General features: G+C 39.0%; 1 protein-coding gene across 3 annotated transcripts; it reads left to right on the top strand.

The window, feature by feature from the left end:
• Positions 1-20,680: 20,680 nt before the first annotated feature.
• Positions 20,681-56,763, top strand: BTBD3 (BTB domain containing 3). Of its 3 annotated transcripts, XM_036417985.2 has the most exons (5): positions 20,681-20,832; positions 47,662-47,950; positions 48,443-48,533; positions 49,100-49,218; positions 52,770-56,763. In XM_036417985.2, exons 2-5 carry the CDS (start codon positions 47,808-47,810, stop codon positions 53,800-53,802), a joined length of 1,386 nt encoding a protein of 461 aa, XP_036273878.1. In that variant the 5' UTR covers positions 20,681-20,832; positions 47,662-47,807; the 3' UTR covers positions 53,803-56,763. The 3 variants fall into 3 exon arrangements, with proteins under 3 accessions (XP_036273878.1, XP_036273877.1, XP_045430862.1); XM_036417984.2 differs by lacking the exon at positions 20,681-20,832 and having other exon boundaries at positions 47,087-47,950; XM_045574906.1 differs by lacking the exons at positions 20,681-20,832; positions 48,443-48,533 and having other exon boundaries at positions 47,818-47,950.
• The last annotated feature ends 15,326 nt before the right edge of the window (positions 56,764-72,089 follow it).

Consider the following 72,089-nt stretch of genomic DNA (forward strand, 5'->3'; position numbering starts at 1 on the left):
GCAAGGGGTAGAGCAGACAGCTGGGGAAGATGGCCTTGATAGCAGGCCAGGATTAGGGACCATAACCACACATTATTTTTGTGCACTAAGCCTTCAGTTAGAATAATTAAGTGCTTTGGACATAGAGAAATCTGGTGTACATCCTAATTCTGCCTCATTTTTTTTTTTTTTTTTTTTTTGAGAGTGAAGGAAGGAAGAATAAGGAGGGGGAAGAGAGAGAGAGAGAATATTGATGTGAGACAGACACATGGATTGGTTGCCTCCAGCATGTGCCTTGACTGGGGATGGATTGAGCCTGCAAAAGACTTATATGCCCTTGACCTGGAATTGAACCTGTGTTAGGGTCCTTGGGCCAATGCTCTAACCAATGAGCCAAACCAGTCAGGGCAGCTTTCATTTTTAAAAAAGATTGAAAATTCCTACCAGACAACCCTAGCTGATTGGCTCAGTGGATAGAGTGTTGGCCTGTGGAACAAAAGGTCCCAGGTTCAATTCTGGTCAAGGGCATGTATCTTGGTTTCAGGCTCCTTCCCAGCCTTGGCCCTGGTCAGGGCTTGTGCAGGAGGCAACCCATTGATGTGTTTCTCTCACATTGATGTTTCTCTCTGTCTTTCCCTCTCTCTTCCACTCTCCTTAAAAATCAATGGAAAAATATCTTTGGGTGAGGATTTTAAAAAAAAAGAGAGAGAGAGAGAGAGAAGGAAGGAAGGAAGGAAGGAAGGAAGGAAGGAAGGAAGGAAGGAAGGAAGGAAGGAAGGCAGTTAGTTCCTACCAGACAAATTTTGAAAGTTCCATTGGGACCACAGTTTGGCTTAAACAAATTATTTCTACTTTTCCAGATTTTCCACAATGGACATAAATTTCTAGAATAAACTTGAGAAGCAATATCTAGTATAGCATTTAGGAGTATGATCCACTTCAGAGCACCTCGGATCAATTTTGTTCCACTACTTACTAGTTGTGCCACACTAGGTAGCTATGTAATCTATATAGGTCTTAATTTGTCATTCTGTAAAATAGGAATAAAAGAAATATTAAAAGGATTAAATTAAATGAAAAATCATGGCAAATGCTTGAACAGTATTAATTATCATCATTACCATTTTTGTTACTTTGCTGATTACAAATCAGGATGCTATACATTTAGTCCTCTTTGTCCTTGGCATATATATTATTATAATGTAGATCCCAAATCTTATTTACTATGTTGTCTGCCTCCTGGACAGTCACATTAATATTCTTTCCACAGTACAGCTTTTGGTTTGATGAATGACCTAGATTTCTGGAATCAGCTCCCAAATAAATACATACCTTTGAATCATTGTCTCAGGGTCTGCTTCTGGGAGATCACAGATTGAGTCATATATTTAAACCTGAGAATGCTAAATTGAAGGAAACACAGAAAAATCTAAAATTCATAGTCAACTACCAAAAAAAAAATAGCAGAGAGTTCATTGGGATGAAACTGATCTTACTTAATTTGAAAAACAGAACCTGAAGGCAAGAATGGTCCTGTTCAGTAAGTTCCTGTGTGCAGGGAAGGGTGGGAGTGGTGTCAATTTTGATCTAACTAGTAGTTCTGAGATGGAAACTAGCCACCAGAGAACAGAGTGAGTGGAAATATCATTAGGACTTTTCACAGAATACACTTGGTACTGCTGCCCAGTTAGAAAAAAAAAAAAAAAAAAAAAGAGCAGGGACTGTGAATAGGAAATTCATAAAAGCAGAATGAGATGAGTTCAGTAGAAGTAATGGGAGAATATACATTTATCATAAATTTAAATGCCTTTTAAAAACAAATGCTTAATTCTTTTTCTGGCAGTATTGAAATTTATAAAACCAGACTGACCTTAACAAAAATAATTTAAAATGCTAGCTAAAATATAAATAACATATTTGTATGTGTGAAAATGAGTGGGTGAGAAAGTGTGGCATTCTCAGAGACTAAACACTAATTGAGAGCAGGAATCCAGACAGGCTCAGGTTAAGGGTGTTTTCAAGTCCAAGGGAACTTGAGAGTTGGTGGTGGCTTTCACAGCTCACTTTAGGGACAGGGTTGCCTGGCTTTAGGAGACAATGCCAGAGCTCACCCATATAAAGGAAGGTCTGCAAAGGACCACATACAAGATAAAGATACATGGGGAAAAAAGTTCTTACTGTCTAACCTTTCTAAATCCTCCAATGTTTCACATGACATGAATCAGTAAGAAAAGTGACCATCTCAGACCTTGGTATTGGGAGAAAAAGAAAAAAAAAATCTCCTAAGAGGCTATAGTCACAAGATGTTCCTGCTATAGTTTCACAATCCAATTCATATTGAACAGTCTCAAGCTAAGAATTTAGCTTAAAGTTGTATTTTTAGGGTAATATTAGCTGCTTTTATAAGTAAACCTTGAAATATCAGTTGCTTAACACAACCACATTTATGTCTTTTAAAAACATTTACATTTTATTGATTTTTACAGAGAGAGATAGAGAGTCAGAAACATAGATGAGAGAAAAACATCGATCAGCTGCCTCCTGCACACCCCCTACTGGCGATGTGCCCAAGTCCAAGGTACATACCCTTGACCAGAATCAAACCTGGGACCTTTCAGTCTGCAGGCCTACGTTCTATCCACTGAGTCAAACCGATAAGGGCTCACATTTATTGCTTGCTTTCACTTCCTCCAATTGCCAGAGGGCAGAGCCTAAAGGTGAAGAGCTCTCTAATAGGAACTTCATTACATGGCTCAGAAGGCCTCCTGGAACATCTGAACCTACCTATCAGTGGAATAGAAAGAGGATTTTGTGTGAGTATGTTCAGGGCTGATGTGATAGAATATTAAAAATGGCCCCCATTGAATTATGTGTCTCTATGTCCATGCCCCTTTGCACTGACTTTGAAGTTCCTTCTATGAAAAGGTGAAATCTACTTCCAGACTGTTGTGTAACCAAACCAAGGTTTGACTTCCTGACATCATGAAAGCCAAACTCATGAGACAGGTGCTAATGAAAAGGAAGAGGTTTATTCAAGTGCCAGTCACTTGAGAAGATAGGGACTCTTGTCCTCCCATCATTTTTTTCATCTCAGTGCCAGAAGAGATTTTTATAAGAAGGGAGATAGAAAACAAAACAAAGAAACCTAGGGGAGAGGGTTGAAAAGCTCTACGTGCAGGTCAGTGCAAGCCATTCTGACAAAGATCTTAAAACTGGTCAAGTAATGGTCTGGAGAGAATAACGGCTTCCAGCTCACAGTGAGTAACAAGGCTCCTGATGCCTGAGAGACACCATCTTGGGCTTTCCAGCTCAGTCCAGCTTACAAGCTGAATGTACTCAGTCATGTAACAGAGCACTGGCAAGACTGGCAAAATACATGCCGGGACCGGTTTAGCTCAATGGATAGAGCATCGGCTTGGGGACTGAAGGAACCCGGGTTCGATTCCGGTCAAGGGCATGTACCTTGGTTGCGGGCATATCCCCAGTAGGGGGTGTGCAAGAGGCAACTGATCGATGACTCTCTCTCATCGATGTTTCTGACTCTCTCTCATCGATGTTTCTAACTCTCTATCTCTCTCTCTTTCTCTCTGTACAAAATCAATATATTTAAAAAAAAATACTGCCCAGTCAACTAAGAGTTTCATGAAGAATAATAAAATAGTTGATGTTTTAAGGCACTAGATCTCAGGGATTGTTTGTAACACAACAATTGGGTGTTCATTCAGTGGCAAGGTTTTTATGGGCCAGGGTACCTGATTCGACTCATATTCCATGGGCAAGAACTGAGGCTCAAGGCCACACCCAACTCTAAGGACAGCTGGGCAATAGAATCTACCCAAGTACCCAGGATGATGAATATTATGCTTTGGTAACAATTAGCCAGTTCCTACCACAGAACTGGTCCCTATTTCATAGTTTCCAGCACTTAGAATAGGCAGAAAGAGATAGTGTCTGAAGAAATTTACCTTTACTCCAGTCTTCAAATAATGACGGGGGGAAAAAAGTTCTAAATAAGCTTAAAGATGAAGAAAGAGAATAACTCTGCCTATTACAGTTATTTAAAAAGAATGTAAGAGGATTTTTCTGCACAAAAGGAAAATAAGGCAATAAATTCCTCAAAATATGAGGCATCAACCAACACTGACCCTGCAATCATAAAGATAAGGAATCTGCGCTTAAAAGCTTCTCCGCAAAGAAAATTCCAGATCCTGACAAATATGTGGGCAAGTTCTAACAAACATTTGGAAAAATGGTAATTTAAACATTACTCATACTCTTCTACAAAAACAGCAAAAGAAAGAATATTTTTGAGAGTTTATGAGGTGAGCATAACTCATGTCACAAAATCAGACAAGATGCTCAGGGAATGAAAATTGATAGGATATTCTCACTCATGAACATATGTATAAAAATCTGAAATGAAACTTCAGCAAACTGAATTGAGCAGAGTGTAGAAAAGATAACATATAATGACCAAGTTGGATTTATTCTAGAAATGTGAGGTTCATATATATATATATATATATATATATATATATATATATATAAAATTTTATATATATTATATAATTTAACTACATTGACTTATATTCATACTATTCATTATATTGACAGATTAAAGAATCTGGTTTGTAAGGAGCTTGGAAAACATTAATCTGTTTTACCAATAAGTAAAAATTGAATAAACTGAAAATCAATAATTGTTTATAATTCAGCAAAGAATTGAGGTCATAGGACAAACTGCTGCCTTAACTATTGGAAAGACAGACAGGTAGAGAGAGAGACAACTTACAGGAGCAGAAACTTTTGCGGGAACCAGTACAGTGGTAGGAAACCTCAATTGAAATTGATGAATTGTTGGAGGCTAAGTGTAGAGAAGACTAAGAATTAAAAATTCCAGAGAGGCATAGTCTTGGTGGGGGTGAGGGTGAGGAGGACACCATACTTCTGTGAGTTTTACCTCCTGAACTCTACTCATTCTCACAGTAAAGATGAGAGATAAATTTCCTTTTACTTCCAATAGAGGAAAAACCAGTAGCCATTTTTAAATAGACCAGAGCATTCTGTGTTTAATAAGCGTACCCTAAGGAGAAGTTATCTAACCCACTAGGATTTCATCTGCGCTTAACTGAACTGGAGAAAAGCAATGCCCAACTCCTCGCCTCTCTAGTCATCCTGTCCCATCTAAATGAGGGAACAAGCGAGAAGCTGAGAAGCACTTGGGGAAGATCACAGCCCAGGAGAACAGGCTCATTAAAAGACTGAGACCTATCATAGATCCATAGGACATTTTCCCTCCTCACTTCCACATTACAAAGGACTATTACTGCTGTTGAACAAAAATGACAAGGCATGTTAAAGGACAAAAAAAAACAACAATACAAAAAGCCCCCCAAGTCTGAAGAGACAGAGCAATCATCAGAACCAGAGTCAGATATGCCAGGAGTATTGGAATTACCAGAATAGCAATTTTAAAATAACTCTAATATATTAAGGCCTCTGATGCAAAAAGTGGTCAGTGTGAGAAGAAAGATGGGTAATACTGTAGAGAAATGAACATTCTAAGAAAGAATAAGAAAGCGATGATAGAAATCAAAATGCTCTAACAGAAATGAAGAATGAATGCCTTTGATGTAATCATTAGTAGACTGAACATGGCTGAGGAAAGAATCTCTGATCAAAACCATGGCTCGAAATACATTTGAGGAGCAAATGTATGAAGATACACAGTCGTCTCCCTTTATCCCCATCTTCCAGGTTTCTGTTACCAGCAGTCAACCACAGTCTGAAAACATTACTTGGGAAATCCCAGAACTAAATGATTCTTAAGTTTTAAACTATCATTCTGAGTTCTGTGATGAAATCTCATGCTTTCCCACTTTAAAACTATGCATGACATGCCCCTTAGTTACTTAGAAGTCAACTCAGTTATCAGATAGACCGTCTCAGTATTGTAGTGCTTGTGTTCAAGTGACCTTATTTTACTTAAAAATACATTTTATTACATAATATTGTTACAACTCTTCCATTTTATTATTAGTTGTTGTTACTTTCCTACTGTACTTAATTTATAAATTATACTTCATCATAGGTATGTATGTATAGAAAAAAAATCCAGTATGTGTAGACTCAGTATTACTCTCTGTTTAAGATATCCATTGTGGGTCTTAGAATGTGTCCCCTGCAGATAATTGATGCTACTATACAATTCTACACCCATCTACACTCATTCTCTATCTCCCTCTTCCGATTCATTGCCAGCAGTGTCCCTCTTCCCAACTAAGACCAAGACTTCAACCATTGCTTAAATTCCTATCCCCCACCAGTTTTTCATTTACCTTTTAAAAAAAAAAAAAATCATTACTCATTTTATTCTTTTTCTCTTTCTTATTCATATTACAAGCCATATTCTCCCAAATAGCTTTGAACAGTTCTCATCTGTTCCATTCAAACATAACTCTCCCAAAACCGATATTTCCTTTCCTGCTTCCATCTTTCCCCCTCTTTTCTGCTTCAAAGAATTCTTACAGAATTGCTTACATTTGCCTCGATATGCTCAGGAGAACCTTCATCAACCCGAGTGGTCCTAGCTAGCATCTCATTTTGAAGATCACAGTTTGGCTTTCTTCACCATGACTTTGCTCATATTGTTCTTGTGTCAGGAATAGCCTACTTGCCCTACCCAGTTTGGCTCAGTGGATAAAGCATCGGTCTATGGACTGAAGGGTCCCAGTTTCAAGTCCAGTCAAGGGCACATGCCTCGGTTGTGGGCTCAATCCCCAGTAGGGGTGTCCAGGAGGCAGCTGATCAATGATGCTGTCTTTCATTATTGATGTTCCTATCTCTCCTTCTCCCTTCTGCTCTGAAACCAATAAAAATATATTTTGAAAAAACACAAAAAAACCGAAATGGCATACTTGAGCACAAATCCAATAACTTTTTTTTTAACACTTCATCAAACATAATCCTCAACCTATTCCACAATCTCTTGACTATTTCCTCCTTCTTAAAATACTATCTGCCCTGCGGGGGAGGGTCCACGTATCCTGCTTTTCTGGGTTTCCACTTACCTCTTCAGATTCTCCTTTTTTGACTTTATTACAGGTTCATTCCTTTCTCCTCAGTCAGTGCATGTGACTGGTTATCCCAATGCTCAAGATAGTCCACTGTAGTCTTACTCAAGCCTTACAGTCACAGTTTCAGTAACTACCTACAATTAAGTGACTCAAAGAGAGTTTTAGTATCAGCTCAGGTCATCTCTCTGACTCCCAGACCTGAATATTCCAGCAACTTCCTCCTTCCTTGCATGCCCATCTGGATATCTCCAAATCTCCTCAAACTCTAAAATCTTTGAGAATACTGTCTCAGCTACTTCAATTCTAAATGAGATAATATATAATCTAAGTAGAATAGCCTAACCCTTCTCAGAGCATATTAAAATTTGCCTACAAAATATTGCATACTGCATATTGCAGATTACACACCAGAAATTAGGGAAAATTGAACTGATATAAGTGGGACTGATAAACTAGTGTTAACAGACTTCTTGGTAACAAAGAAGGTACCATTGACATCAAGTTTGGGAAGTACCTCCATCAGGAGCATGTAAAGGTCAGTAAAAACCATACTCCCCATGTTTCCTGTCACCAAGTTCTATAGTTTGTTCTATTTTCCTCATCTCCACAAATCTACAGTCCATAAGTCAATTCTTTCAGTGACAAAATCAAAGCACCCTGAACCACTCTTCACATTACTACCATATCAACAAATCTAGAAGCAAAGGGGTCCATGTATCCTGCTTTCCTTTCTGTTAATTATGATGGCATTTCTCCTACTTTTATTTATGGTAGACCCTCTACTTGTTCACTGGGAGCTCATAATTTTCACTCTCTCCTGTATCCTGTCTATCCCCTCCTTTTAATGAATCACTCTCTTCAGCATTTAAATATGAAATTTTTCCCACCTTAAAAACTTTCCTTGGTCCCATTTCTCTCTCCATATAGCACCTCAATTTTGTTCACCTTTGTAGCAAAAATATATATTAAAAAACTCTCTACTCTTCCTTTTTTATTGCCTCCAATTTCTCTTTTATCTCTTGAACCATCAGAATTAGACGCTCACTCAATGACCAACATATTGATATTACAAAAGTCACCTGTAATGTAAAATTTAGGAAACAGAACAATATCCTGCAAAGAAGAATGAAAAGGACAGGCCAGTAAAGTAGGAGAAAAAGCAGAACCACATGCTGTCCTAGAGAGCAAGAAAAGAAAGTAATTCAAAAGGAGGAATATGATGTCTTGATTCAAAAGCTGCTGAGAGGCAGGAATGACCTTTGGATGGTGCAGTTTGGAAGTCATGGAGGCCTCTGACAAGAGTGGCTTCCATGGAGTCAATGGAATAACAAACTTTATTATGGAGGTGGTTCAAATGAGAATGGAAAGTGAGGAGCATGATAAAGAGTCTGCAAGACCACCCACTGTCTCAACCATTTCCTGAGAACATTCATAGAATTCAGCACAGCTGTACTCTCATCTATGACTCATGGCAGTGAAAGGTTACAAAAAATCAACAAAGGGAAAAGTTGTGAAGTCTGGGTGAAATTAGGCACAAGCTTCCAAGAGTCCTCTCCAAGAAGAGTCACAGAGAACCATGTTTAGTACCCCCATCAAGGGAGTTGTGACAACATGTGTGAAACTGTGCCAACTAGAGAAGCACATTAGAGACTCACAACCACAGCTTTTATTAGACTCTGATCATGTAGCAGACTCCACCTAGCATGCACCAAAATTCTAGACTCCTGCAGGTATTTGGTTTAAAACATTGTTTATGCAGTGAGACACTCTTATAATTAATGGTGGTAGTAACCTTCCAAAAACCAAGCTCCCTTGTAAACAGGCCTTTTAAAGTTAGGTCTGCAACTTTAATATTCTTCTTCAGGAGGGGAGAGATTCAGCAAGAAGAGAAACTAAAATATCCTTAAGTTATCTGAAACAAATTGACTTATTCACATCAAAACCTGATTGAATTTATATGAGTAAAAATTAAGTTCTAAATTTTTTCTTGTTTATTTTCGTATTACATATACAATATACAGCTAACCCTTGAACAACATTTTTTTTTTTTTTTTTTTTTTACAGAGAGGAAGGGAGAGAGATAGAGAGCTAGAAACATCGATAAGAGAGAAACATCGACCAGCTGCCTCCTGCACACCCTCCACGGGGGATGTGCCTACAATCAATGTACATGCCCTTGACTGGAATCAAACCTGGAACCTTTCAGTCCGCAGACCAATGCTCTACCACTGAGCCAAACTGCCTTCGGCCAAGCTCCATATTTTGATGTATGCTATTCAAGCCTTTTTCTGTTTGCAGTTCTTGATCTGCACGGTGCTAATATGCAAAACTCAGTTACCATGGTTCAAATTTTGGTTTCTATGTTATTGTATATTAACTGTAAGTAACTGCCTAAAGTACCAAATTTGCTTCTAGATATTTGGCACACCAATCACTTTGCAAATAACAGCAGTGCATCATAATCAGTGACCAATGAAATTACCTCTTTCCAAGACTGTCAGTGATTGGACACTGCACATTTATTCTGTTCACACACAGAAAAGCATGTGGCTGTGTTTCCCAGTGATAAACCCTTGTGACAATTTAGCAAAATGAGTAATTGAAAGATGAAATTGGCTAACCAAATGAAAGTTCAGCATAAAAAGAAGTGATACTGTTAGAAATGAAATTCAAACAGAATGTAAGTGGGGTTATAGAAGAAAGAGCTGGTATTTACAGTGTTGACAGTGCTGCCAATGGAGAGGAACTTAGGGAAGGCAAACACACACATACATGAGGAATGCAGCTGTGATGAAAGGATGATGTCCCAGCAAAAACCTTTCTGTGAAAGAAACTCTCAGAGATATCTGATTTTTAATGACAGTGCAAAGAATAAAATGTTAGAAGATGACCCAAACTTAACAAGGAGGATGATAATTTGCCAAGGCATAGAAAAGATGCTTCCTTCATATCATATACTAGAGGCCTGGTGCATAAAATTATGCATGGGGAGGGGACTCCCCTCAGTCCAGCCTGTACCCTCTTCAATCTGGGACCCCCCCCCCAGGGGGATGTCAGACTGCCGATTAGGGCCTAAACCAGAAGTTGGACATCCCTCTCACAATCCTTGATTGCTGGCTCCTAATCGCTCACCTGCCTGCCTGCCTGGTCACCTCTAAGTGCCCCTCCCCCACCAGCCTGATCATTCCTCCTTACCTCTGCATGCTGGTCTGATTGCCCCTAACTTCCCCCTGCTGCTAGCCAGGTCACCCCCAACTGCTCCCTCCCTGCTGGCCTGGTTGCCCCCAACTGCCCCCCCTGCTGGCCTAGTCACTTTTCACTGCCCCATACCCGCTGCCAGCCTAATCTCCCCCAACTGCCCTCCCTGCTGGCCTGGTCACCCCTCAGTCCCTTGATGGCCTGGTCGCCCCATGCAGCCTGCTTCTTCAGTCATTTGGTTGTCCCTCACTAACCCCCTTGCCAGCCTGGTCATAAGCAGCTATCTTGTGAGGGTATGAGGGTCAATTTGCATGTTACCTCTTTATTATATAGGATTATATGACAAGAAGAAGGCAAGCATTATTCAAACTACTATTGATACTTTTTATTGAGAAACAAAACACCTTAATTTCCAATGCTTCTAATATTTTCATTAATTTTACCATGCTTTCTCATTTCTGTATCACCTATCACAATAGGAAGAAACAACTTGCACAGTCAGTTTTATAGTTCCACACCAGCATGGAAAGGAAGGGCTGAATGTATTTCTCTTCCATTCATTCTTTCTCTTATCATCACTTGCACTTGAATAAAAATGGTACCATAATAGAAGTGTTGTTTTGAGGCCTACTTTCACATATTATGTGTTATTCCCATGTCAACAACATAAACACACACCACTTTGCTTCTAATGGATGCAAAATATTCCACTGACTGATTGTGTCAACATTTATACAATGATTCATATTTAAAAAAACAAAACAAATTTAAGTTGTTGCTTTTTCTTTATGGTATGAACAATGCTACAATGCATTTCTTATAAGTAGAATTGCTAATTAAAAGAGTACCTGTGTGTATATTTTAATTGGATAACATATTACTGAACCGAGTTTCTGAAAGTTACATCAATTTACACTTCCTCGGCAAGTGAAAGAGAACCCAGTATTCAGATCCACATCAAAAGTGGGTATTTTTAATCTTTCTGAACTTTGCTAATCCAATAAATAAAATATTCATTTGTATGTTTGTGTTAAATAGTGTAACTGAATTGAATTGGTAATGGAAGAAAATAAGAGACCATGGCAAATTTCTATTTCACATTAAAAAGAATAAAATTTTAGGTCAGAAAGTTCAGATTCAAAAGAGATTTTTTTTGTAGTTTTCAAAAACCTGTAATATTGTTTCTTAGTAATCAATGTTACTTCCATCCTCACAAACTAGAAAATGTAGGTTACATAGAAACAGAATACAAGTTTGAGATTCTGTTTTTGTTCTTTTCACTGGCTTGTTCACCACAGATACTTGGATGTTCATCTAGTGGTTCATATGAACATTCCTGTGTACTAAGGATGCTTCTATTGATAATATTAACAGATACTAATTAATGGATGAGTTTTGTTTTTTGTGTGCCTTTTAATTTATTGATTTCAGAAACAGATACTAATTAATGGATGAGTTTTGCTTTTTTGTTTGCTTGCTTTTTTAATTTATTCATTTCAGAGAGAGAAAGAGGGAAATTCATAGAGGCGGCAAGGAGAGAGAGAGATTCATTGTCTGTAACCTTAGCATATCTGGATGACACCCCAACCAACTGAACTACCTACCAGAGTAAGGTCTCATGTTCTCTAGTGATAACACTTTACCTTTCATTTCTACATGGCAACCTTTCATTTCTACATGGGACTAGAAAGTAGCTGCTTCCTTATAAAGGGGCAAACTTCATAGTCTCTACCTCACCTTCTTTATCCACTTATATTGCCTGCCTGCCTTTTGGTCAAGAAAATAAATGAATCTTTCATTTCCTTTTTAATTTATATTACTAGGGAAAAGAAATGAAAAGTTATTATGGGCTCTGATTAGCATATCAATTATATTTGAAAGGGACAGCAAATAAGTTTATCACTCTCTTTAGACATTTTATTTTGGGAAATTATTTTTTTCTTTAATATCCTGTGAAGTTCTGACTACCTGCCCAAACAGATAAATGCTGTGAGTTAATGCACCATGTAAGGGTACATAGATTTCCATTGAATTTTCCGTGGTCCTAGTGTAATCACTTATCTGACTTGTAACATGTTCGGTAAAAAAAAAAAAAAAGTGGCCATCATTAAGGGGAATGAATATAATATTCAGGTCTGCTTGAGAAGGGACTTCTTGATGTTACTTTTTGCTCCTGTGTACCTGGTGCTGCCTGCCCCGTTCACATTCCCTTGTACTTACTGGTGCCAGATGCCTGATTCCCTATTGCCAGCAAGTGAGATTCTTTGACTTTCTTAATGGTCTCAGAACCACATTCAGCTCACGAGCAAGGACTAAAAGAAAGACTAGAGAAATTAGTTTCCTGGGAGCGGCCCTCAGTCTTCGATAGACTAGACAGGAATTGGTGGATAATGATCCCAGTGCTGTAGTCTCTTGATGAATGGGTATGAGTGGGTAATGATCCCAGCTCCCTGGACCCTCCATTGGGATATCCCTGAGCTGAGTGAGCTGTGCCTTCTGCACTGGCTCCCAGAGCTCCCCTGCAGGGCTGAATGCCCTCTAGTAACTTGGCTGCCTCCCCTTCATGGTTTAACTTCCCTGCTTCCCCACCAGTGTTTCCTCGGGTCATTTCCAACTAAACTACTCTCACTTGGATTCTGTTTGCATGTTTACTTCTGAAGAAAAGCAAGAGAGTCTGGTGGGATAAGGCTTGATGCTGCCACTTTAAATTCCAGAACATTGCAAACCCACAAAACTAATCTTGGGAGAATTAGAACCCACGAGCCTTTACTCAGAAAAAAAATACCTTCTCCAGCTTTCTGGAGAATTACACAGTAACAACCCTTTTAAAAAGGGCAAAAAGCGTAATATAAGCAGGTAGTGTTTCTCAGTCTATTTTTTGTCATTTACTCATGTAGGCACAAAGTGCTGCATGGTAATTCAAAGCTCTATGAACTGTAATTTACTCTTGTAAGGTTATAATCTAGTAACAAACAATTTACAATGCTTGTTTAAAGGGAAAAAGAGGGGGGGAGGGAAGGTTTCTATAGGACTCTGAACCTCAAGAGGCCAAATAAGTAACCTCAGAGAAGAAAATGTACTTGTTTTATTTCTGAACACATAGATTAGTTATATTCTCAATTGATAAAATACAATGCCTTTTACTTTAATGTCTGGGTTTAAGAATCTCTCCATATATAACATTTTGTATGTTTTCCTCAAAATTCAACTGGGAATGGTTTAACATGATGAAATGAGCCATCAATTGTGAACGAATGCAGTGAAAAACAGACTTGTGAACTACAAATGTTCAATGGACAATGGACAAGCAGGAAGTGTTTACCAACATTGCATACATATAAACACTTATTTATTTGATTTAAAAAAAATCAAATTTAGAATATTGACAGAATATATAGCATTTAAAGCCTGTTTGGAACTCAAGACAATGCATAGTCTTTTATTTTTATTATGTACCCATCTATTCAAGTTTAAAAAGAAGTTTAAAAACATAAAATGTCTAGACCACAAAGAAAAATTCTAAAAAACAGGATTCTAATAAAACTTAGAGATCCCATTTACAACAGGGAGGAATATTCAATCCTGTATAGTAAAACCCTAATATGCAAATCAACCAAACAGCAGAATGAATGGTCGCTATGACACACACTGACCACCAGGGGGCAGATTCTCAATCCAGGAGCTGCCCCCTGGTGGTCAGTGTGCTCCCAGAGGGGGAGTGCTGCTCAGCCAGAAGCCATGCCCATGGCTGGCGAGCCCAGTGGGAGCCTCTTCCACCTCTGAGCCAGCACTAAGGACTCCTCGGAGGATGTCTGACTGCCGGGTTAGGTCCACGGGGAGTACTGTAATAGCCAAGAGAGATTAAAAAAATGTGGCAGAGTAGGAACAACTGGAAAACAAACAGAATGGAACAAATAAAACACGGTGCATGGCAGATTAAATGCACTCATGCCTGTATCCATGCCCTTTGGTAATGCCTCCTGCACTGACTCCAGGCTTGCCCATGTGGCTTGCTTTGGCCAATGAAACTGTGTCAACTTCATACACTCAGAATCTTGAAAATGTGCTTTCATATTTTTATATAATCTCTGAAAGGCCACCACTGCTCTTGAGAGCAAACCTAGGCTAGCTTGCTAGAGGTTAGGAAATCACAAGGAACAGAGCTGAGTTGTTCCAGGTGAGACCATCAGTTGGGAGCAAGGGAACATTCCTGAAGGCAGTCACTCACACATGTTAGTGTCTTTCCACAATGCCAGGTTTATTAGGAGAGACCTCCCCAATAAACCAATAGAGTTCAATGCAAGTTACACACGGAGAGGGACAGCTTATGTGATAGAGCAAGTAGAGCGAGCAATGGGCACTAATTCCTGGGTGGAGAAGTGGGTGTCAGTCTCAAGCCAGGTGGCTATAGGGGTGGGACACGTCCTGTGGAACTGAAGTCCTGTTGGGCTCTGAGAGTGACCTGTGGTACAGCTAAGCTTGAGCATCCAATGGTTGGAGCTCTGATTTCTCATATCCTACAATGGGTGCTATGGATGAAGTCCTTATCTGAGTGTCCAGCCTTGTGGTTTTGGGCAGTCAGGGTTCATCCATTACCTATCTTGGGCATACCACACTTGACATAAGTGCCATGGCTGACAGTGACTCAATACTGGATTTTCAAAAGGTGTCCAAAAAGTCGGCTCTGCTCTTACTTTGTACACCAGCCTAGACCAACACACCTCCAGGCACCCCACCAGCTACATGTGGATGCTTGAGAGAGCTTGGCAAGATCAGCCAACTCTGGCCCAGAAGCAAAGCTGTACAGCAGACCCACAGGCTTGATGGAATAAAGGTTGTTATTTCAAAGCCACTAAGATCTTTGAGCTGATTGTTACTGTGCAATATTACATCTACCTAATATATTAGTTCCAGATAACCAATAATCGCAGAAGTAGCAAACACGATGGGAAATACCTGTCATCAGTGTAAGTTAGCATTTATACTTGCAATAGGGTACTGGACACCAAGAGTTAAAAATATCAAATAAATGTACACATCATAGAAAGGTTTATGGCCCTGTTGTTAAAGAGATTTCTCTATTAGGAGAGTTGTCAAACAAATAAAAAATAAAAAAATCCAGAACATACACAGAAGTAACACTACTCAATAGTGCTCACAATGCACTAAATTAAATCCTCACCTGGAATCATCCATGTTATATATAAACTCAGGACCAGACTAAACAAAACTTTGGAACTTTATTAGCAATTATTAATTATATTAAAAATATTAAGGATGTGCATATGCCATAGGCTAAATCAGTATGTCTCAGCAAGATTTTTAAATGCTATTGGTTTCAAATAAGAAATCACTGCCACTGGTTTCATAACATTAAAGTTTTAATAATGCTTTAGAAAATAAGTGAGACTAATGATTTTCAAACTTTGCTTATTTGAATCTCCTGAAGAGTTTTTTATAGTGTTTGTTTGTTTGTTTGGTGTGTTTTTAATTCCAGTACCCACGTGACACCAAGAATACACAAAGCAAATACACAAGAATCATGGGACCATGACTTCAGGCATCAACATTTTTTCAAGTTTCTCAGGCGACTCTATTGTGTAGCCCAGTTTGAGAACCAATGACCTAGTTCTAAATCTGTGCTGTCCACCCAATATGATAGCCATTTAACTAGTCAATATGGAGATGAGCTATAAATGAAAAATATACAGCATATTTCCAAGATGCAGTATTAAAACAATTGTTTAAAATGTCATTAATAATTTTATATTATTATATGTTAAAGTAATAATATAGTGGATATTTTTATTAAATAAAATATATTAATAAAGTTAATTTCACCTATTTTGTTTTACTTTTTAATATGACTACTAGAAAATTTAAAATTACATATGTTCCTTGTTTTGTTCCACCAAATTGAGATATGTAAATAATTATTTGATATTCATGTGAGTTTACAAAACCTTGCTTAATGAAGTATGTGTTTTCATTCTAGAAAACTGGATATAACGTTCTGTAAGAGGTTCATTTTTAAAGAAAAACCCTCTGTAGCACAATATTGGGTTTGTTGCACTACTTTTGCCATTGTGTATGTAGAATAATGTATATGTATTTAATTTTATGATTACATTCTATTTTCTATTTTAAATGTCATACTGATGTGTAGCTTATTTAGAATTCAAAATTAGAGGTACAAGTAAAATGTGCAAAAGTCAGCTTATTGAAAATTTATGTCAATCAATCACATTTTGTCAGTGGGATAAAAAATTAAAGGGGAGAAGGAGGTAAAAACCTGTAAAGAATAACCGATATTGTGCCTGCTAACCATATTATTAAATTTTCATTTTTATGATAAAATATTCTTATAATAAGAAACACTTACATTGCTATTCTCTTTACTGAGTGGGCAATATTCTATCTGATACTGTTCAGGTTGAATTCTCTTGGATAGTATTAATTTAAAAATCATGGAAAAAAGAATGCTGCATACAAATAGTGTATAGCTAATTGTGTTGTAAGTCTGATTTTAACCTATTCCATTCAAGTACATTGGTTAAATTTACAAGGCATTATTCCAGGATTTGTAATTAAAAAAAAAAATCTGGCTTAGGATGCATTTTAACTTATTTCACATCTTTTATTATCATCGTTATTATTCATCAGATGAGTATTAACATCCATGGCTGGAGGCCATTCTTTTTGATTTTATAAAATCTTTTCCTTTTCTGGTATTGGGTTTCCTTTAATCTCAGATTAATTTATTACCCAGTCACTGTGCCAAAACTCCTGAAATATCTTCACAAATTCTCATGATAAAATAATATCCTGATTATTTAAAGATTACTAAAATGCTATGTATTTTTCCCAAATCACTTGCTTTTGTCAGTCCTGGAGTTGGTTTACTCTCTTCCACAGTGGAATATTTCATTCTCAGCCAAAAGGAAAAAAGGTCACAATATGGCAACATGGGAACAGAACAAACACGATAGCCATTTTTGTCCATGTGGTTAATGGCTTCTAACTCCATCATTCCTGGTCCTTTTATGAACCCAAATCCCCATCTTTTGTTATTTTGATGTTACTTTTTATGTACTTTCCTCATAAATCTCAATTAGGTCAGGGAAACATCTCTCTCTCTCTCTCTCTCTCTCTCTCTCTCTCTCTCTCTCTCTCTCTCTCTCCCCTCGCCCCTCTCTCTCTTTTTTTTTTCTAATGCTAAAATTAAATTTTCCTTTAAACAAAACAAAACAAAACAACCCAGCCAGAATAATAAAGAGAAAACAAAGAACAAAGGGGCTTTTACATTTAAGTGGGTTGTAAATGCCTCTCCTATCCCTCTCTTACTGTATTTTATAAACAGGAAAGCAAGTGAGTCATAGAATGAAAGCGTTATTTTTGTTGATATTTACCAACTTTGCTCAAAATGTCTTTACCCATGCTACTCTGTTCTGCACTATACTAAACTGTGCAAAGCTGGGGGCAATAATAGAGGCAGGATTGGGAGAGTGAACCCCCATCACCAACTTCCTGAACAAGATACAATTGGCCCAATCATTTATGTTCCTCCTCCAGCACTTGCCACATTCTGCCTTAAGTTATAGATATGGTTATTCATTTTATTCTAGGCTCTTTGATAAATTCCCCGAGGGCAGGGATGCTGCCTGGGACATAGTAAATGGCAATATTTGTAGATTAAATGGAATATTTTCCCCATTTTTACAAGCTTCCAAAAGCCATAGGCATGCCCCAGAAGGAATTAAATAAACACACTGATTGAGTGCTATATCATGCACCTACTCTGGAATTATTTCAAAGGTAAGTTTGCTTAAGTTTCTCTTTCCTAGAAGCAAGTAAAGTGAATTGAATTGGCATATATATTGGAATAAAACATTCAAATGTGAATAAAAAGATGTGTTTTAAGAGTACAGCTAGAGTCTGTATTTACTTAATGGCTCATTTGGCATTTATTTTCAAATAATTAAAATATTCATGCTATTACCTTTTTTAGCACATCAGAGCAGAGACAAAAATTTTGTTATCTCTTAAAACTATTTTTTAAATGTAATGCTATTAACTAGTAAACTGAGAAAATGCTTTCACAGTGCTAATACCCACCCTCTTGTTTTTGCCGTTGGTATTGCCTCACATGTAATAGTAGTTGCCATTTATTAAGACCTTACCATGTGTTGGATGCTTTACCCAGTTTTATTTAGTTTTTCATAACTTTACAAAATAAAGACTATAATCTCAATTTTTCAGGTTTAGGTGATAATTAATTTATATAATCTTCATGATCTGGCAAGATATATTAGTCAGGGTTCTCCAGAGAAACAGAACTAACATCTATCTATCTATCTATCTATCATCCATCCATCTGAGAAAAGACACTTATTTCAAGGAATTGACTCACATCGAGGGTAAATATTATGGAGGCTGACAAGTCCAAAAATCTGAAGGGTGGGTTGGTAGGCTGGAGACCCATGGAAGAGTTGCAGTTCAAATCCAAAAGCAGTCCATTAGCACAAATCCTTTTTGTTGTTGTTTCTTATTTTTATTATTATTATTATTTTTAACCCTTACCCGAGGATATTTTTCCATTGATTTTTAGAAAGAGAGAAAGCAGGAAAAAGGGAAAGACAGAGAGAAATATCGATGTGAAAGAAACACATTGATTGATTACCTCCTGCATGCGCCCTGATCAGGGCCGAGCCAGGGGAGGAGCCTGCAACAGAGGTCTGTGCCCTTGATCAAAATCAACCTGGAAGCTCTTAAACTTCCAGGCTACTCAAATAAGTTTTTCTCTTCACCCCAGCCAAAATCAACCTGAGACCCTTAGGTTAGCAGGCCGATGCTCTATCCACTGAGTCAAATCAGCTAGAGCAGCACAATTCCTTTTTATTCATTTTTCTCCTATTAGGGCCTTCATTGACCCAAAGTCCACTGATTTAAATGTTAACCTAACCTTAAAAAAAAAAAATTACATTCAGAGTAACATCTAGAATATGTTTGACCAAATATCCGAGCACTATGGCCAGTTAAATTAACCACCAAGGTAAACATTATAATTATATGTGACAGATGAGCACAGTAAAGCCCAGAGATAGTAAGTAAATTGCATAATATCAAACAGTTTATTTTGGAGCATATGGACTTCATGAAAAGGGTTTCTGTCTTTCAAAGTCCATATGTCTTTCACTATGTATAATACTTCTCAAATTAAATTTATTGATAGAGTAAAAATAAATTCTTCCAGGGCCAAATTCATTTTAAAATAATTATTTAGTGACTGTTGTGGTATATTTTAGAGGTCTAATTTATCCACTAATAAATATTTACCAAGGATGATGACTGAGAATAGAGTGTCATAAAGCCAGGAAATCCTCCTGTTCTTCAAAATCACTAAAATGTTTCCATGCTTTCCATTCCTGTTGCCATCATTTAAATTTAGAAACCTACTACTCCTTACCTAGAGTATATACTACAGTATTCCCTGTCTGTAGTCTTTATATTCCTAAGTTCTGTTAGTATAACTCAATTATCCATTAAAGAAATGCTAAAATTTTGAAGTTAAACATTAAAAATGATGATGAACTTCAACTACTCTTCCAACTGTCATTTGCACTATTCACTATGAACAATACACTCAGGTTAAACTTGTTCATAACAGGGTTCATGAGCTCACATATTATTTGATATATATATATATATATATATATATATATATATATACATATATATACACACACACACACACACACACACACCTGTGTGTGTGTGTGTGTGTGTGTGTGTGTATATATATATATATTTTTTAAATTTTATTTGTTTGCCACTTATGTTTTTGTATCCCCTTCCTTGCCAGGTGAACTTATATTTTTGTCTCTAGCTCTTATACTTCCAGGCTACTCAAATAAGTTTTTCTCTTTACCGCAGCCAGTAGCAACACCCTGGCCCTCAATTGCTTAGGAGCATAAAGTTTGCAGTTTGGGGTATTGGATTATTCCTATCTATGCACTCTCCCTATCTGTGCAAAGGGAGAGCTGGAATCAGTTCCGGAAATGTAATCCCTAACCCAAATGTAATGTGTTCCCCAATATCAGAGGATGCCCTGTATCCTGCACAGAGACTTTGCCAGAGTAGATGCTCAATAAATGTTCAACACATTCATGAATGAACCAGCTTAGGAAACTTCCATTGGTGGGACAAGGGCAAACTTACCTCTCAGTGGGGAGGGACTCCTGGTCCTTTCTACCTTCCTTTTTTATTTTATTGGTCGAGGGTCAATGTCCATTTTGCAACCCCCTTCCCAACTCCCAAGGGACAGGCCAGTGCGCATGCCCGGTATCCACAGCCGCCTCTGGGAACACCGCCCGCTTGGCTCCGCCCCTTCCCAGCTCTCGAGCGCGCGCGCGCGCGCGCGGCCCCGCGGAGCGTGCCCTGCGTGCGGGTGCCCGCGGAGCCCGCCGGGCGCTAGATTCCCGAGTGCCCGGGCCAGGGCCTCAGGAGTGGGCACCGGGCCGGAGCGGCCCGCGGCGAGCAGTGCGGGCGGCGGCGCCGGAGGCGACGAAAAACGCGGACGGTGAGTCAGGGTGCCGCCGCCGGCGAGCGGGCGGGAACCTCCGCGCGTGCGCAGCGCCGGACCGCCCGGCTCGGGGCGCGCTCCCGGCCTCGGGTCGGAGGGGCCGAGCGTGGTGGGGTCGGGACGCGGCTGCGGCCGGCGATGGGCTCTGGGCTCCGGGCTCCGGGGGCGCCTGGAAGCCCTGCCCGGGCTTTAGAGGCTTCGGTCGCGCGCGCGCTTTCCTGAGGGCTTTCCGGCGGGACAGTGCGCGGCCCGCGCGGGGGTCCCGGCGTCCAGCTCGGGGCGCTGGGCCAGCTGCAGCCGGGGCGCCCCGGGGAGGGGTGCGGCGAACCCCCGGGCTCTGGGCGGCCGATGCTCCGCGGGGTGTGCGCTCCGGGCGGCAGCGGCGGTCGGGCGAGGGGGCGCGGCCGGGTGCTGCCTCGGCGCCGAGCAGGTGGCGGGGGCCGCAACCCTCGCCCGGGGAGGAAAAGTGAGCAAACTTCCCTCAAGTAACTTTGTGGAGGGAGTTCCCGGCGCCGACACCCAGGCCCGGTCCTGGTGGTCGCAGTGCCCTGGCTGGTGCTGGTGGGAGGCTGGGGGGTCGGTGTCTTGCTGGCCCACCCGGTTCTTAGCGGCATTCCTGGCCCATCCGCTGTTAAAATAGAAAAAAATGAGTTTGGTGCTTTGCTTAAGAGAAGGGTATGTGCTCTCTTGGGAAGAAAAGACTGAAACTGCCCGGTCTTTGTATCTCAAAGAAAGTATTGTTGAGGCGCGCTGGGGACTCCTCTATCTATGAAGCAGCCTATTGTCCTGTGTGCTTGGAAAAAGCCAGCGAATTCTATTATTAGCCCTAAAAAGACAACGGGAGGTAATTGTGCTTTCTTTTTCTTTTCTTGCTAAAAATAGCCCCGGCCACCTCGCCAAATCATGGAATACAGTAGTCCCCAAAACTGCCACACCAGAGAGAATCTCTTGGGAGTTTTAAAACTCTGTACTCAGATCACACCCCCAGTTCGTGAAACTCAAATGTATACGTTAAAGATTCCCCGGATAACTCCTGTATGCAACAGTTTGGGAACCACCGGTTTAATATGAGAAAAAATCAAGATTTTAGTTTTTACAAAGTGCTCCGTTTGTCGTTGGGGAGATGAAACTCGATGGCGTCATTTCTCAGAGACAGAAACTCACAAAGGGGTGGCTTGTTTCCCACTAGGGATGGAGGAGGGAAGCGATCTACTGTTTCAAACTTTAGCCGAACTGTATACCATGAACTGTATCCCAGCGTCCAGAACTTTGCTCTGAATTTCTGTGGGGTTACTGAGCCCACTCTCTCTGGCCCCTGCGAAAGCCAAAGGGTTTCATCCTCTTTTTTAACCCTTTCGCTACCTACCCCCTGCTCCTCACCCTTCTCCCACCCTCCTCTAACCATTCCCAGCCTCCGGGAGGATCCCCTCCCGGACTGTTCTGGCTTGAAAGGGTTATTTTGGGTTCTCCTAGCAACCGGTTCTCCAGGGGAAGTGGGCGGGTCTGTGCCTTTGGGTGCCTGAATCTTTTCTGAAGATTTTGAATCCCTATTTTCAGTTCTTGGTCTCAGCGCAGGTAAGGGCGAGTGATACAATTCCAGTGTGGTGTTGTTTGTTTGTTTGTTTGTTTGTGTTGTTTTTTTTTGTGTGTGTGTGTTTTCTTTTTCTGAAGTAATTACAGAATGATTTAATAATGCCCTCATAGGAGGTGACACTGCTGGCGGCTATGTTGTTCTCTGAATATTCATTCTCCCCCTCCCCAACTCTTTGCTCTGAAAACTTGTTTAACAAAGTTCCAAAATAAAGTGGAAACAATAAGACAGACAAAAACGACACACACAAAACCAGTCCTCCTGTGGGGCACACACATCTAAGAATTGTGTCATCATTTGTCTAAAGTTCTAAAAACCTTACAGTTCAGACATTTTAAAAAGTGAAATATAATCCTACAGCCTTGCAAAAAAAAAAAAAATCCTTTGATAATTTGTGGCCCAGAAAAAAAAAAAAGTCAAATGTCAATATTAGCCTTTAATTTGTTTTGTTCCTAGAAAGTACTTTGCCATGATTCTTTACAAATAAAGTTAAGCCACTTGTAACGTTACACTTTAAAGTAACAAAGGAAAGGCACAGTTTGTCTACAAAATCGCCCACTCCTTTTCTTCCCCCAAGGCACACCATCCAAACATAAATGCATTTTTAAAATATTAATTCTTTTATGCTCAAAACATATATTTGGTAGTCATCTAATTGCAGTTTGCCTTGCAAAGAACTGTTCTGAACAAAATAGTATAAAAATATGTCACTCGTTTCAGGCTTTTTGGTTTTTGTTGAAACCTTTTTAACTTGACTGTGTAAATAATCGGAATTCAATCAGTAAATTCCCAAATGTTTTTAGTAGTCCAGTGATTTGGAGCATGTATGGGATGTTGAGTTTTTTTCTTGCTTATATCTCTTGTTTTATGTGCTAGTTAAATTTCAATTAACTGGACTATCAAGCAGGTTATTTAAGGCTAGTTTTTCCAGTTTCACTCTGAGAAAAGAATGATGGAAAATACTCTTATTTGCTGGACCCTCTAGTTCAGTGTTTTTCAACCTTTTTTGAGCAAAGGTACACTTGTTTCATGAAAAAAATCACGAGGCACACCACCATTAGAAAATGTTAAAAAATTTAACTCTGTGCCTATATTGACTATATATAAAGTAATTCTCTTGAATAGGAATCAAATAAACACAAAGGAAGTATTTTATAATTACTTTATTATGAAATATTAAGTAAACAAAATAGTGAAAAATTATAAAATTCTTGTCTTGTCTGCACCTACCAGGCAACATCAGTGTGCCGCGGAACAGCGGTTGAAAAACGCTGCTCTAGTTAAATAGTATTGCAAAGTTGCTAAGATAGTAACCTTTCACCTAGTCTTCCCAGTTTTTATTGCTTGTTTAAAAATTGAGGCCTTCTAAGCAGGCACAGTTATGAATTTCTATTGTTTCTATGCTTTTAAACATTTTACAATAAAAAGTAATTATCCCTGTTGTAGATATTTTCCAGAAACATCCCCCCCTTTCTATCCTACAAAAAACAAAAAACAAAAAAAGATTAAGAAAATAAAAATCACAATCACATTACCAGAAATAAGGTACTGCTCATTGGATGAAATTCTTTCCTTATTCCCTTTTTATTTATCTGCACAGACATATTTTTAAATATTGCCCCTTCACCTAATATATTACAGATTTCCTATGCCTTTAACTCTTACTTGAAAAATATGATTTTTAATGATGGATATGCTCAAGTTTAACTTGTTTTCTATTGTTTGACATATATCCCACTTTTAGTAGTTGAAAATACAGTATTAAACATTGGTTTCAAACCCTAGCTTGGCTGCTTCCAATCTCAGTGACCTTAATTGTGTCATTACATTTCCTTACGTTTGCTTAGAATGAAGGTGATAAAGGTGGCCACAGTGTAGAGTTTGGAGAGGTGGAATGAAGAAAGGTCCTCAACAGTCTGACACAGGAGGTGGGCTCAGAAAGAATACACATGCAGGCAGAGCCCTTGTCTGAAATGCCCTTGTCTGAAAGTCTCAGTGTGTCTGACTTGTTTGGGTTAGATTTAAAAAGAATTCCTCAGGCAGAGGTGAAGTCTTTTATGGCTTGAGGCGTGTTGCCAAATTGCTTATGCCTAGATACACTGATTCCCTTAAGCATAGCATGATCTTCCCATGATGCCAGCACTTCAGTGTTAAATCTTTCCTAATTTTCTATAAAAACGTGGTCTTTTATATTTTTTGGTAACTAGTGAAGTTAGTTTTTTGTTTTACCTTTTGGGAGTTTATTCAGGTACTTTGCCCATTTTACTCTTAACTGATGACTTTTATAAATGATTTTACATACTTGTTTTATATAGAGTATTGTGTCTTTATCATATTTGCATTGATTCCTCTCCCCACTCAGGTCATAATTTGTCTTTTACTCTGTGGTGTTTTCCAAACAACGTAATATTTTCATTTTTATGCAGTCAGCTCTCTATATCTTGTCCTTTATGATTTTTCCTTGTGAACATTTGTGTTTGGAAAACCCAGAAGTGAAGTGAGTGATACTAAATTTTGGAAATATACTAGTTTTTACATTTAATTTTATACACACACACACACACACACACACACACACACACACACACGGATTTGTCTTATACCACCTTCTCCCCTCGCTTTGCAGCTCCCCCCTCCCTTTCCCCAACTAGCCAGTTCTATCAGCACCATTTGTTAAATATATACAGTCCATCCTTAAATATATACAGACACTGGTTAGTAGTCTTTCCTTAATTATATTTTAAGATCTTAACTAGTTTTGGAGTCTATTCTGTTTTATGCCTTATGCATCAATGCATTGATCTTTAATCTTAATGCCAGATCTTTGTTTGTTTGTTTGTTTTTTGTTTTAAATTTCAATTCTTTATTGTTTAAAGTAGCACATAAGTCTTTTCCCCCCATTGACCTCTCCCTGCCCCCCTCCCCCAGCAGATGCCCACCCCCAAGGGCAAGACCCCATCACCCCAATGTCTGTGTCCATTAGCTATGCTAATATGCATGCATACAAGTCCTTTGGTTGATCTCTAATCCCCCTCCCTCCCCTGCCTTCTCTCTGAGATTAGACTGTCTGTTTGATGCTTCTGTGTCTCTGGATCTGTTTTTGTTCATCAGTTTATGTTGATCATTATATCTCACATATGAGTGAGATCATGTGGTATTTATCTTTCTCCGACTGGCTTATTTTGTTAGCATAATGTTCTCCAGTTCCATGCTCTCCTGTTGAAAATGGTAAGAGTTCCTTCTTTTTTATAGCAGCGTAATATTCCATTGTGTAAATGTACCACTGTTTTTTAATCCACTCATCTGATGATGGGCACTTAGGCTGTTTCCAAATCTTAGCTATTGTAAATTGTGCTGCTATGAACATAGAGGTGCATATATCCTTTCTGATTGGTGTTTCTAGATTCTTGGGGTATATTCCTAGAAGTGGGATTACTGGGACAAATGAGAGTTCCACTTTTAATTTTTGAGGAAACGCCATGCCATACTGTTTCCCACAGTGGCTGCACCAGTCTGCATTCCCATCAGCAATGCAAGATTGTTCCTTTTTGCCAACACATGTCCTCTGATAGGTGTGAAATGGTACCTAGTTGTTTTGATTTGCATCTCCAGGATGATTAGTTACTTTGACAATGGAGTCAAGACAGTCTCTTCAATAAATGGTGTTGGGAAAGTTGGACAGATATATGGAAAAAAATAAACTCAAAATGGATAAAAGACTTAAGCATAAGAAGGGAAACCATAAAAATCTTAGAAGAAGCTAAAGGCAGCAAAATAGCAGACATTTGTTGTAGCGATATCTTTACTGATGCAGCTCCTAGGACAATGGAAACCATCAACAAAACAAGAAAGTTCACTACGTGGGAGAACATATCTGCCAATGTTATCTTCAATAAGGGTTTAATCTCCAAAATTTATAGGGAACTCATACAACTTAACAAAAGGAAGATAAGCAATCCAATAAAATTAAAAAAAAATGGGCCAAGGACCTAAATAGACACTTTTTGAAAGACATACAGAAGGCCAAGAGACATATAAAACATGCTCAATGCCAGATCTTTTAAATGTAGATTTAGAATATATCGAAATACCTAGTAGAACAAATCACACTATTCTTTTTAAAAAATCATAATGACATTCATCTGTTCTTAGATAAAGATTATTGTCTTGCTATCATTAATATATTCATAGAGTTTAAATCTAAGAATACTGAAAGAGCATCAGTCTAGAATGTTAGCAGTCTCTTTGTATAGTCACTTTGGGGAAAGTTCCCATGCTGTCACGGTTCAAAGATTTACCTGTTTTATCTACTCTCCCCAGAATCAGTGTTCAGTCTGACTGGGCCCTGGGACTGACAGCCAGAGCTCACCAGTGAGGACTTGGGAAAGACATCCAGGGATGTAGGTCTTCTCAGACAGCCTTTACTAACCTTTTATTCGCCTGACGCCCTTTCACCTCTAGCTTTTGAGCAATCTGGAGCGCTTCTCAGCTTTCCTCAGACAGTGTAGTGTTTCACTCTTTCAGTTCTGCCAAGTTGCCACTTGTTCTTTGCTTTTCACTTCCATGATTGTGTTTCTTTAAGTCCTTAAGTCTCTGTCTTCTAGAAAGATCTCTTTACTGCCATTTTAGTGGAGTTTAGAGAGAGGATGTATCAGTAAACCTACCATCTTCATCTGGAAGACTCTGCCGATAAATTCTTAGAACTAAGAAATGCCCAATTATGTTGTATTTTTTTTGCAGGTACTGTCGTCTACATGTAGTGTAGTCAGTGTTTCTATTAAGAGACGTAAAAGCTTATTCAACTTGTCTCTCTTAGCAGAGGTAGTATATACCTCTTTTTTTTCTTTTTTCTTTTTTTCTTCCATAGACGTTCTAGTATTTCCTCTTGGGGTTCTTATGTATTTATGACTTTGTTGTTGTTATAATGGGTTCTTCCTATTGGCTATTGCTAGTGTAAGATGGTTGTTGATTTTTGTATATTTATTTTATAGCTGGCTCTTATTCTAAGAGCTTTGTGGTTTCTTCTTTTGGATTTCTAGTTATATAATCAATTGCAGATAATGACACTGTCTCTACTTCCTAATAATTATACCTTTTATTTTGGTTTTTATAGCTGGCTGCACTAGTGTTAGCGTTTTGGAACATAATCAAATAATAATGGCAATAATGTACAAAATTGTGTTGTTCTTTATTTTAATAGGGAAAACAATGCTGTAATATTGGCTTTTGGTTTTATCATAACTCTTCATGAGGACCAAATAAATCTGTCCTTTTATTTCCAGTTTACATAGAGGTATTTTTATTTTTTAAGGGACAGGAATTGAATATTGGCAAATTACTGTTAGCATCTGAAGTTTATCACTGTATTTCCTAACAGACTGCTGATTTGGGTCCCAAATAGTAAACTGGAGTAAATCCTTCCTTTTGGATAATTCTTGAGAAAAACAAATTCAGTTCATGAGAAAATTGAAAGATAACACATTCAATGCATAATCGTGTTCTCTGAGGTAGGATGAAGGAAGGATGGGATACAGTCACAGGGCTTTTTTAAAAGAAAGTATTCCAAGTTGCTAAATTCATCAGTCAGTTCTCTATCTGTACCTGGTAGCAGCATTGGATATAATGGGTTATTCCCTCTTCTTTACCACATTCTTTCTTCATTCGGTTTTGAGGATACCACAACTCCCTTGTTTTTCCTCCTATACCACTGGCCACTGGTTTCTTTTCAGTTCTGAATTTCTTAAAATTTGTATTGGTTTTCTTTTCTCACCATCCTATTATTTGGAAATACTTCAAGGCTAAGTTCTTGCAGAACACTTGTCCCAGGTGTAAGACTTTCATAAAATGCTTATTGCTGCTTAAGATTCAGATGTGCATTTGCACCTGGGGTACCTCTCCAGGCACACATACCTAACTACTTTTTTGGCTTCTTTACTTGAGTATGTAAAAGATGCTTCAGTTTTAACAAGACTAAACTTGGAAAGTTGTGATCTTCCTCTGTAAACCTCTTCTCCCTGTGACCTGCTCTAACTTGGCTCCATTTTTCAGTTTATTCAGTCAGAAACCTTGAAATCCTCCTGATTTTCCTTTTTCTCTCCATTATTCATTTCCTCTCCTACTCTACATGCAGGCTGTCAGCAAATCCTGCTGTTTTATCTTCAAAATATTTTCAAATAAATTCAGGAGTTCAATCCTTTTCCCACTTCTGCTGTTAGCTAGTGCCTTTGTCCTAGTCTCCAGGACCTCTTGCCTGGATTACTGCCATGGCTCCTCTTTCTCTTCTCCTGGCTTCCCTTTAATTTGTTATCAGTGTAACAACCAAAGTGACTTTTTTTTTTTTTTTTTTTTTTTTTTAAAGGAAACTTAGATTACACTTAAAATCCTCACTGGCTTTCCATGTCACTAAGAATAAAAGTCAGATTTTTCATAAATGTTCAGAGAACAGATACAATCCAGTTACCAGTAATTCTGACCTCTTTCCCTTCCTCTCAGATGCTCTACATTTAGGCATCCTTACTTACCTCCTTGCTCACCTTGGAACAGATCAGGCATGTTCCCATTGTTTTATTTTTGTGCTTGGTTTTCCAATTTGCATAGTTCCAAAAACATCTGTCTTCTCCTTTGATATATTTTTGGCCAGTTCTCTCACCTCCTTTGAGTCTTTACTAAAATAGCACCATGTCAGTGAGGTCTGTCCTGATGAAAATTGCAAGCTTCACCTGTGTCCTTGAAATACTCCACTTTTTCCACGGCATCTATTACTTTCTAAATACTGCATTGTTTGTTTTTGGTGAGTTGTCTCTTTCCCCCTCTTCTAGGCTATTAGTTCCATGTCTGCTCATTAATGTATTCCAAATGTCTGGTACATAGAAGTTGCTCAGGAAATATTGTTGAATGAATAATTGTAGGCTGCTTTCTTTTCCACACCTCTGACCCACGAATTTCTCATAAAGCAGTCTAGTGCTTTGGCATCTGTGGATCCAATATAGATTATTTAGCCACCCACCAGCAAGGGAGAAGTTCCAGGACATGTAACATTTATAATGGATATATACATAGAATGGTTGTGAGGATTAAATAAGATGCTGTCTGTAAAGTGCTAAACTGTGCAAATGTGTAGAAGGTCATTTAACTGTCAGAAAAGCCTAGCCAATTGTCTTGATTCAAGTCTGAATGACATCGTATTCTATAACATGCTCTCTTTGAATTTCAGTTTTTAATTAAGGTTGGGCAGTGGCCTTATTTTGGGAATTTTTCAAATTCATGCCTGAGGCCCCTGATAAATATCAGTGATATACTGTTATAATATTTATTCTTTCCAGTGGTTGGGAAACTCATTTTCAATGGTCAACAGAGCCAAATTTTTTAAACTTAAACTTCTTCTAAAGCCACTTCTTCAAAATAGACTCGCCCAGGTCGTGGTATTTTGTGGAAGAGCCTCACTCAAGGGGCCAAAGAGCCGCATGTGGCTCCCGAGCAGCACTTTGCTGACCACAGTTTTAACCAATCTGTTGAGGTGGAATGTAGTAACCATTTGTTTTGTACTTTCTTGCTGTCCAGGACATCTCTTCATCTCTCATGTCCCCTTTAACCCTTTTTTCCCCCTGAGGTTCTAGCTGAAGTAAGTTCTTTTAAGATGATTTTGAAACATTTCAGAGCCACAGAGAATCATGTAACTGTACATGGAACTAAATCCACAAAATCTAAGACTCAGTTCTTGACCTTTAATTTCCCAGACAGGAGTATATTGTAGTTGTCCCCATAGCAATCATTTTAAAGTTTTGCTTAAAATATTTCTAGAGTCTCCTTTTGTGTCCAGGTCCCAGAATATCAAAAAAAAAACATCAGACTTCCTTTCCTTCTGTTTTAATAGAGGAAGAAATGTTTGCATGTTTGCAGTACTGTTACAGTCACTGTGCAAGTAAATGGTGTCAGTATGCAAGAAAAAGATGATTATTAGAGATCATATAAGCAGGGAATAGAGGGTAAACCAAATTTATACCTCAATAAATGCATAAACCCAATATGAGCTGCTATGTAAAAGCACAAAAATATGAAAATTTCCACTTTTTTTCCCTTCTCAAAGCATATCTAGTTTCTTTCTTTTTTTTTTAATCTACTTAATTTTTTTCAGTAATAGCACTGATGGGGAAAAAATAGGTTTATAGTTCATATGGAGAAATAATACAAGAATAAACGCTATTTAGCATATTCACAACTGTAAACCCACTTTCGACCCACCCTGTGTATTAGCAAGAGTGTTCCTACAGTCAGTTAGAAGGTATAAACATTTTAGTCATGGTTACCATACAGCACCACTCTTCTGAATGCATTACACTAGAGTTTGCCTTGCCTTTGAAACGATTAGCATTGTATCTGGGTTTTATTATTGTGAAGACTCATTCTTTTGCAAATATCACTGTTACAAGCCTATTTTATTTGAACAAGTTATAGTCAGTCCTATTGGCCAAAGCTGAATGGAAAGCACCGACCTGCATTTCTGCTGCTGAATCACAAAATATTCCTTGTTTGGGCTATTAATGGATAGCCCAGTTAGAATACACACCTTGTTTTTATATTTCTATACCTGGTTTGGGGACCTGTGTATGTGTTTATTTTGTATGTAGATTTTTTTTTTAATTGACATCTTTCTTATATTCATCCAATTTTTTTGAAGTGGTGATCTTGCCTACCCAGCATATAGGCCTACTTTATCGTGAGGGACTAATTTTGGCCTTCAACTATTATTATACTTCAGGTGTCTGGATAGACTAGGGCTTTATATATATATATATATATATATATATATATATATATAGAGAGAGAGAGAGAGAGAGAGAGAGAGAGAGAGAGAGAGAGAGAGAGAGAGAGAAAGTACCTATTTTCATACCTTTTGTTCCTGGAAAATGTAGTGAAAAGTTGGCTGTAATAGTTAAACTATTGTACATTTAGATGTGTTATGGGAAGGACTTATTCAGAAATGATCTACAGTCCTAATTCTTAACTAAGGTTACATACAGCAGGCATCTCTTCCTATTGTAAATAACATTATTGTCAACATTAAAAAGGTGCAAAGCTCTTCAATAGCACCTGTTAAATATTCAGGTTTAGGCTCCAAGCAGCTGTTGTTAGCTACACACCCTCCCTTTCTCTTGCACAGCCCTTCCACTCCCTTCACCCTCTCCTCTGGCCTCAGGAGACAGTGAGTGCTAGGAGCTGGCCCCCATCTACTGGAGGCTGGGCAGCAGCAGTGGAAGAGTTCATAAGTACAGTCATTTCTGATGCCTACATCTACCCCTTCTCCAGGTGGTTTCAGCACATTTTCATAAAATACTGTAGAAATTTTTTATGTGAATTAGATTTTATACCTATGTAATGTTATTCAACAAGTATTTCTGTGGGAACTATGGTATTAGCCCATGCTTACCTGAAAGTCTGGGTTACTTTATTATCTACTTTCTCTTGTCAGTGCCATGAATAATTCCTCAAAGTGCCAAAATTGATCCTGAAATTTTGGTTAGCATACATCTCCTGTCATGTACTCAAAATCATCACCAGGCAATGATATACTCTTACCAAGTGGGTGTTGGTTAGGCATCAATATACAGCAGTGTTTGGGTTGGGTTATAGGAAAATCAGATGCTCAAGATGGGGACAGCCTGTATTTTGATTTTATAGTCTTTCTAAAATAATATATAATTATTGAGTGTAAAGTAAATATGAGAATAATAATCCTACTGACATGCACATCCCCTAAAATCTTTTTAAGAATGAAGCTGAGGATGTGTTTCAACACTAGCTCTTTATTAAAATGAAAAGTTCCTGTTGATAGATTAAATATTTCTTTTGTATGACTTCTGCAAAATCCTAACCTAAACTTTATTTCCAACAAACTGATGTTATATAATATGAAACATTGTAGTATATAGGGATGTGTTAAAATGTTACGGAAAAAGGAAGGTTCTACCTAATGTGTCTCTCTTAAATGAAGGAGAAAGTGAACGACAAATTCTTTAAATGTTGGCAGCCTTGCTTGGGGAACAGCAGAGGTTGCTATGGAAATGTGATATAGGAGAAAGTAAATTATCAGAGAGAAATATTTGCTTCTTTTCCCCTGGTTTATGTGATGTTTTAGGGACATTTGTCTTATCAATGCCCATTTAAATTTTTCTCAAGGTCTTCAAAGAAGGTGTTGTCCATTTCTATATCTTAACACCTCTGTTCTGTGAATTTTCTGAGATTGGGGCAAAGCTAAGATATTAAACAATGTTGTAGAACAAATAGAATTTAATTTTTGTGGTAGAGATCGTCATGTTTCTCCATTCTGTCTGTAAAGAGTACACAAAACTCTTTTTGTAACGAATGGTTGAGAATTAGTTATTGTTTTCTAGAAGAGTAAAACCAAAAAGCAGATATGTAGAAACCTATACTTTTTATCGGTTTTGATCACTTACACTTTTTATATTTTTTAAAAATTTATTGGCTTACTACCAATCACACAATAAAATCCAAAATCTCCTATAATACCACTGCTTCTCATACTTTTTGTTCTCAGGACTCATACTCTTTTAAGTATTTTGAGAAGCCCAAAGAGCTTTTATTATATCTATTAATACTTACTGGTATAGAAGTGAAAACAAAAAAACTTCAAATATTTACTTATTTGTTTAAAAATAAACTAGCATTGTTTTGAAGAAAACTCAGCTTTACCCAAATTTGTAGCTGGAAAAGGAAGGGGTGTTTTGATAGCTTTTTCGGATAATTGTGGTTATTATTTGATACCTCATCAAAACTTGAATAACAGTTTCTTAAAGGTTACTTGCCATGTAGAATCTAAAACCATTGGTAAACTGCTCCTGTTTACTAGAATTCATTGGTTTGTCTTGCACTCTGAATGGACCTTTTATTCATATGTGCATGATTCTGTAATGTAATTGCATTCTTATTGGAACACATTGGTTCACTGAGTTGTGGAACTCTCAAATCTTGACATGTTTCATTATCCTTTCTAATAAAGAGGGAATATGCTAATTGACCCTCAAACCATCACAAAGATGGCGGTGCCCATAGCCAATAAGGAGGAAATATGCTAATTAAATGTCACACCCTCATAAATGGTGGCACCCACAGCTACAGGATGGAGGCGCCCAGTCCCTTCAGGGCCGCCGGGGCCTTGCTGTGCACCTGTCTCTATAGTCCCCCAGTCCCCTCAGCCCCTAGCCACCCAAGTCCAGCCTAAGGCGCGGGCAAACCTCAAATGCCAGTTGCCCAGCCACCAAGGCCAAACCGAGGCACAGGCAAGCCTGGGATGGCGCTGCCCAGCCTCCCAGGGTTGCCAAAGGCTCAAGTAACCAGGGCCTGCTGAGCTTAGTGCTGCTGGCAGTGGCAGCAGTAGAGGTGTGAAGGGGTGTCACCTTCCTCTGATCACCAGGTGGCTCCTACCCCTGAGGGCTCCCAGACTGTGAGAGGGGGCAATCCGGGCTGAGGGATCCCTCCTCCACTGCATCAATTTTCATGCACCAGGCCTCTAGTACAATATAAAATATTACATTTATTTAATATCACCAGTCTCATCAGAAACAGTCTTTAACCATTGGGAAGCTCATGGTGGCTTAATCAGTATTTTAAAAATTCTAATTTTTGCTTAAAGGCTCAATTGTTATCATTGGCAATAGTTTTACTTAAAGTGACAGGTTCACTTCATACACTTTTGAGAAAATTGCTGCTAAATAACTAAGTGTGAATAGCACAGTTTGCATATTTTCTCAAGTACAGTAGTGTTTCATGGGGAAAAGAAATAAAAAGGTTCAGCTCTAACACAAAGAGTTGCACAACTATTTTTTCTCAAGGCAATAATTGTATTTCAGTTTCACCAGAAATGCTTTAAATATACTTCCATTTCATCACACAGAACATTAAAAAGGTGTTTGCTGGAGGATCGAGATTTGATGAAATCAATAATTTGTACTGCTTACCTCCCATGAAACAGTACATTGATTATGACAGGAATGCACAATACCTAATCTGTACTCACATAAACTGTTTCACCACTGTTCCTAATCCCCCAGGTGTGAATGGGGAAGGAAAGGCTACCTGACTGGTCCTTCATTGACGGTTCCCTTTGGCTGCTCAGAATCCACTGGAGTGACCTGAAAAACCAGTGGCATCAATAGTAAAAAAGAGCCCTAACCGGTTTGGCTCAGTGGATAGAGTGTTGGCCTGTGGACTGAAGGGTCCCATTTCTGTTCTGGTCAAAGGTGTGTACCTTGGTTGCGGACACATACCCAGTGGGGAGTGTGCAGGAGGCGGCTGATCGATGTTTCTCTCTCATCAATGTTTCTAACTCTCTATCCTCTCCCTTCCTCTTTGTAAAAAAATCAATAAAATGTATTTTAAAAAATAGTAAAAAAATAAACATAGAGTCAGAGTATGGAGCTCTTAGAGAAAACCCTCTTTTCTGTTGGAGCAGAGAGACAACTCTTCCCATGAGGGCTTTTGGTTATGCTCCATCACTACCCGATGGCACTGCCACTCATACCAGCTTCAAATACCTTCTCACCTCTTGTGATCAAAACCTAATACATTAAAATCATTCATAGTTTAAACAACAGGTGCAAAACAGATGTATTTACCTCATTGCACCTTCCAAAACATACACTTTTATAAAAAACCAGTTGAGCTTACTTGGAAATTCAAGCTGTCTTTTATTTTTTGCCAACATACAATTCAAGCCATTACTTTACAATAGTCTGTTTACATTATCAACCTTACTAAAAATTTTAAAATCATTGTTGGTGGTAAAAGTTTCCTTTCATAAGCACACCAGCCAAGCACGAGACTTTCCAGCCATAGCTAGGACATTCAGCTATTCCTCTAGCGGTATCACCATCTCCATTTATTCTTACACTGTAATATTGTAAGAGAATCTATAATTTTAGGGGAACAACTTAACACTGGTTCTTAGTAAAGCAAGACCTGGAAACACACACGTGTGAGCACGCGTGCAGTAATTGGAAATGCGACATTGCCCATCCCTACCAGTGGGGCTTGTTTGCGGTGTAGGTGTGAGTTTCTAGACTGTTCAGATATTCAGCCCTGTACACAAAACCTGTTTTATTACTTTGTTTGAAGAGCGGGGTGTCTAATGTAGTGGGAATTCATCCATTCAATGTTAAGTACAGACAAAATATATTTCAAAGCCACATATTAAAGTCTCTTTAATTATCCATTTTTTAGATTATTCATATGACTGCTTCCCTCCTTTTACATGAATTGCTGAGCATTTATTATCCTTTCCAGTTCATTAAGTTACTAAAATTCTCTATCCGTGCTATAAATAAATATGCCAGGCCATGCATTGAGACTAGTTGATAAAGGCAGCTTTGTCCTAGTAATGGAGTCTTTTACTCCTGGTTGACCCACACTTCTCTTTGAATATGTGAATATATTACATTAAATTTTAGACTTCTAATGAAGCAAAGCATTCGTTTCAGTACATGTGGAGACTTGCTTTAAGTCCTGCTTTAGTACTTTCAGTTGGCCTACCTGCAAGTTGAATGCAATATTATAAAACCACATCTGTGTTTAGACATGTTCAGGAAAGCCTCAGGACACATTTCATAGATGTCTAGATTCGTTACTACTATACCTTGTATAGGCCTATATCTCAGACAGCTAAAAGCATCATAGATCTCAGTTACAGACCATTTTAATCCAGGACAAGTTGTATTCCACAAATGCAATGTAGGGTTCTAGATAGATTAGCAGTGTTGGACTGTATCCTTCCTGTTTCTTATTGATTGAAAGACAGATGTGGGTGTGGTGCCGTTAGCTCTTGTCGGGAGATGCAGCCTTCAGATAAATCAGTCTAATCAGACAACATTGGGCAAGATGAAATGTAATAAAGTGCTGCAAGAAGTCTAGAAGTGCAGGGAAACCTTCCTTGAGCTGTCTGGAATGCACTGTGAAGGATGCATAGGCTTCTGAAGGATGCATAGGGTTGGTTGTAGGGGAAAAGGGGCAATGAGGGTGGCAGGAACAGTGGGCTCATTCACAGTATTGGAATATAATTAACCTTTGAACAACATGGGGGCTGGCACCTGTTTCCTGTGCAGCTGAAAATCTGGGTATTACCTTTGAATTCCCAAAACCTTAACTACTATTGATTGGAAGACTTTCAAATAACAGTCAATTAATGAATGTATGTTGAATGTTATAAACTGATTCTTACAATAAAGTAAGGTAGAGAAAAGAAAATGTTACTAAGAAAATCATAAGAAAGAAAAAGTAATTTACAGTAGTTATTAAAAACAATCCACATATTGCCGAAACCGGTTTGGCTCAATGGATAGAGCGTCAGCTTGGGGACTGAAGGTACTGGGTTCAATTCCAGTCAAGGGCATGTACCTTGGTTGCAGGCATATCCCCAGTAGGGGGTGTGCAAGAGGCAGCTGATGACCCTCTCTCATCGATGTTTCTAACTCTCTATCCCTCTCCCTTCCTCTCTGTACAAAATCAATAAAATATATTAAAAAAAAAAATCTACATACAAAGGGACCCACATTTTTCAATGGTTGATGTCAGTTTTCTTTCTTTTTTTTCTTTTTTTTCTTTTTTTCTTTCTTTTTTTTTTTTTTTTTTTTTTTACAGAGAAAAAAGGAGAGGGATAGAGAGCTAAAGACATTGATGAGAGAGAAACATCGACCAGCTGCCTCCTGCACACCCCCTACTGGGGATCAAGCCCACACCTGGACATGTGGCCTGACCAGAAATCAACTATGCCTTTGTGGTTCATAGGTCAACCCTCAGTCACTGAGCCACACTGGCTGGGCTGAAGATATATATTGACTTGAAGGTTTTTATTCTGCTCATTATAGTTAAAGTACATAAAGTATTCCTATTGTTTGTTATATGATGCAAAGATTGGGGAAACCCAAATTTAAGAACTTGTTCCCATGAATAGTCTTGACTTTCTAAGTGAGACTTCTTTTAACATTATTTTATGAGCAATTAAAGTATTTTATTATGTACCTTTGGGCAGTTCAAGTACTGACCTACTTATATAGTAGCTTTTAATTAAAAAGAAGACTTGCTGAATATATTGTTAGAATTGAATTTTTATTTGAAAAACCTTATTTTCTTAGTTCTGACACATTCAGTGAAGCTAAGTATAGAAGCCCTTCAACTTTTATCCCAGTTACACCAGCATGAGAGTTGGAAGCAACAAGGGAGTCCTAATCAGTGCCAAATTATTTTCTGCAGCAAATGGAGGCAGTCTCTGCATGTTACATGGTGTTGATATTGTTAAGGTTAGGCCAACATTTACAGGACAATATGTCTTTAATATTGTGCCTTTCACAACAGTCATGAGGAATTATATACTTTAAAGCTAATTAAAAGTAGCATAAAACATTTTTAAATTTAGACTTAGAATATATTTTACTTTGAATATTTGCCAGAAGCTGGTTTCTATAATAACCCTTTGTCACTGGCTTTTAGATCTAGTTGAATTTTTTTGTTAGCCAATATTTTTGTGACTAGGTTTAGAAATAAATGCATGTGCCTTTTTCATTTTCATTTGATGGGCTTTCAACTTCAGACAAAGATTTTAGAAATTGGATATAAAGGTGCCTATAACTTCATTTGCTTGTGTTTTCTTACAGCGCATTTTTTCTCGCTGTAGCAGATCTCATTTTTAGATCTTATATTGTTTGCTTAAAATAACCATATTTTAGTCCCATACATTATAAAAGTAAGGGAAGGTATTTCATTAAATAGTAATTTAATAGACTTTATACACATATGTATAATAGTGGTCAAATCACAAAATTGGTAACTGATCTTTTCTATGTAGTTTTGCTAAATGAAGAAATGAAAGTTTCTTTTCCCCTGACCTTGCTTTTTCCAAACCTATTTTGTTTATTCTATAGTGATAAAAATTTTAAATCTAATTAATGTCATGCCCTGTCTGGTGGGTTGGAGTGCCGTTCCCTATACCAAGAGGTTATGGGTTTAATCCCTGGTTGGGATGCCTGCAGGAGGCAGTGGATCAGGGCTTTTTTGTTACATCATGTGTCTCTCTCTTTCCATCTTCTCTCTAAAATCAATAAAAATAAAAAGACTTTTCTAGAAAGAAACAAATGAAAAAAGAAAGACTACATTAAAAATAATTTATGTCATAACTTCAGGTGTTTTAGGGGGTGGGACTAAATTAAATGATAGAATAGTATTTATTGTTAAGGAAGACTAAGAGAACAATACACATTTAGACAACTTATATTTAGGGACATATATTTTTAGCTTGTAGAGCTTTTTCACTAAGAGTTGTGAATGTTGGGGAAATTGGTCTGTGACACCCCATTAATAATCAGGATTGATTTAGCATATCTGGTGGTTTGAGAGTTGTCTGGGTTTTTTCTTTCCATTCTGTGTGCTCATTGGAAAAGGGTGCCTTTCTAAGATAAAGCAATGCAATGCATTCTTTAGTTAAATAAGTGAAGAGGAGTTTTGAATATTAATGATCTTATTGTAGAGATATTTTTTATTACCTCCTAATATCAGAAAAAAAATCTCCAAAGTAAAAAATATCTATGAAAACAATTTTCTTTGACTAAAACACATTATTTCCCCTTGAACTAATGTCAACAAACAACCAAGAGAAAGCCACAGTGATTGTTGGGCAAAGTTGTTCCGTTCAGAAGAGACCTCCTGAGGCCTGATTTTACTTTTCTGAATGAGTGGAACAGACAAGCAAATTGTTTCCAGGAGAAAAACTAATATTTAATAATTTTTACAACATTCCCCCCTCTTAAACTAACATTTTAATGTACATTCTATTTGTTTGAAAACAATAATTTCAAAGGAATCATTTAGCTCCTGGTTTAACCTATGTATAATGTTGCTACAAGTTAATAAACGTTTGATTGATTGATACAATATCTTTAGCAATATTACCCAGAGAGTTAATAGGTTTTCATTAGTCAGATTTTGTATATGCATAGTTGTGTGCCATGAGAAAATACTAGAAATGCATTGTATTAATGCTGGAACTCTTACCAGTCCTGGCAATGGTAATTCTCATTTTGGAATTTTCTTCTAGATTTTCTACCATATCATTGGTTGTCATAGTAGCAGTTTCAATTGTGAATTGTGATTATGTTCTTTATTAAATGACTACTTGATGAAAGCTCAATTATTCCAGTGCAGTTCAGTTGGAATTCTGAGCCATCCTCTTTCCTGGATAGAGAAATAATTAACCAACCTAAGGAAGAGAGTTCTTTCTATCTCTTGAATTAAATATTTCACTGTCTGTGAGGTGCCATCAGTTGTCAGACATGCCATTATTTTATGCCCCAACAAAAAAGGAAAAAAGAGCCTAATAGTTATAGTCATGAGATGCCATTAATTTCATAGGCAGCCCAATTTCAGCAATGTTAAAAAAAATGGGAGTAGGGATTTTAGATCAATAAATATGACACATATTTACACAAAGTTTTAATTTTGTATTGGTCATGATAATAGTATTAAAATGTAAAGAAAACTATTTTAAATAAGTTACTATTTCTCCTAAACATTATATAAATTCTTTAATCCTAGAAATCTAGAATTGGAAAAGATAAGAGATTATGTAGTCAATATTTACAAATCAGGGAACTTACTATGAGATCCTCTAGAAAATATAAGATTTTTTTAATTACTTTGTTTACCAGAGTGTCTTAAACTTTGCAAAAGAATTTCTTTAAATAGGTATTTTAAAAGTATCTCATGATAAATTTTATATATTCCCTTTTAAGATCAGCCCATTTAACATGTGATAGAGAATGATGGATTTAGATGAGTATTACAGAAGAGGTACACACAGACATCTGTAATAATCAAATATCACATTAAATGCCATATGTAATTTTAAAAAGAATAATTCCTGCCTTTAAATAAGGTCGCATTCTACCTATGGGCATTTTTTCCAAATTTAAGGTACAATTCAAGGTTCACTAGAGATCTATGTGGTAAAAAGGAAATGACTTAGTGAACCTGCCCATGAGCCCATCCTTCCAGCCAGCACTGAGATATGTATGCCTTGGTTAAAAGCTTGTCTTAGTTATTGCCCTGGGTGCTAGAATTAAAACTGGGTCATTGTTGAGAGAAGGCCAAAATGAGTTGTTAGTATAGACATTGCTGAGTGGCTAAATGGACTACTACTTGCAACCTCAGGCTCTCTGTGGAGGCGGGGACAGCGGGACAGGGACATCTGTCAACAGGTGATCTCATGGGGGTTTAAATGGAGTCTAGTAGACACACAGCCTGGAGTCTGAGTTCAGGCATTGGGTGGGGACCTGATCACCATGTACCATATGAATCTTGTTTATTAAACGTCACCTGCAAATCCAAGAAACCCGGGACCTGTTGGCCATTGGGTGGGGCTGGAGCAAGTCTGGAAATGGGATGAAATGTCAGTAGCTATGAAGCCTGGGAGATTACAGGCAAGAAGCCAGATTAATCATTGGTTTTTTTTGTTTTGTTAAGATTGTATCACAAATGGTTTCTGCGTTGGGTATGATTGTTGATAATAGTGAGAGCTTACCTTTGCAGAATGTTTTAAACTTTTATTAAAGCACTTTCACAGACATGTAATAAACCAGGGAGGGATGAACTGGGTATAATTACCCCACTTGGCAGATGAGAAAAAAGGCTCGCAGATACTAAGTAACTAACTGTAAGGAAACTTGTTATTGGTTCTTGCTTTTTTCACTATATTAGTGGTCCGCAAAAGGCAAAACCACAGCTCACCAGCCACATGCTCACATGCAGCTCTTTGAGCCCTTGAGTATTATAAGGCCACTTCTTTTTTTCTTTTTTTAAAATATATTTTATTGATTTTGTACAGAGAGGAAGGGAGAGAGATAGAGAGTTAGAAACATCAATGAGAGAGAGTCATTGATCAGCTGCCTCTTGCACACCCCCTACTGGGGATATGCCTGCAACCAAGGCACATGCCCTTGACCGGAGTCGAACCCGGGACCCTTCAGTCCCCAAGCCGACGACGCTCTGCCAGGCGTCTTCAAACTACAGCCTGCGGGCCACATGCGGCCCGCAGAGGAGTCTGATCCGGCCCGCCAGGTTTTTTGGGCAGTGAGCGCAGCCGAGGTGTTACAGTAGGAATTAGTAGTTCATATAATCCGGCCCTCCAGCTCTCTGAGGGACCGTGATCTGCCCCCACTTTAAAAAGTTTGAGGACCCCTGCGAGTCTATCCATTGAGCCAAACCGGTTTTCGCTATAATGCCACTTCTTAAAAATAGACTCACCCAGGCCAAAAACCGACTTCTGCGCATGAGCCATGAAGTTTCAATCGCACTGTACGTGTGCGCCCACAAGTGGTGTTTTGTGGAAGAGCCACACTCAAGGGGCCAAAGAGCCCCATGTGGCTCATGAGCCATGGTTTGCTGACCACTGCAGTATACCATGCTGCCAGTGCTCAACTCCATATTTATTCTCAAATTTAGAAACCATGCAGTATTTTCCAGTAGCTGCTGCTATGTTAGGGACTGCCAACATTTTGTCACTCATATGACAAGCATAACTTTCATGCAGTATTAAAGCACAAAAGAAGCAAAAACAAAACAATATTCCATCATGACTTATCAGGTTAAATGTCTCTCCTCTGTTATGTTCTAGTTATAATTTGTGGAGTGATAACTTTATTTCTTCAGTCCACACTACCTTGTTTAAACCTCGGTTAACCTCACTGCTATAGCTGCGGAGGTGTCTTGTAGTAAACCAAATACAAGTCCAGACAAAGAGTCCAAACTTAGAACAGGTTGAACAAGAGCAGCCAGCATTGTCAACATAGGATTTGTTGGTGTTAACTGGGAATGGCTGTTTTCAAACTTTCATTTTACATGGAGCGAGGCTTGTAGTTTCTGAGAAGCTTGCTCATGGTGGAGGGCTTGTAGGTTCCTTCTTGTTGAACTTGTTCTCCATTTCTTTCCAGAAAGTATCTTTCTAGCCTTCTTCCTACAGTGTGCCTCCTGCAGGGTGTGATATGTTCATGACTTTCATGTCTGTAAATTTTGCACATGTATTTTTATTTTAAAGAAGAATAGAAATATGAAGATAAAGCATTATGTAAAGATATAGGGTAATTATTATGGGTGAACATTAGAATGAGTGGAACAGACAAAATTGGGCAAGCAGTCAGGAAATCTGCATTCTAGTCTTGACATGGTCCCACTACTTAACTATGGACTTTTCACAAATGTCTTAATCTGTGGCCATCCAGATTAAGGTAATTTGTGGGGCAAGCTTGCATGAATGATTTCTGTAGTCCTTTTACTAGTTCCAAGCCTCACTCAAGTCCCCAAACTGAACATACCAGATTCTACTACATAAAGGTAGGATGTCAGGCAAACCTCCCAGTGATGAAGAGGATGATTTAATTATCTTAAATTGATAATTTTGTTATTATTGGGCATTAACTAAAAAGAGATAAAGGTAATTGAACTCTGGCAATTATAAAAATCATCTGAAACACTATTATTAGCTAATAACCTTTTAAGCTTAGTTCCTAATTTGCTCACCATTGTGTGCCTAACACTTAATATACTGCATGATCAGCATGTTGTATTTTGAAAATACTCTCATAAAAGATTGATGGGCTTCTTGACCTATTATTTACTTCATTAGAGCAGATTAATGATGGCTCCCTCGTAATAGTCTTGAAATTTAGGAGGTGTAGGAATAAGTGATACAATCTTAGTTGGAAATAAATTTCAGAGGTGAGATTTGGCAATAGATAATAGGGCTGGTATCTTTTATTACCCTTCAATCCAGTGTGTGGTATTTTTGGGTTACAAATTTAATAAATGGGGCTTTAACTATTTATACTTAAGAAGCCATAATTTGTGTTTAATTAGATAAACTATAGAAATTAAAGCAGAGAATAAAGTGACATGAATATTTTGTATATTCAAATCAATTTTAGATGTTTTTATAATTTTTTTTTTTTAATGTATTCTGGGTCATGGATTACTCTGAAAGACAGATGAGAGCTATGGCTCCCCCCGCCCAAATAAATAAATAAAAAAATAAATAAATAAATACAACACTCCCAATTTTGCTTGCAACCTGAGGGGTTTCGTGGGCTCCATGAAATTGATGCAGTCTTGCCTTATTCCTCACCTGATTGCACCAAATCCAAATTCTTCATAGAAAAAGACCCTGGGATGTTAAACCATAAAAACCTTTAGAAATAATCTGGACCATTGTTACTTAGACTCTACTGTGCTCATGAAACCAATGGAATGAACCAAGACCAACTTTCAAAGGAAAAGAAAAAAGAATAAAACAAAATTTCAGAGTATATCATAACAGGTTAAGAGTTAATTTTGTGAACTGCCTTTCCATTTGTGTGTGTGTATCCCTAAGTCTGATATAAAATGCATGCCTTGCTGTGGATTGAGTGTAAAGTTTGAGAAATATTCATCTTTTCTTGATGAACTTCGTGGTTTTTTGTAGCCGAGGAAACGGAGGCTCTTAAAGGCTAAATGGTTTGTTCACGACTCCTCAGTCCCCAGCACATATTTACCTTAATTTTTAGTGGCTGAGCTAGAGCTGAACCATATTACTTGGTTAGTAATTTTGCTGTGCCACGACATTAATTTTTAAAAATAAAATTGTGAAGTAGGTTATTTAAAAATATCAAGTAGCATCTGTTTCACAATTGGTATTTTTTAACCCTTTTATTTCCCACTAAAATCATGTCTGTTTTTGTCCTTGAAGATAATCTGGGCTTGAGTTTCTTTTCAGAGAATTGAAAAATGTGTGTGTGTAGGGGGGGAGGAGGGGGCTTAGTTGTTTCTTTACACCCCTGAATGTTTGCACTTAAGCTTAATCAGAAGAATTTCAGAATAAGACATGAAGGTTATTAAATTTCATGTCCAAATCAAATTAAATTATTTTGAATTATTTCCTCATTCAGTTGACAATTGAATGTAAAATGCAATGCCAGAGGTTGATACTTGATAATTGGGTAGACCCGGCAAAATTCCTTAGTGTTCTAGAAAAGGTTTTCTCAAACTTCAGTGTCATACAGCTCACCTGAAAGGTCTTATAAATGCAGATTCTAATGTAGAATCTGGCTGAGATCTGGGTTCTAGCAGGCCTGCAGACAGTGCTCCTGCCATTGCTCCTTGGACCCTAATTTCAGTAGCAGGGACCTTGGTAAGGAAAGATAACGCTCCATAAGTTTTCCATTGTCTCCATTTTATTAACATTTCCATGCTTTTCAAAGTGGCTGCAATAATTTAAATGCCATTCTTATTTTTTTATCGGATTACTTTTTATATCCAGGACCATATCTTTGTAAACAAGGGTGCTCATCAGTCCCCACATCTATGAGTAGTAAGGCCCCTCTTCACAGCACTGTTCTAAGTGCTTCAGAATTAGCACTACTTCATCTACCCGTATTTTCCAAATACAGTAACTCGCAGATTTGGGATTTTCCACAAAACTTGATTTTCCAATTTTCAGAAGGAAAATTTTCTAAAATACATAATTTTTCTTTCCTAACTGGCCTGTTAGGAAAGAGTATTGAACTATATGCAAAATGAATAACAGCCACAGAATCTTCTAAGTTCTTGTATCGGCTTTTTATGCTTTTTCTATTTTGACTGTTCAAATGCCAGTTAATACTATGTCAATCTCAAAGCAGCTTGTTTCCCTTTCCATTCTGATGATTACTGTCTGACCTGTCAGAAGGACCAGTTCCCTGTCGTGGTAGCTTCCTAGGAGGGTGGTGGCAAAAAGTTAGTAGTGGTTAAGCAAGAGAGAAATTCTTTAATTTTCAAAAATCATATCCTGAACACTTAGCTCAAAAAGGAACTCATTTGTTTCTTTTTCATGCTTTGAAAAGCTAGTTTCTAGATCTCTCTCTCTCTCTCCCTCTCTTTCTCCCTCTCTCTCTCTCTCTCTCTCTCTCTCTCTCTCTCTCTCTCTCTCTCTCTCTCTCTCTCTCTCTCTCTCACACACACACACACACACACACACACATTGTGTATTAAAATGTGTTTGAAGATGACTTGAAATTGTGTATGTGAGTGTAGGTAGCCCTGTAGTTGGAAACATGGCAATCGTAATAAATAAGCAGCTTTTTTAGTGTCCGTGTAAAATGGGGATGAATAACCTAAAGGAAGTTCTCTTACGTAGCAGTGGCTTTGCTAACAGTTTTAAGAATAACAATGACAGTAAAGAGGATATTCCTTGGATCTGTTAATGACTTAGGGGTCCTAAGGATCGGAAGTCTGATTCTGGTGTGTTATTGTTGCTAGATTATCAGTCATAATAACAATTGAGGCCCCCATTTGTTGAACCATCACTCTGTCCTGACTCCTCATTCAGATGAGTGTTGTGCAGCCAGCAGGGATGTGGCCATAAAGAGTGCATTCACTTGGGGGGTAGAAATGGCTGCTGCATTGGGGACAAGTAGATAGGAGGGAGATTAAATCTCCTCATTAGTCCCCTTTGGGAAATAATAAGCATGTGTGGAACCTACAGCAGGTGTTTTTGTTTTTCCTTAACCCACTAAAGCTAGACATTGTTGGAGGATTGGCTATAAAAAACAGATAGTAGTTTATAGTCTTCTGATTCAAAGTAGAGAGAACCTGTTCACATTTAACCAGGTGGCATCAGAACATTTATCATGTTGAATAGCCATATTACTTGTTTTGTGTTAGAAGTTGTGGGTTATATTCTTAAAAATTATGACAAAGCTAAATGTAAACATAGTATTTCAGTTGCATTTTGAAATCCTGAACAGAGCCCCATCTGACATATTTTTAATTATAACCCTTTTCCTCCCTTTATTTTCATTTTATTTTTTCTTTATTTTTCCCCCTTCATCATCTATCCCCCCTCTATTCTCTTCCACATCCACCACCTCCCTCCCCCCTGCAATCACCATACTGTAGTGAATTACAACCTTGAAACACTGATTACTGGATTTAGATTTGTCTCACTTGAATCTTATTTTTGCATCTAGAATTTGTCTGTGCTTCAGTGCTGTTAAGCTTACTGTATAATCTTAGTCTAATTAACAGTATGTTATGATCTGGGACTCCTGTCAAAAATCATTATAGGAGCTAGAAAACACTGGGAGGTAAGATGAATATATGACCTCATCTATCTATCTTTCTCTCTCTCTCTCTCTCTCTCTCTCTCTCTCTCTCTCTCTCTCTCTTTCTTTCTCTTCCTCCCTCCTTCCCTCCCTCCCTCCCCCCCTCCCTCCCTCCCTCCCTTTATAACTTCAGAGACCGGAAAAAGAAAAATAACATTTTTTCCACTAAGCTCTGATAAATATGTTTATTATGGTTTTGCTGTTAATAATTCTTTGTACCTGGTAGAATGGAGAATTTCGTTTGAAGTATTTGAAACTAAATGCTGCCGGATAAAGATTTTATTAGTAATATAGAGTAGACATGAGTCCCTGCCCTTTGTTAATAGATCCTGTTTGTTTAACTGGGGAAATAAAAATCTACAGCTACTAAAGAGAAATCTGTGAGCACAAACTCTTCCTGCTTTCAAATGTATTTCATGGGTTGCTTATCTTATTTAAATATGCAATAATACAGTAGATCGGAGAATGTAACTGCTGTTCCTTTAATACCAGAACTGTGCACGTTACAATAGGTGTCACTGTTTTGCTTGGTCCAATCATGATTGGTGACTTCAGCTATTGGCTCCGAGCACTGGCTGTCTGACTCCATCTGCAGGGCTGTAATACCTACTCTCCTCAGATCCATTCACCACACAACTTCAGCCGGCTGAACAGACTCGCACGGCTCCAGCGCGTCTTGCTAACCTAATTCAGAAAACAAGTGCTGAGGCTCTCTGCCTGTCATCTTTGCTCACTGTAGCAGTTTCAGGTGATCCAGGAAACTAGGTTATTTTTATGAGCAAGTAAGAGAAACAGGAATCATGACGGGCATGTATTTAACAGACCCAGTACTGGATAAAACTTAAAGCCAGTTACTATTCAACATAGTGAAAAGGTCACCTTGCCTGGCTAAGAAAAGAAGCAAAATATCAGCTTGTTGGTTTCTGCGAATGTCTTAGCTCATGCCAGCCTCTTTTCCTGATGTTCGTACCATCTTGGGATATCTAACTCTAAAGAGACATCCTGTCCTCATGGTAGATGACAAGGAAAAGAACATGAAATGTCTCACCTTCTTCTTGATGCTTCCAGAGACGGTAAAGAACAGATCCAAGAAGAGCTCGAAGAAAACAAATACCGGCAGTAGCAGCAGTAGCAGCGGCAGCAGCAGCAGCAGCATCAGCAAGTTGTCTCCAGTTTGTTATGAAATAATTACCTTGAAGACTAAAAAGAAGAAGATGGCTGCTGATATATTTCCCCGCAAAAAGCCAGCCAACTCCAGCAGCACCTCTGTCCAGCAGTACCACCAGCAGAACCTCAGTAACAACAACCTTATTCCGGCCCCGAATTGGCAGGGTCTTTATCCTACCATCAGGGAAAGGTAAGTGCCGGGCCAGCATGTTTACTTTAAAAGTTTTCCTGTGTTGAAGTTTCTGCTTTTGCACAACCCATACTGTATTTTAACATAAATCGGTGTTTCCTCTTTTCCCAGCAGCTTTATTGGTAATGGAAAACTGCCTTGTGCCTTTTCCAAAACAGTACAGCTGTTTTCCTCTTAGATAAAAATGTTTTTGCAAGCTGTAACATTTAAGTGACAGGGGTATGTCTGTGGGCCACAGAAAACAGAAACCTTTTATTTAGCCTTAGTCTGATGAAAAGTTTGGATAACTTTTTTTTTTTTTAACTTCAGTTACTTCCTATGCGCTTGCAATGATTACAAACACAGTTGTTTAGTTGGAACCTTTATTTGTAGTTTTACCCTGAACTTTTTAAATTGTTGCTTAGCTTGTGAATGTCCTATGTGTTTTGTACATTGGGGAGGGGGTATTGAGAATGCTGGCTGTGTGAATTAATGAATTACTTCTGTTTTTAGAAATGCGGTGATGTTCAATAATGATTTGATGGCAGATGTACATTTTGTGGTTGGGCCACCAGGTGGAACTCAGCGGTTGCCAGGACACAAAGTAAGCAACAGCTGCATTACCAGTTTAGTCCTGAGGTTCACAAAGAGGGACCCTGTCTGCCAGCCTGGAATTTGGGGTGGGCAGCTTGCTGATGGCAGGCAGTGCATGTTTCACCCCATCACTGTGAAAGCTCAGCCTCTCCAAAGGGCTTTGGCCACGCTTAGTTTTTTTCTTTGTTCCTTTTACCCTGCTTTACAGCGCGCACAAAAACATGTCCTTTTAACTCTCCGGTCATGGGGACTTGTTGTGACAGGTTAGGAAAGTCATATGTTGGCTCTTCCCCTAGAAGTCAGTCAGATAAGCTTTTCTTGTATTTATTTTGTAATGAGGGAACTTGTGCATTAATCTGTTAAAGCCTTGAGATAATTAGCAGCATAGAGACTGATTTGCATGAACATCTATCTTTTACTGTCACAGCAAGATACACTGTACCTCTGCTTTGACAAAAGAGCAGGTAGAGGTGCTCCGTGTCCACTAAACCCGATTGCTTAGAGTTGTTTTTCTGAGCTGATTTGCTGAAAATGTTTCAATTTAGAGCGTGAAATAAGATTTCCCTTTCTCCACAGTACGTTTTAGCTGTTGGGAGCTCTGTGTTCCATGCAATGTTTTACGGAGAACTTGCTGAGGACAAAGATGAAATCCGTATACCAGATGTCGAACCTGCTGCTTTTCTCGCTATGCTGAAGTAAGCATCATTCGTATGTTTGGAAAGAGTTTGTTTATGCCATATTTGTACTCTGCTGGTTTCACAGTTAAATTTAAGTTCTGTGTAACAGAAAAGGGAGGCTGATGAAGAAAGAGGGTGCTGCTTACCTTGTAAATGTTCTTGGAGAAAACTGTATCTTTCATTGGAAAACGAGGAATGATGCAGTCATTTATAATCACACCATAGCATGGGATTTGGGAGCAAGTGGCTTGTGATTTGATTTTTAACAACTTAGAATTAAGGAAAAATAACTTTCTGGCATAAGCATTATCTAATAGAGGATGTCCTATCTAATAGAGGATGTCCTTTCTAAAAGCATTGTGTGTGAAGAACTCTTTAAAGGCAAATTACATTTTTGCTTCACAATTATGGAAATATATACCTTGTTTAACTCCACCAGTTAAAAGATTCCTCCATTTTTTAGGACTTATTGTTCTACCAGCAAATGTAAAACTTATCTGATATTTGCACATACACATAAGTATACTCTTACATAAAATCAGATACCCTTTCTCAAGGATAAGAAGAACTTGCATATGATAGTAGAGGAGAAATTTTTAAGAGATATGAATAGTTTTCTATAGTTCTCTATATATACAGAATAACTTTAATTGGTAATATAGCAATATAAAGTTATATAAAGTTAAGATATATATTAATTAAAAATAGTTTTATATCTCATGGATGGGTCTTTGAGAATCCAATACATGTTAATGAGATAAATAGAATGCACATCTTTACATGTACTGGTGTTAGGTAGTTATAACCTACCATGTTACTAAAAAGCAACATGATTTTTATGATTCTAAATCATATTTATATAATTTTTTTGTTACATACTTACTTTACCACACCAAGTATATTGGAGTTTAAAGTTATCAGCTGCTGTAGGAATTTCAGCTCACTAGAATAAATATAATCTTTGTTGAAAAAAAATTATTCAAATGGGTCAACAAGTCAACATAATCCCACAAATGGTTAAAATGTTGCTATTTATCATCTGCTGACCTAACAAAAAATAAGTAGTATAGATAGTTTTGTAACCCAGTCCCAGCTCAGTGCATGACAGCCAGTGAGTTAAGTGACAAGGAGTTGGGGCAAAGACAGCGACTTCATTCAGAAAGCCAAGAAGATGTCAGGCAAACGTCCTTAAAGAACCATTTTAAGGAAGTACAGAATTCGGGCTTCTTTTATTTCTAGGGAAGAGGGAAATAGAGAGGCAAGAGGTGATTGATGACTTAGACCTCTAGGCACCAGCAGGGGTTCAAGAAAGATTGGGAAACTTCTTAGTTCTTAGTCTGTTTACTCTAGTTGATGTGAGTCTGGTCATAAGGTTAGGTTCCTGCAAATCTGTGGCAAACATTGTTTTTGTTCACCCTTCATCTCCTTGGGAGAGGCAGTCTCTGGTAAGGGGCTTATTTTGCACAACTAAAGTCACAAGCAGAATTGCTCTAATGAGTAGCATGTCTGTATGCAAGAAGAAGCGGTTAACCTAAAGGCCATGGGAACAAAGTAGGCTTGAACATGATAGTCAGAGAGGCCAAGCAGTTTACTCTTATAATTCTAGAACTTAAAGATAATTTATTTATTTGCATTATAGTTTTGAAATCTAATTGCTACTGGCTTAAACTTTCACAGCGGAAGGTAGGGAAGTTAAAGGCAAGTGAACATGTGAAGTGCCAAAATATAAATTAGTCTACCACTTTTTTACTAACTGCTTTGTAATCTTTTAGAGATATAAGTATAGGAACCAATTTTACATGCAAGATTCTCTTTATTTTCACAAGTCAAGACAGCTTTGTATATTATGTGTTGCAGAGGGGAATGCTGCTGGTTCAAGCATTTTGACGTTACTACAGTGGAGTAGAGTGTTGTGTTGTTCTAGATATATACACAATTAGGAAACATGAGTGAGCATCACCTACGTAATTTGATTGGTCAGTTGACAAGCATCTTTTCTCATAAATGGATTGTCTAGAATATATCTCAGTGTAGCTTTTTAAAATTAGACAGGCTGTCCATGTAAAGTGGTAAAAATCAGAGATGTAGGAAGATGCCATTTGCTGTCATGCTGTAGATATCAGTACCACGTTGTTCAGGGACAGAGGCGGCCAGGTTTTCCTCATGCCTATCTGTTGGGTGAGTAGCTAGTATTCCTGCAATGGGTTGTCGAGGAAAAGGAAAGGCTTCTCAGGGTAAGAGCCAGAGTGCTGACTCTGCTTCAGAAGCCTCCCCAAGGTCCTGGTTTTCTGGCGACAGCATCTGTAAGCTGCAGGAGTTGTGTCAGGAGGTCTTGCCCGTGGTAGATGGCTTAGCCTATCAGAGAAGAGAAGAAGCATTCTGGAATCAAAAATGCCTGTTTCATTTGTGATTGTGGATATTTTTCTTATTGCCATTGCCATCGTTGTATGTGTAACTTAGCTAGAAAGATTTAAAAATGAAGTATTATCAGCAAGTATTTTTCACCCATATGTAGTTCTCTCTGACTCATTTGGTGAACCATAGCAACCTAAAAGAAGAATATGATTTCTGCCTTTACATACCATTGTGGGAGACTGCAGTGTCCCCCAAAGCATTACACAATCACAGCAGTAGTGCATATTTAGGCTTTCTTACTTTGTCTTTTAATTAAATATAATATTTAATTCTGAAGGTGAAAAGAATGTGTGGGAGAAAACAAAAAGTTAAGGGTAAAAAAAAAAAAAAAAGCCAATTACAAAGCCTGCATTAGATTCTATGGAAAGGTAACTAGAAAAGAGCATTGAAGTCCATATTTTATAACCCAATGAAGTTGGAACTACTTGAAAAATATATTATTATTTTTTAAATATATTTTATTGATTTTTTTACAGAGAGGAAAGGAGAGAAAGTTAGAAATATTGTATTAATCAGCTGCCTCCTGCACACCCCCTACTGGGGATGTGCCCGCAACCAAGGTACATGCCCTTGACCTAAATTGAACCCGGGACCCTTGAGTCTGCAGCCTGACACTCTATCCACTGAGCCAACCAGTTAGGGTGAAAAATATCTTATTTAATCTCAGGTTTATTTTGTGTTTAGGAGAAATCCAATCATATCTTAATTAAAAGTATCAAGATGGAAACATTGCTAACATTATAGTATTAAAGGCATTTGTTTCTATGTTCAGAAAAAATTAAACTAAAACATGTAATGCTTCTAAATCAGAGGGGAGTTATTTTTTCATTTAATATAAAAAAGTACATGTAATAGAAGTTTGCTGGTCTTTTTTTAAATATTAAAAATCTCTGATAGGCCATTTAGTATCTCTTATTTTTTTTTATTAAATGCATAGAGGCTAGAATGATAACACAAAGTTAATATCTTTAATTATGTAAACTAAGTTGATATTAAATTAAGAATATATTTCAGATGTTGTTTTTAATCCCTAATCATTTTTTGGTCATCCCAGATGACTTTTTTGAACTAGCTTGAAAGTAGTTGCATCTTTCCTTGCTGGACACACTCATTTTGTGAAATTCCATTTACGTGCTTGTCCTTTTTTCTTTCAGATATATCTATTGTGATGAAATTGACTTGGCTGCTGACACGGTGCTGGCTACTCTTTATGCTGCCAAAAAGTACATTGTCCCTCACCTTGCCAGAGCCTGTGTTAATTTCCTGGAGACCAGCCTGAGTGCCAAGAACGCCTGTGTGCTCCTCTCCCAGAGCTGCTTGTTCGAGGAGCCAGACCTGACCCAGCGCTGCTGGGAGGTGATCGACGCCCAGGCTGAGCTAGCTTTGAAGTCTGAGGGATTCTGCGACATCGACTTCCAGACACTGGAAAGTATCCTCCGCAGGGAAACTCTGAATGCCAAAGAAATCGTTGTTTTTGAGGCAGCTCTCAACTGGGCTGAAGTAGAATGCCAGAGGCAAGATCTAGCTCTGAGCATTGAAAATAAACGTAAGGTCCTCGGGAAGGCACTTTACTTGATCCGAATACCTACAATGGCTCTGGATGATTTTGCAAATGGTGCTGCACAGTCTGGAGTTCTAACTCTCAATGAGACCAACGATATCTTCCTCTGGTACACTGCAGCCAAGAAGCCCGAGCTGCAGTTTGTGAGCAAAGCCCGCAAGGGCCTCGTCCCCCAGCGTTGTCACCGTTTCCAGTCCTGTGCTTATCGGAGCAACCAGTGGCGCTATCGGGGCCGCTGTGACAGCATTCAGTTTGCAGTGGATAAGAGAGTGTTCATCGCAGGCTTCGGGCTATATGGCTCCAGCTGTGGCTCTGCGGAGTACAGTGCCAAGATCGAACTCAAACGGCAGGGCGTTGTCCTGGGGCAGAACTTGAGCAAGTACTTCTCCGATGGCTCCAGCAATACCTTCCCTGTGTGGTTTGAGTATCCGGTGCAGATCGAGCCAGACACGTTCTACACAGCCAGCGTGATACTGGACGGCAACGAACTCAGCTACTTCGGACAGGAAGGCATGACAGAGGTTCAGTGCGGCAAAGTGACTGTCCAGTTCCAGTGCTCCTCAGATAGCACCAATGGCACTGGGGTACAGGGAGGGCAGATTCCTGAACTTATATTCTATGCTTGAAAACACTTCCTGAAGCAGAGTGGGCTCTGAGGTGCACATCTGGTTCCTACTTGCTTGATGCTTAGCTCATCTGCAGATACATGATCTGCGCAGGTAATTTGTAATGAATGAAGCTGTAGGCAGTTTCTAATTTCTTTCAACCTTTTAATTATGTACAGGCAAAAAATGCAGCATTCGGCTTTTAACTCTATGCTTCAAAGAGCCAAGTTCTTATTAGGGCTTTGTGGTTTTTAGAATTGCGTTTGTCTGTGCAGCTGGGGAGAATGTGTGCTCTTTTCCAACTGCCCCATTGACCTCCCAGTGTTGTCCCTATTAAGAAAAATTTTTAATCACCTCAAATTTCCTTCAGGGCTTTATTTTGACAAATAAAAGTAAATAGTCTAAAATAATAATGACAAGAGTTATTTTTAAACAGAACACCCTCTCCTCCCCCCCCAAAAAAAGAAACAGATAAACCTCAGTGTACAATTTTGAAAAAAGTTTTGTTTCATAATAAGTAATAATTTAGAAAGTAAACAGTAATCATGTTTAGCTCTTATTTTATTTTCCTTTTAAATATTTTACTTCTGGGAATGGCTTTTTCTTAAATCCTACATTCATAAGATTGTTACATATTAAACACTGCCAAGTGTCAGTATAGGGTGTGAAAATAAGGATTTGGATGATAGACCATGACTTCTGCTACAAGCATATTTGCTCTATAGATTAGAAGGCAAAGTACTGCAGTACAGACACTTTTTTAGAAGTAACTAAATTATAAAGTTTTGTCAGAAGTAGCAGGTCTATTATTTTAAACTAGAACATTTTAGAAATGAAACCTAAAAAAGTCCCATACTTCAAATGGATTAATTGTTGGCACAATAAAATGCACAGTTTGAAAAAGTCAAACACTTTTCTCACCACTTAGCTTCTGATCCCTACCATTTGCTTGTTTTCCAAGTCGTACTGTATATATTCCTATTCCCTTTTTTTATGAAAAGAGGACCAAACAATTCTTTAGATGAATGAAAAACAATTAGTTTTGTAGCACTACATGTTCCTGTAATGATACCTTTATTCCTTGATTTTTTAAATCTGAAATATACTTTCCCTGTTTTGCTTTGATCACTGCTACCTTCTTAGTTAATTATAATTCTGTCTTGTTCCTGGAATGCTAGAATCTGGCCTCTGGCCATCTTAAAGTGCCAATATATTCCTGCAGGGTTTTAAAAAAAAATGGTCTGGAGCGATGCACCTGATCAGGCCTAATAGTCACTGCATCATCATCATCACATCCAGCACATCCAGCTCTCTTATTTGTCCCTGGGTAATGTAAACAAAGGAGGGAAAAGCTTATCAAAAAAATTCTCCTTCAGCGATGGCTTGTAATGGTTGAGTGCCTGTGACCCTGGTAGTGTCCAGTGTGTTCACTTCCAGTTGAAGTATCTATGTGTTTCTGGGCAGCTTTTCTGCTCAGTGTGATCCTGAGATGGCTTCCCTTGCCACCCAGAGTGTGGTCCCTGGCCACCTCCTTCTCCTGCTCTGTAAGCCTGAAGCTGGCTTGTCTGGAGCCAGGGGTTAGTCCTGGGGTGGTGTGTGTGCGTGGGCACCCATGTGCATGCAGGTTGTTGCCGACTCAGGAATTGTCTCCTCCCTGCCTGGCCAGTGAGAGGCGGGACAGAAATGTTCCCTCTGCTGGCCCCAGCAAGGCCCCAGTCAGTGACTGCCCTTAGCATATTCACTGTGTTTCTGGGCCACTTCTTCCCCTATAGACAAGGGCTTGCTGCTTTTGGCTGGCTTTTCTGATGGAGGAAAACACTGGATTATGGGAAGTGTTTTAATTGTCTTTGCCATTACCTATGTCTCTCAGCATAGATGATCAAAAGCTGTTACTGGTGATTATAAATGAGTACTCCCAGGACAACTTTCCCAAATTATCTAAAAATTATTTCTTATTAGAGAAAAAACAGATAGTAGTGTTGGCAAAGGATCTATGAAATAAACATACATTTTCAATTTAAAAAAATACTTGTACAAATGATTTTTTAAATAATTATTATTAAACATTTCAGGAATTCATAGCTACCATGCAAATTGGTAGACTATTACCTGATTACAAGGCACTCATTTTTAAGCCAGAGGAGAAGAAACTTTATTACTTAAGTTCATCATATCAGATTGTGTGGTGAGTGTGACAACCTTAGAGTGAATATTGTTCATTCCATAACACTCACTGTCCATGCTCCTGTTAGCTAGCTGCCCTCCATGTGAACTCCCCATGAGATCCTGTACACTGAGTGCAGAAGAACCTAATTGTATGATCGTTTTTACCTAAAGAAAAGACACTTGCCATCTGATTGGCTGGTGACGAGAGCTGTGGGTTAAATTTGAAAATTGTATTTAGAATAAACTTTAAATCCTAGTCTCCCTTCTGCATTTTGAGCTACATGGAATGAAGGCTAATGTGCTTGCTTTATTTTCTTTGGTAATCTTAAATTTCGTAGCTTTTAAAAGTAGAAACTATTGTTCTGACAAGGCAGGCAACTCTAGTGTATAAACACAATTTTATTAAAATATCCTGTAAATGCTTTTTCCAATGTATCTGGCAGTCTTTGCTGTTATTCATACTGGGGATAATGGGGAACTAGGCTAGCAGCTCTAATGTAACATTCTTTAAGCATATCTTAATATAGTATTTAAGTAAATGGTCTCATTTCTATATAATTATTGCACTGAACTGTCTTTTTTGTTTTTTAAGTGTTGAAATAAGCTCGACTAATTCAAGTCACTAGCCATTTGTGCATCAGCGTGCTTGAATTTAGTAGCTTACAGCATTATTTATGAAGGAAAATATATAAATATGAAGTACCTCATGTTGAATGTTATTGTACTGTATTTTTAATGTAACAGTGCAGATCTTGTTAGACACATGAATGTGTATAATCATGTTAAATGCAAATAAAAATAAAATTGATTCATAAATTTGTTTTTCTTAGCATTTTTGCAGCTTCCTTGAAATAGTAAAAAATTTCATTCTGACACACTTGGTACCACTGCATTGTACAGAGATGGTTTGTCAGGAGCATTTGTTTGCTAAGATATTACTGATCCCTAAAGAAGTAAAAATTTGAAGCTAAAGCATAAGAAAACAATTCATATGTTAATCAGTTGCATTGTTCAAAGCCTGATTCTTCAGTTAATGAGAGGAAGTCAATGAATATATTTTTATTTCCCTGATGGAATTTGGGACTGGCTGGCATTCTGATACTATAGTTGCTCAAATGTCTGTGAATCTGACTGTACTAAGGGGGTAATACTGCATTACAGCTTTAGATGTGACCAGTGCTGCTTGTTGCTGCAGGTTATAATATTAAAAGTTTAAGTTTAGGAATTTCTTTTTAAAAGTCATATGAGAATTTTGAATATAATTTTATGTGCTTAATTAGTTTTATGTTTTCCCCTTCCTAAGTACATTAGTATGCACACATAATTATTTATACATAATTATATACATATGTACATATTTTATTTCTATGTTGCTTTCATACTAGAATGTATTGTGAAGGCTTGTATATTTGCTAACCAATTCAGTTGCCATAGCATACCTGCTCAAAGGACTTTGGGGATCTTTTCCAAAAATAAGGGAACTAGAGGTATACATTCTCATCAGTTTAATTACAGATACAGCCTGAATTGGAAAGATCTTTAATCTAGGAAAGTCTTAGCCATTCTCTCTTCTCTATTGCTATTTAAACTTAACCCACAGTTGTTTGTTTCCCAAATCCCAAAACAGTTGGGAATTATCTTCCTCCATTATTGGCACTAAGGATCAGCAGGCAGTTAACTCCATGGCAAGCCTACAAAAGTCATAGACTTATATGGGAGGGGGAAAGGTAGAAAGGAGGAAAATATCCCTGGTGAACTAAATAGTATGAAATTTAGAGGCCAAAATAAGAGCAAGTAGCCCTGAAAACCTGCGTTTATCATGAGCGGTAGAATAGGGCTTTGCCTGACTTTGAGATGCTTCAGTAGAAGATGACTACACTTGATTTCTAATTATTATGTTTCAATCTTTATATTTATATTTATTGACCAGCTACTCCCTATGCTCAACACTTCCTGTTATCTTCCACATTTTAGAAGATATCATTTCACAAAACTAAAACTAGGGCACATTTTCAAAAATAGAATTTTCTAGTTTGTTTAACTATAACCAGCATAAGCACTAGTGAAAAGAGCATCTCAACCAAGGCATTGTCAGGTAATTGAGGTGGAAATACCTGTAAGGAAGAGATGATGATAATGAATGGTTGAGTTGCACACACACACACACCAGCAGCTGTATCCACCTCTGAAGGATCTTTGGATACATTTCCCCAGCTTGGCATCTCACCTCTTTTGCCTCTTCTGAACTTTGTTTGAGGGATGGTGCTGGAGAGAGTTTTAATTCTTATTTATGCAGACCCTAGCTATCTTTATAAATTTTTTCTATTTGCCTATTTAAGTGTCCATTGGACAGCAGTTTCATAGCAGATGCTGCCATTTTATGTTCTACCATCTAAAAATCCCCAACCTCAAGATACATAAACATAACACTCACTCTTTACTTTGTCAAATCTGTGCTTTAAGTCTGTGCACAGGATAAGTTTCCTATTAAACTACTAGTACTTAAACATTAGTTTATTCCTACTGACTTCTCTTTAAGCTGTTCTTGGTAGTAACCAGTCTAAGTGGTATGGAGGAGGGGCTGTGTTAGATTTCAAGGATGATGTCCTTTTTTACTTCATGTAACAAGTCTACATAAAAAATATTTCAAAATTAAAGCATACTTTTTGTTTTTATGACTTTGCTGAATAGTTTATACTTGATAGACTGTCTCTTTTACATCACTTTCTTTTAGAGGAGTGAAATTATACCTGAATATTTGTAAAATAAGTCACACTAATGGTCTTGTTAATTCTAACTTGAAGTGCTGTAGAAAATATTTATGAGCAGTGCATAACATAAAGGCTTTTGTGAGAAACCAGAGAAGTCTATAAGATAATAGTCTGATATGTATCTGTCTTTATTGTGGCTGTGCAATTTGCATTTTTCTCCCTAAACTACTATACTCAAGATATAGTAGAAAGAAAATGACTATTTAAAGAAACTGCAAATAATCTTTGAAAGCCTGAAGCAGAGACCATCACTTTCTGCTCTACAATAGAATACATAAAAATGTACTTTTGAGAGACATTCTGTGCATCTTATGGAATTTTCATTTTTGTGGTTGTCTTAACCACCTCTAAACTTTAAATTATTGCCGTACTCCTTATATCAGTGCTGAAACAAAGAGTATACTTGAGTCTCAACCAATTTAAAATTCAAGAAAAAAATCTAGTTCTGAGAATATTTGGAGGTATTAATGGATTAAACAATATTTAGTGTTTACTGGATAATTTAGCCTCCCCAGGCAAGAAAATGAAAAACAAAACAAAACAAAAAAAACCAACCATATGATCTACTGAATCACTAAAAGGATTTACCCAACATTTATTCATTGATCCTGTGCTTTATCCCAGATAATCAGAGAAGTGCTAGGGAGCTGAGACCAGACAGAAAGACGTGCTGTGTGCTTTTAGAAGCTCATGGTCCAGTGCAGTGTTGTTCTGCTCTTAGCACTCAGGATTTTGGGTTGCTGGCCTGCACCCCCACAAATTCTGATTTGGGTGAGGCCTGAGAACTTGCATATGCTATGAGCTTCCACTTGATGCTGATGCTGCCATTTGCAGATCACACTTTGCATCACACTTTGCATAACCCTGGGGCCTGAGTGGTGTTGGGAGCAGGGGGAAGGAGCCTGTACAGAAATCTGTATGGCTAAAGGGCGGTACAGAAATGCCTTTTGCTATTACAAGAAAACAGAAAAGGGGCAACTAGATCAGTTCTAGGGTAGAAGAAACATGGCTGGGTTTTGAAGGATGCATTAGAATTACCTAGTGAAGACTGGCTATGTCAGCTGGAGGGAGGGAGTAGGGATGAAGGGAATTGCAGAAGGGAAGCAGCTGGATGGATAGAATGGCAAACAGCTCAGCTCAATATGGCTCAAGTCAAGGGTACATGAGGAAGAATAAGGCTACCTACTGTGTGCCAGGTATGGAGCAAGATAATGGCCTGGGCAGGAACATGAAACACTTTATCTATTAAGCTAAGTTACCTGGCTTTTATCCACAGGATAAAACAGTGACATTGAAGAGATTTGAGATAGACCAGACAACAGTTTCCTGTTTTAGAAACATTTTTCTGGAACTCTGAGAAGAATAGACTGGATCAGTCTTGAGGCAGGAGAAAGTTTTGGGCAGGGAGTAACATAGACATAGGCTAAAGGGGCCAGGGAATGGAGGAAAGAGAAAAGAATGAAGATTCCAGAAATGAGGGGAAATACCCAGGCTGCATGGCCGTCACATCCAGTTAAAAAGGGGCTTCCTCAAGTTGGAGTGAAACCTCTTGCCTTACATTTATGAGGGGGCAATTACTCCACCATCTTCTAGAGGTAATTGGTTTCTAGGTACCCAGCCTTGGTTTTAAGATTATTTTAGGAAGAAGGAAAACCAAGAGCATTGACATAGCTGACTGGTTAATAACAGACTGGAGTGAGAAGCATGGACTTGAAGGTCAGCTCTAGCTGTGCCTGATGTTGGGCAAGTTACTTAATCTCTCTGAGCCCATTCTCTCAAGAGAGACAATAATAGTTGTGCCTTTCTCACCGGCTTATTCTGACAATTCAATAAATCAGCATTTCTAAAGCACTTAAACAGTACTAGGCAAACAGAAAGTGCCAGTAAGTGTTAAGTGCCACCATGTACTTTTCCTCATATATGCCCCTTATGAAAACCAGTTTACTCTTAGCTTACACACACTTTCAACAAATTGTCAATGCACACAATTAAAAAGAGTAGCTTTGTTGCTGTCCCTTTAAATCGCTATGGTCAATAGTTAGGGAGTATATAAAACTACAAAAAGCTGGGTTGCTGGGGAATTCCTAAGAAGTATTGCAGTGCTGCCATGTTAATAAGAGACATGATGTAGATGGATTCTAGATATCAGATGCCTTCTGTGTTAGGATATTACCTAGATTTTTCTCAGAAAATTGCTCTGTAAAAGCTGACTCGGAGAGCACATAACTGGTTTTTGAGAGACCTTTTGAAGACATTTCCAAGAGTCTATTTTGTAGGTAAAAGAATGACCCCTTTATGAGCTCTAGTTCTGCTAGAGTTGGGCCTTTGTCAAATGAGGCTCCTTTTTCTTGGCTTGAGGCTTAGACAATTTTGTATATAACCCCTTCCTAAAATAGTTTGGGATTAAAAAATCAGTCTGTGGCTGAAAAGCAGGTTTGAACCTTGTTATGAGTGATGTGAATATTAAATGGACAGTTGTGTCTATCTAAGCAGACAGGGGTGTCAGAGGTGCTGGTGACTGAGTCCGTGCGCCCCCGCTCTTGGTGGCACTTCACCTCCCTTCTGCTGCCCTCCCCCTAAATGCCCTTCATCTGCAGGTTCGCCTTGTCCTGAGCCAGCTCTGGGGCCTCATTTGACAAAGGCCCTGGTTTCCTGGAAGTTCATTTCTGGTCCCTTGTTCTGGACGCTCTGTTTTGCAAACTAAGCTTCCAAGAGCCTCATCCCCCAGAGATTCTTACTCAGGGGTAGTCACTTTTATTTGAAGCCCAGAGTGGGTCCCTGGGGATTCTGATGCCCCTGAAAGGCTGAAAACTGCTGGTGTAGGCAAACCACCTAGAGCCTTTGCTCACACCCAGGGAACACCTAGCTTCGGCACCTTGTGGTCCCTGGTGCTTCACACACCTAGACACCAGTCTGGGGCTTGTGCCCCGAACCCATGAGCTCTGGACAAGATCACAGTCTGCATTAGTGGACAAAATAAACCAGGGGTATCTGAAGACCCCGGCTTGACTCCCTAGCTTATTGATGTGACCTCTGCTTGTGGATTTTGCCCTTGTCAGTCTCCCTGCACCCCAGTTCTCTATCTGCACCTCAAAAGCCCACATATACAGCCCTTACGGCAGTGTCCTCTTCCCAACTCTACTCTGCTTGACCATTTTTAAGTCCCAATCACTATCAGCTGGTCTCAGTGCCTGCCCATGTTTGGGACTGATCTGTGTGTGTCTACTACTTCCTCCCTGCTATGGCCAACCCTCTTTCTTCACTTTTCCCTGGCCCAAGGGGGTGGCTGAGCTGTTATATCAAAGTCCGTCTCCCTCTTCCCTTCCTGAAAGCCAACACTTAGTCTCTCAGATATGTACTTCCTCCAGATATGCGCTGACCCTGTCCAATAGACCTTCAGGGGCTCCTCTTTTAGCCTCCACACGGTGGCTGAAATTTCTGTCCACTGGTCTTGATGGAGCCTCCTGTCCAGCCTATTCATAGCCCTCACTCCCTGTTTTTTTCTTCTTACCTCGGACCTGACCCCCAGAATAAAATATATTTGTGACAGCCCTCGGTTGCCCAAATACCTTGTAACAAACACAAAAAGCCTCAGTAGCACCCAGCAATACTTTAAGCTCCCACATCTAGGAACATCTAGGAGCTTGTCTTGGCAGCCCCATGGACCTGACCAGGCTCACTCACGTGTGGGGGTTGGCAGCCTTTGGTTGGGTGATTTTACTCTGATTGTCTCTCATCCTAGATGAGGCATGGTCTCCTGGTGTTAGCCAAGGCACAGAAAATCACCTGCAACAGGAGGAAGTGTGCAAGACCTCTTGGGATTTGGGCTCAGAACTTGCAAGCCCTCACTTATGCTGTAGACACAACTGTCCAAAACAAGCCATAAGCCACTCAGATGCAAAGGGTGAGGAATAAGACTGTTCCCCATTTACTGAGAAGCAATGCAAAGTCACATGGCAAAGGGGGTGTGGTATTGGTGTCATTTTTGGTATCAGGAAGCCACAGCATTTCACCTGAGTATTGAAGGTGCCTCCAGTAGACACTGGGATCCTTCTGAACCTGGACCCTATATTCAGTGCCACTTAAAGTTACTCACAAAGGATCTACTTGCTCCCAAAGGCATCAGTGAACATGAAGATTTCACTGAAGATTTTTATAGGGAGGAGGAATCTCTCTCATGCAGGATAAACTGCCCAAATATCGTTTTAGCAAGTCCCTTTCCCATGTAACTAGTCTGTTCTGATAACAAGTGTTTCTTCTTGGCTCCAAACCCCCAGGCGCAGCTGTATCTGCTGATCAGGACTACATCTCACCCCCCAGCTCCAGCTCTTCAACCTGGAGCCTTCACTTCTATTACGTTTGTCCTTTACATGACTCCCACTCTCATAGAGCATGCTTGTACAGTGTCCCTTCGAAAAGCAGGCCCTAGTGCGGCAGGGAAAGATGGTGGAAGTGGGTAGGAAGCAGCCTCCCCTTTCTGTGATTCTTCATCATCATTAAAGTAATGTGACCAGATGTCCCGCTTTTGAACAATTTGTCCCGAGTCCCATGGACTTTTTAAAAACGCTGTGGGACTTGGGACAAATTGTTCAAAAGCAGGACGTCTGGTCACCTTACATTAAAAGCAACACCATGAACTTCTTCCAGGTGCAGGAATGTAGGGAGAGACTAAGTGTTGACTCTCAGGAAGGGAAGAGGGAGAGGGACTTTGATATAACAGCTCAGCCACCCCCTTGGGCCAGGGAAAAGTGAAGAAAGAGGTTTGGTCAGAGCAGGGAGAAATGATGGGGTGTCAGGTAAGCCAAAAACCTCATGCAGCTTGTCTACTGGAAGCTTCTGTCCCACTTCCTCATCTCTTCAGGAGTCCCTGACTTGGGACCAACCCCAGGAAGTTCAGTAGGTGGAAAAATTTAGGGCAAGTCCACTAGCCAGTGACCCGGCCACATCAGCTGTTCTGTTTGATGGGAACTGGATTTTGTGACTGTGCCATCGAGGCCTCATCAGAAACATGAGGTTTCTTATGTGACCTTTCCAACATGGCTCTGTGACCTCACACATGCATTGGTGCGGCAGCTCTGAACTCCCTGGTCTTTGGGGAAATATGGCAGTGCTCTTGATTCTGCCTTTTGTCCATAGTACAGAAAGTTTTAACTGCTGGAGTGTTCTGGATCCTGGATCCTGATTACTGAGGAATCAATCTTGTTTATTGTTTCAGAATCCTGACTGTTGAAAGAGATGCTTAACCACTCCGCTCCTTCCCCAAATTTCACACTTACTTGCCAGCAGATTTATCAGGAATCAAGAAAAAAGTAGCCCGAGCCACTTCATTTGCTCACACTTTTAACATTTATTTTCCTTAAATACTGAAAATAGAACAGTTGTGATATACTGTAAATATGTCCTTGTTTACCAATTAGTATTGTTACTCCTTTAAAAAAAAAAAAATCCAGGGGAATGGGAAAGATGAACCAAAGGACATATGCATATGTGCATAGCCCATGGACACAGAGACAACAGTGCAGTGAAGGCCTGGGGAGGGGCTGTTTGGAGGGGGGCTCTAATACTGTCAACAATAAAATAACATTCCATGATTGTAGGTGTAGTTTGGTTGGAGGTAATACTCAGTGTGAATGAGACATGGTGGCATCCCAAGTATTGGCTCTGTCATCCACCCCACCCAGAAAACAGGGCTGAATGAGAGCATCTCTCAGGCCAGACCTCCTCCCAAGTAGAGAATGTGAAAATTCCTCACCCCTTTCCTCCCATCTCCCTGTACAGACAGCTCCCAAAGAGAGGATAGCCAAGCACGGTAACAGCATCCATCTCTAACAAGACTCCAGGGTGCATTCTGACTATATGTGTAAGAAAACTTTATTCGGGATTTAGATGTTTTTGGTGGGTTTCATTGCCATTCTTCAATATTACACTTTCTTAGGCAGAGTTCAGAAGTCAGGAAGGAAATGAACTGAGTTCTTCCCTGTATTTGCAAAGAAACACCCATGGCTGAAACCGGTTTGGCTCAGTGGATAGAGCGTTGGCCTGCAGACTGAGAAGGTCCCAGGTTCAATTCTGCTCTAGGGCTTGTACATTGGTTGCAGGCACATCCCCAGTAGGGGGTGTGCAGGAGGCAGCTGGTCTATGTTCCTCTCTCATAGATGTTTCTAGCTCTCTATCCTTCTCCCTTCCTCTCTGTAAAAAATCAATAAAATATATTTAAAAACAAAACAAAACAAAAAACAACAACAACCATGTTTTCATGTTCAGTTGTTAGATTGATAAAACCCGATTTCCAAATATGCAACTTACCTTGGCCTCCAACTCTGACTCAAGAAAGCTTCAGAATTGAGCATGAAGGTGACTAGAAATAGCATAGTTCAGCCAAAATAAATCAGGGAAGGGAGGAAAGGGGAGAGATGCAAAGTCTTTGGAAGAAGGACCTTTGAGTAAGGTAGTGATGTTCAATAGTGACAAGCCACTGGGGTAGGGAAAGTGGCTGTTAGTCTTTTCTGATCTGCCATCTGTACTCTCTAAGAGCCTTTGTAGGTTTGCTAAGCCTTTTACTCGAGCCCAGGTCTGGAGCTTTTCAGGTTCTGGGCCTCCAAATAGGGCCCCGAGTACATTTAGCCATTCAGGTTTGAAGAGTCAGGTAAGAAACCAGGACATCCTAGACTCTTCTCCAGGAAGTATTGCCCTTAGGCCTTGTTGCAGCTAAAAAGATGAACAGGCTCTGCCGTTTGCCAGGAAAGAAATGTCTTGCTCATGGTGGCCTTAGACCTATCTGGAGTCCAGAAGATGTTGTCAACATTTTCTTACTATTCTGCTATGCTCAGACCTCAGGCTAGGTGAAGTCAACCTCATATGGAGAGCCACAGGTCTTCTTGGCTTGCATGCATGGCTGCTTTTCTATATTTCCTGCCTCAGTGGAGTCATCCTACTGCTGCTCAGTGGCCACCAGTGATAGCCCTTGGACTTGGGCAATCCATTCATTTCCTTTATCACTCCTTCTCCACATTCATCAGCAAAGATGTTAAAAGCAAGGAAGCTTTTCTCTTGCAGAACTGTTTTCACCTCACAACTAAAAGACCACTTCACAACAGGTGGGAAAATAGGGAGGGACAAAGCAGGTAGACGAGTCTGTGGATGCCATGTTGTCACAGTGTTGTAGATGGTTGGGAACAAATTGGTGAATGTGAACAGATTCCTGATCCCTGACCCATAGACAAGAAAAGACAAGGCAAGTGGTGTCTTAAGCCTAAATAAAATAACCCCTTTGTCAGGATTTGCCATGTGACTGCTGTTTACACAGGGGCATTGCAGTCTTCCCAAACTCCCACTAAGACGTCCTGGTTAGAAAAACAAATTGTGGTGTGCGGCCAGAATGCAATCTTTCCCAGGTCATTGTCAGAGTAGGTCTCTTGTCAATACCATGCCTGGCTGGGAGCAGCTCTCACAATCACTTAGTTTCTCTTGTCAGAGGAAGCTTTTTAACTGCTTCCCGCTGTCCTGTCATTTAGTGCTAACCCCAAAAGGCAGTGTTAAGTTGATGTCATCTTTCCAATTTCATCCCAGAAGTATTTCCCTTTCTGGGTAACAATGGAAACATTTGCACAATAATTGAGGGGAAGAGTGGCCAAACATGAATGCTGTGAAAACTCGTGACTGGGATGAAGGCATTCATTTATCAGCAGGTCCCCATCCTTCCGGATGACACAAAGAAGAAGAATGACTTTCATTCAGGTAGGAGGATCAATAAAGAAAATAAAAGCAAGCCCAAACTAAGAAGAGACCCATTGCCTTTAGTCAAGAAGGGGTTTTGATTTGAGACTATTATAGAAATACCATCAAACACACAACTGAAGGGAATGCTGGTAATTGTTGAACTGGATGATGGATACATGGGTCTCATTGTACAACATATGTTTGTGGATGTTTGAAAATTTCCATAATAATAATTATTCTAAATTGTGGTAGGAATTGGATCAAAGAGCTTATACATGTCATGTAGTTCCTTGGCGGAGACCAATTTTCCCCTAAATTTAATTTGCAATGCAAGCAGGACCTATTCCAATAATTCACAGCTGAAAACATGTTTGAAAATAAAAATGGTCTATTGTAGACACACATGTGGACAAAGGGTTCTCTGGAATCAGCCCACCTCTGGCATCATGTAAAAGAAACTAAGGTTTTCACAAATGCTAGACTTCTGGGTTTTAAAGCTTAAATTATGCATCCTCCTAAATGCAAGGATTGCCATTTTTGCTTAGCTGCTTAAATGAAGACTCCTACTTCATAAAATTCCTAATTAAATGGGAAAAGCATTCTAAATTCTTGATCTTTGATCATTATATCTGGAAGAAGCCTAGATGTTCAGATCATGGTTTCATTAGGGCATTCTTACAGTTCCCCTGGTGGCCACATAATCTAATTTTAGCAAATTTTAATTGCAAGTGCAATGAGGGTTGATGTGACCTGGAGTGGAATCAGATAATCTGGTTTCTGGAAGCAGCACCACTTTCCACTCCACATCAGACATTTAGCCATGCCTGTCTCTAACAGCTTCAGAACCAAGAGCAATTGTACTACATGTGTAAATAGTAAACATTATAAGTCAAGCTAACAAACTGACAAATAAAATATGTTCTAACATTCTTCTTTTACAAAACATAACTTCATAGCAACTTGGAGGGCCAGATTCAAATATCAAATTCTTGGTCCCTCTCAGTTCTTCACTAGGGAATATGGTGGCTGAGGAGAGGTACTCTTTCTCTTATAATCCATGATTTTATATCTCTTCAGCCCTTACATTCAACTCTGTCCATGCCAATGCAACACCAAAGAGTTACCTTTTGACTTGACCACCCTTGGTAGCATGGCCTTTCCTCATGAGGAAGTGGGCTTTAGGATATGAAGACAGAAAATTCCAGGATCCCGAGCACCACGTGTAGAGATTGAAGCATGGGTTCTAGGTGGGCAAGTCTCCTTAACTGATATACAAGGGTTTAAGGGCATCCATGGCAAAGAACTTTGTCACCTTCTCTTCTATTAGCCCCTAAGATCTGGGAGTGTCCCCCAGGGATCAGTATTGAGCCCTGTTATTATTCCTTTAGTGCATTTGACCTGAGTGATCTCATTTGGTTCCATGGTTTTATATGCCTCATTTATTCATTCAACAAATATCCACAGTTATAGGTACTAGGGATACAGGAGTGGATAAAACAGGAGATAAAAATTCCTATGTCACAAAGATTATTTTCAAGTGGGGAGACTGATGATGAGAAAGATGTGGCAGTTTTAAGCACATTCCTAAATTCTTTGGCACTCCATCTAAACCAGAGTAGGATCAATGTCCACTCCTTTGAACTTGGGTGGTTCACAGAGCCCAGTGGAAGTGATGCTGTGTGATTTCCTAAGGCTAGGTCATCAAAGGTCAGGAATTTGGTTACTGGAAATGCTCACTCCTGAAGCCCTACATGGTCATGTAAGAAAGAGACTACCCTGAGGCCATAAGTTGGTGTTCTGGTCAACATTCCCAACTGAGTAAGTCCTTTAGCCCAAGCATGAGGCATGGGATTGGAAATGGTCACTTCAGGCCCAGCTGTTCCAGCCCCCATTGTTCACATCACCTCCAACTGAGGCCTCAGGCATCAGGAACCAGCAAGAGTTGGTGCTCACTGGGCCTTTTCTAATAGTGATCTACAGAATCTGTGAACAGGATGAAATGAATATTGTTCACTATATTTTGGCAAGATCTATATTGACTTCTACATTTATGTCTCTCATTCAGATCTGAGTTCCAAGTTTGTCTATTCAGCTAACTTTTCACCAATCCACCTGGATCTCTAAGTGGACATCTCACAATGTTGACTTACAAAATTAAAGTTTTGATTACCACTACCCCTCCCAACAACAAAAAAAGCAAACAAAACAAATAAAAAACTTGTTCATCTTCTCAATCTTAGTAAAAGTCACAACTTCCAATCTAAATGCTTAAGGCAGAGTCATCCTGGCTTCTCTTCCCATTGCTTCCCATATCTAGCCCATTAGCAAATCCTACTGTTTTGACATTGAAAATATTCTCTAATCTGTCTCTTTCTCCTCAACTCCACTACCCAAATGCTAGTCCTAACCACCATTATCTCCTGCCTGATATAGCATCCAACACATTTTTCTGCATTCAAACCTAGTCCATTCTTTTTCATACGCAGCCAGGGAGATATTGAAAAACAAAAACAAAAACATAAATCAGAATTTTGGGTCATGATGGTGCTGTGAGTGAACACTTTGATGTTTCAATCTCCTGCTCCAGTTCTCTAAACCAAGAGTAATTAAGGTTATATATTAGAAGTGAAAAATTGAAAAGGCAAACCTAGGATTAAATACAGAATAATCTTGTCCAGGAAAAGGAAATGGAACAAAACATACCACACACACACACACACATACACACACACACACACACACACACACACACACACACACACATGGTAGGTGAGTGTGATAACAGCAGTTCCAACATTGCTGTCTTAGGGTCTCAAAACAAGTAGTAGGTCATGGAAAGATATAAGTGCTCCATGAGAGAGTTGTTTTACAGAGCCCTTTGACTGAAGTCATAGGCTGGGAGTGGTTTCCCAAACTCATAAAGGAGGTGGAAAAGACCCACCCTACTACTGTCTCTCATTATAGCTCCTGGAATGTATAGGCCCTGTGAAGTGGATGGAACAGACATGGCTTGAGACCAAGAGCTGAGCCAACCCCCACTCAGTCTGTACCACCATCTGAGATCTATTTCTGAATTGTGGGAGTGAAGGTCCAGGTGAAGGCAACTATAAAAATATTAGATAGGGTTACACACAAAATGAAGTTGGTATGCTTTGGGAGAGAATCTCCCATTTAAAATAAGCCTGAAAAGCTACAAATCCCATATACATGAAATAATTTAATGCTAAAAAGATAATGAAACAAAAAATCAGAATGTAAATTCACTCTTAGAAGATCTTTGTATCAGTTAGCGATTGTTATGTAACAAATCACCCCAATGCAATTGCTTTAAGCCATTAGTTTTATAAAATACTAGGGGCCTGGTGCACAAATTTGTGCATGGGAGGGTCTCTTGGCCTGACTGGCAATTGAGGCAACTGGGGTCATTGAGGCCATCTAGCCCAGTCCAGGGGGAGGGACCGTAGCCAGATGGTGGGCTATGGGAGGTTGGCAGGCCACAGGAGGTTGGCTGTAGGAGTGTACTGATCACCAGGGGGCAGCTCCTAAATTGAGTGGTCAGTGCACATCATAGCAACCAGTTGACAGGTCATTTGTCAACCAGTTGTAATGGTCGCTTAGATATATATATATATATATTCCAACAAAGATTTTCAGTATTATTAAGACCTACCTTTTAAGAATAGATCTACCTATTAAGAATAGATTTAAGACCTTCCTTTTAAGAATAGACCTACCTTTTAAGAATAGATTCTATCTATTAAGAATAGATCTATCTTATTCTCGCTAGAAAGGGAGTAAAAATTTATGAATCAAAATCAAGTTTCAGATGTTTGGGGATACCACAGACAGATTTGAAGGGTGGGACATTTGAAGCCAGATTACAAAATGTCACTGGGGACAAGAAGGGAAAACAAATTTGCCATAAGTAAAAACAAATTACTGGTTATTTTCTGAAACTGGGCTGCAAGAGGAGAGCAGAAGTGTTAGGTTTAGTGTAAAATCTCCAACCAGTGTAGGTTCCTCTTCACCATGCTAAAAAGGGGAAATATTGTATATTTCACTAAGAGGCCTCACAGTTTCTTCTACACACAGCACTCAAGCATGCACACATGTTCCTTTCATTCAGCCAGAAAGGTGAGCACCAGAGCTCAAGGAGTGGCTGGTGCCTCTGAGAACATGACCTACTGGAAGCCTGTTCAGCACCAGGGAAGCATCTGGAGGTGGAGGACCTGGTGACAGTGACAACAACAGCAATAGCAACAGCAGGTGCCCAGGACAGATCTGTGCAGAAAAGGCGAATGGACCAATAAGATGAGAGAGGCAACTGCAAGTGACAGAAACAGAGATTAGAAAAAATTAAACATGAGACAAGACTAGCCTGTGCCTACTCTGGTATAGCTAGAGAGATATAAGGAAATAAGGAAGGGATGGGCTGAGATCCTGCCAGCTGGTTGGCTGTGGTAGCCAATGAATTTGTGGACTGTAGGGCAAACATTTTTTTAATTGATGAGAGAGAGAGAGAAGGAGAGAGAGAAGGAGAGAGAGAGAGAGAGAGAGAGAGAGAGAGAGAGAGAGAGAGAGAGAGAGATTTGTTGTTCCACTTATTTATACATTCATTGGTTGCTTCCTGCATGTGTCCTGACCAGAGATCAAACCCACAGCCTTAGTGTATTAGGATAGCTCTCTACGCTATAACCAAATGAGCTTCTCAACCAGGGCAAACTTTTGAAGTAGTATTCCCTTCCTAGAGTTCAAGCTGGTGAAGCCAAGAAGACCTTCAGGTAACACAAGAGACTGATCTTGAATAAAACATTCAACCCTTTGAGCACTAACTTGGAGTTCTAAATCTGTAAAATCATTTGTGGTAGTCAGCCTCCAAAATGGCCTACAATGATCCCCATGTCTGTGGGATTCTATGCACATTAAATGAGCTCATCTGTAGAACCAATAGGATATCACACAAATAAAGGTATGAATTTTAGTGCCTAGTCATACAAGACATCACAGCTTCTGAGCTACCTTTTCGGATCCCCGACACTAGGGGAAGCCGGTGGCCATGTGGTAAAGGCACTCCAGCCTTCCTACGGAGAGGCTCACATGATAAGCAATTGTGTCCTGATACCAGCCTTGTGAGTGAGCCCCATTGGAAGCCAATCCTCCAGTCAAACCTTCAACTGACAGCAGCCTCAGTCCACATCTTGACTTCAACCTCATAGATACCCCAAACCAGAACCATCCTTTTAAGCGACAGCCAGATTTCTGACTCACAAAAACTGCATGGATTAATACATATAATAATAATTGTTTTTAAGCAGCTACATTTTAGGGTAATTTTTGGTACAAAGTGATATAACTAATACAGATTTTGTCACCAGAAATGAGGTCAGACAAAAGATCCTTTAGAGATTTTTAAAATGTGCCTTCTTACAGATTCTGTAGATTCAGAATTCTCATGGGTTCCAACTCCACTAGAATGAGGACTCACTCTGCTTTAAGTGATGCCAGCAGGCTAGCCAGGGCTTGTAAACATGAGGATGACAGGAATCCAAGAGAGATAGAGAAAACTTACACAAGCACTTTCAAGCCTCGACTAGTGTAAATTTCCTGCTGCCCAATTGGTGAAAGAGAGTCACATGTCAAGGCACAGAATCT

Source organism: Pipistrellus kuhlii, unplaced genomic scaffold (assembly GCF_014108245.1).
Source record: "Pipistrellus kuhlii isolate mPipKuh1 unplaced genomic scaffold, mPipKuh1.p scaffold_m20_p_6, whole genome shotgun sequence".
Taxonomy (NCBI): Eukaryota; Metazoa; Chordata; class Mammalia; order Chiroptera; family Vespertilionidae; genus Pipistrellus; species Pipistrellus kuhlii.

Bases quoted from the DNA above. Each gene is read 5' to 3' on its own strand.
- BTBD3 (XM_036417984.2), top strand. From the start codon at position 47,535: ATGCCAGCCTCTTTTCCTGATGTTCGTACCATCTTGGGATATCTAACT. The intron at 47,951-48,442 runs GTAAGTGCCGGG...TTCTGTTTTTAG, and splicing joins TATCCTACCATCAGGGAAAG to AAATGCGGTGATGTTCAATA. The intron at 48,534-49,099 runs GTAAGCAACAGC...CTTTCTCCACAG, and splicing joins AGCGGTTGCCAGGACACAAA to TACGTTTTAGCTGTTGGGAG.